Source organism: Xyrauchen texanus, chromosome 45 (assembly GCF_025860055.1).
Source record: "Xyrauchen texanus isolate HMW12.3.18 chromosome 45, RBS_HiC_50CHRs, whole genome shotgun sequence".
NCBI lineage: Eukaryota > Metazoa > Chordata > Actinopteri > Cypriniformes > Catostomidae > Xyrauchen > Xyrauchen texanus.
In genome coordinates, this window is record NC_068320.1 from 13,345,290 (window position 1) to 13,406,319 (window position 61,030).

The window sequence follows — 61,030 nt, forward strand, 5'->3', positions numbered from 1 at the left end:
AAACTGTAAACATCTCAAAGACATCTGTTGAATGTCTTATTCACATCTGAGAGGATACGTCTTATAGACGTATTGCAGATGAGCAAATTACCTTAAAAAAAAAACAATAATTATTACAAAAAAAGTTTTCCAAATGTAAACACACATCAAATAGACCTCTGGGTGATGCACAAGTGCTAGTGACCTTTCTATTGATTTGTTGGGTTCAGTGGCCATTTATAAAACTTGGCTAATACATGTTGCATTAAATAAATAAAAACTGCCTGCAAAATCCCCCTTAAAAACACTATAACAAACTGGTGTATTGTGTATCAACAAAGTGAAATGGAAAGATGGTCAGATATAATAAAAATAAAATCCTTTCTAATTACACACACACAAAAGTGTAATTAAAAAGAAAGGAAGGAAGAAAGAAAGATCTGTTGTACAGTAGGCTATTAATTAATAAAACAACGAGGAAGGGAAGCATACATTCACTGTAACACGTGACAATAGCGATCCTGTTCAAACCGTCAGATAATTGGGTATACTGTAGTTGGATCTGTAGGGAAGTCGCCTGTGTCTACTTGTAGCAGATGAACGATATCTCATCACCGCGACAAACTTTTGATCTTTTGTCTCCTTGAATGGTGATGCACCTATTACATTCGCCCCTCAGGCAAGATGGTTTGGTTTATGGAAGGAATGTGCTTATTACCTATTTTCCTGGTCATTTGGTCATCGAGCACATTCATTGTTTCTTATATTATCGCACTGTTACGACGAGACGTTGATGTTGTCCTTCCTTATATAAGGTATGTGGTTTATTTGTATCAGTGTGCTCAACTTTACACATCTGGAAACGAAAAGCGTTCATAGCTCTTACCATACAGATAGACGAGAAATTGTTTGTAAAGTTTTCAAATTGACAAGAACATATTTATGCATATATAAATATATATACATATATATATATATTCCTTTATATGTTGATTGTAAACAAGAATGGGGAGAAAATAATAAGTTTTTTTGGTAGAGAACTAAACCTGTTCGTTTAGTTTCGTTTTCCATTGAGATGATGAGTGTTGGCTTGCGTTCATTACTGGGTTAGTGTTCAGTACAGGGCGAGTATGGATAAACATCTACTAGATGCCCTGCAAGGTGACCTGAAGGAAATAGCCACGGACTACTCGCAGTTTAAACTGTCTCACCTTGCTGTAGATAAAGCAGCCCTTCATGGGTGAAGAATAGCTGTTCTTTACAAAAGAGTTCTCATTATAGTGCATACTACACCCTGCAGAATACATCAAAATTAGGCCTATTATACTGTAAAACATTTCAAAGTATCATGTACACCTAGAAGCTATTGTTGCAAAGGGCACAAACTTTTGAGTGCTTATTTTGAAGGCAAAATTGTGATTATTTCACATGTTGAAATGTCTGTGAAAATCAGTTTTTATCTTTTTATCAGCGATACAGGGGCCACTCCTCCTGAGAGCTGTGTGTTTGGATTCATGTCGACAATCACTGCCTTTGCAGGTAGGATTCTGAATACCCCCCCTTCAAAAGAAGTGTAAATCCCCAAGTAGCTCCTTACTGTAACCTAGTGTCACAACCCTTTTGGAAATTTCACAATTGGTGAATTGAAATCAACTGCACACTGCTTGGGTTTGACATGTGAGTGGACAGTGCTGGGAATGTCTCAAGTGGACTTTTATTTAGTAACTTTGGAATATTCTGAATATTTAGTCTCACTTCTCTTTCTGTTGAAAACGAAAATAGCAATTTTCTCATCTGTGACACGCAGCTGGAGTTCAGTGTGTAACAATCCAGAAACACGGGCAGTGTAGAATTGACTAAAACCTCAGACACCAGCTGAAGAAATGATACCGAATGTCAAATCACGTGTGTGACCTTTACATTCCTTCATTTATTCTGGATTGTTACATTTTTCAGAATTAAAAAAATGTCCATGCATTAGCAGGATGATCAGAGCAACAACACCTTGGTAACCATGCATTGCTTTTTAGTCCACATCTGTATAGACACTCAGGGCCGTAGCAACTCATTCTGGGCCCCCTGACTATATATTGCCCTGGGCCTCTTACCTATTAAAATAATAGAGTTTCGAATTTGCCATAGCCCCCCAACCCCCCACCCCCCCTTTCACCTCACTAGCTACGGGCCTGTATACACTGAAAAAAGGGAATCTCTTTTGAAATTACTAAACCAGAACACTTAAATCATCTTAATACTTTTATGTTGAACATGAGAACATAATTATCACACACTTATATTGTGAAAAGTCCACGTTATATTCAACACATTAACTTCAATATCAGTATACACTCACCGGCCTCTTGATTATGTACACCTGTACGTCTACTTATTCATGAGATTATCTAATCAGCCATCAAAACGTGATATGCTCACATTGCTATGAAATGTTCAAACGGATTCAGACTTCTAACGGATGGTGTTCACTCAAAGTGATTTATACTGCATGCTCAGTCAGTTTATTAAAAAAAAGCTAATGCAACGGTTCTTGATCATTTGGTCTCAACTTGATTTCATTGTGTACAATCCATCAATGTTTAATTAATCCAATTGTGTTGGGACAATGTGAACAATATTTGTTGCATCAATGTATTGCTGAAGCTGGGCAGGAGATTTCCAGTTCCCAGCATGCATTGATTGGAAACTGGATTGGGAGAGTACATTATAAAATGAAGTGGTATTTCAATGTATTTCTATGCAAAATCAAATCAAATGGGAGACTTGTTAGGGTTTCATGTTCTGTTATGTTGGGATTTAGAGAAGTTTTTTGGAGGTTACCACTGTGGAGAAGAGTGGAGCTAATGGTTACGTCGAGGTTGGGCACATTAAGGATTGGAAAATGAGTGAATAGCTTTTCTCATGTAACAAATAGTGAGAATCAACAGTATAATGACTGATTGGGGACCTGCAAAATTTCAGTAGCCCCAAACTTGTTATAGTAATAAGTTGTACAGTTCAATAGAGTTATTAGAGCAGATCATATTTCAAGTTAGGTTAACTTGATTAATTTAGGTTTTGGCTACACAAATTATTTGAGTAGAGCCTACATTTTAATTTCATTTTCATTGTGTGGAACTAATGTCCACAATTGAATTAAGTTAAAGCATTTTGTTTTCCCAACAAATGGCAGATGAGAGAACTGTTCGGGATACCTGTTACTATTCCATTAGCAGTTCTGTTTGGTGGAGCAAAACGTATACACTTTAATTCTATATACATTTGTTTGTTTTTCAGCATTTTCCACCATGTATGCTGAATATAAGTTTGTAGAAAGAGTACATGAGAGAACAGGTAGCGTGCCCCCCTGTCTGAACAAAGTTTCTTTTGGTTTTGGCGTCATCTCATGTGTCGGCATGTGTTTTGTGGCTACATTTCAGGTACGTCTAGTTAATGCCTTTCATGCATATCATGCTTAAAGAGGAATTCAAAAAGTTAATGTGTGTGTTTGTGTGTGTCTTATTAATCAAGAATTCTTAGGATATATTTCATGGCAAACAAATCAATTCCATCGTGACTGTGATGTTGTGTTTTAGGAGACAACAGTGATGGCCGTCCATGATTTCGGGGCTTTACTATTCTTCATTTCTGGGGCTATATACACTGTCCTTCAGAGCATGATATCATACCGTGCTCATCCTTATGGATCTTCAAAGTGCATGTGTCATTTCCGCACATTCTTTGCTGTACTGGCCTTCCTGGCAGTATTTCCCAGTATCCTTTTTTAATACAGTTAAAGGGATAGTTCACCTAAAAATTTAAATAATTGTATTTGCTCTCCTCATGTTGTTCCAAACCCATTTAACGTTCTTTTTTTCTGTGGAACACAAAAGGAGATGTTAGGCAGTGAGTCACCATTCACTTTCAATGCATCTTTTTTCCATTAATTGAAAGTGAATGGTGAGCCTGTCATCCTGCTTAAAGTCTCCTGAACATTTCCTGTAAAAAATAACATATTTCCTGTGAACACTTTTATCATTGATACTGTAATTTCCTTTAACATCTCCAACCAGCCATTTTCTGCGCAGTTTCTGTCGGAACAAGCAAACTTCATTGGAGCAGCGATGATAAGGTAGAATTCGTGTTTTTGTTATTGTCCACTAACCAAACATGTAAACACTAAAACCAGAGGACATAACTAAAAGAGCAGTACATTGGCATGTTTAAACTTGCTTAATTTTGTATTTCCTGCCTCTGAAGGATTACACACTTCATATTGTTAGTGTTGCGTGTGAATGGATCACTGCCTTCAGTTTCATTTTCTTCTTCTTAACATACATCCAAGAGTTCAAGGTGTGTACATCAAACATATTCGTTTTTTGGTGTCAATGGTTTTTTACATTTTAGATATTTATAATCAGCATTACATACATTTTACTGTAATTAGAATTAGTGCCATATCTCACATGATCCTTTCTCTTATTCCTGCAGCAATTCACTCTGAAGCCGACCGTCAATTTAACAGAGTATTCGTGACCAACACCATACTGTGTTATAGAATGAAATATGGTGCATTTTTAAAGGGGCAACTCACCCCAAAATATAAATTCTCTCATCATTTACTCACCCTCATTTAATCCCAGAGGTGTATGACTTTCTTTCTTCTGCAGAACAAAGATTTTTAGAAGAATGTTTCAGCTTTGTAGGTTCCTTGAATGCAATTGTGACCAGAACTTTAAAGGTCCAAAAAGCACATAAAGGCAGCATAAAACAAATCCCAAAAAGACTCCAGTGGTTTAATCCATGTCTTCAGAAGTTATATGATAGGTGCAGGTGAGAAACAGATAATTATTTAAGTAATATTTTACTATAAAAACCTCCCTGCCCAGTAGGTGGCGATTTAATATTGATCTGTTTCTTACCACATGGGTCATATCGCTTCTGAAGATATGGATTAAACCACTGGAGTCATATGGATTTGTTTTAAGATGCCTTCATGTGCTTCAAAGTTCTGGTCATCATTCACTTGCATTGTATGGACCAAGAGAGCTGAGATATTCCTCTAAAGATATTTGTTTGTGTTCAAAAGAAGAAAGTCATGCACATCTGGTATGGCGGGTGAGTAAATGATGAGAGAATTTTCATTTTTGGTTACTTTCTCTTTAACAGAATTATAGCTTTTTTTTTACAACTTACAACCTTTTCAAACTTTGAAAGTCCTGACAATGTACTGTCTAATTTGCATTGTATATTTTTGTAGCTTGAACTTTAATCAATTTATTTTTTGATTAAATCTTGTTTTTGTAAAGATGCACAAAACATGTACTTGAAATATAATACACGCTAACCATTGAGGCCAAGAAATTTATAAAGCTGCTTGATTATTATATTCATTCAATAAGTATTTAATAATCGATCAAGACATTGAAATGTCTCACATATACTGTAAGTTTGCATATATTACTGTACTACAGTGTAAACCAATCTGTGCTCCTGTTTTAGTTTTTATGTTGTGCAATGTTGATGATTTTTGTTTAACCGTGTAAATATTCCAAAAATATAATGCAGCTGAGAGTGAACCACAGGAGTGTTTTACCCTCCCACTTTAATCAATGCAATGGGAATGTATGTCAGTTGCTTGCAGTGTGCTCTTACAGAATGTGTGTCTGAGTTTGTGTAATAAAAGCACATGAAGATGATGTCATAACTGAACAACCTAGAGCAGAGTTTCCTAACCTTTTTTCTGCCAAGGCACAATTTTTATGACAATAAAATTCTACAGCACACCACTATCCCACACAGGCTAACCATCGTCAATATTTTTCATTTTTAAGAACTTGTCCATGTTTTCTGTCCGTCTTACTAGCATGTTTAGTTGTAATGTTTGAAATTCAGCTATGCAAAAAAAGAAAAAAACAAGTCACATAGGCAGGCTATGCTGTGTGAGGTCACAGATGGCAAGAGCGCTAAATGGGTAGTGAAAAAACAACAAATTTGCTTCTTTTTTAATTTGTAGATTTGTTCTTGCAATATCACAACAAATTACAGGGATGCAAACTCATGAGGGGCGAAAAGGTTAAGACAATCACTGGTCCATGAACATTTTTTCTGGGGATATTTTTTTAAGAATAAGCTAAAAGCACCAATTCCAGCTATTTTACTGATTCAAGTTTATTCAAGTTTACAATTGTGCAGAATTCGCTGCAAAATAAAGAGTATTTTGGTGAGGCTTGCTTCTGTTTCACAAATTTGTTCTATGACCTGATTAGTTCTGGAAATGTCACTAGGTGGCGACAAATGAGTATCTCATGTGCTATGAGTGAGTAAGTGAATCATTTTGAGTCATTCATGAAATCTACCAAGAGGCTTTATAGTGTTTAAGCATTAAAAGAACAAAGCATATCTCTTCCTTCAGTCTGAGCATTATTTTTCATCCAATAATAGTGATTTTTAATAACGTCCTTACCTTCTTTATTAAAACTTGCATGGCTACAAATCTGCTGAGCATGACTTTTATCAGAAAAGACCACAATAATAGACAAATAATAATGATTTTGAGTTTCAATAATGTTCTTTCGTCAATGTAAAGCACATTTCACAAGATTTGCGTCAAGCGCCACATTGAGTTGAAGAAAGCATCACAGAGGGGCGATTTTGCGAGTTTGACATGTAAAAAAGATGGAGGTGTGCACAATAAACATTGAAAACATGTATTTGAAAGAAAAAAAGCTTGCAGTTGCTTTGATAGCAGAAATTAATAAAATGAATTTTCATGCATGAATTTTATAATTTTCCACGGCACACCTGACAATCTTTCATGGCACATTAGTGTGCCGCAGCACAGTGGTTGGGAAACAGTGGTCTAGAGGACTGACGATTGCTTCCATTGATTGATATGGTGGTGTATATTTAAAGTAATTTCATTGCATTGAACTCATCTATGACATGATGATATTTTAAAAAGTTACATTTGAAAAAGGCAGTGTAAGCAAATCTGTAGCTGTGCAACACGATCACCACTGAAACTCACAAATGTGTGTAACGTGCAATTTGTGTTAGTGATATTAATCAAATCTGCTTCAATGTAAAATTAATTTACAAAAATCAAAACCTAATCCCATATGAAATATGAATATTGAACACTGAATTACACTTTTCAAATTAACTTCCTATCATAGATACTAGGCTGCTTGTGTCTATTTAATAACAAAAATAAAAAAAGAACAGTCACTGACATTATTTATTTATATCATTTGTTATTAGATGAACATTTTAAGCAAGTAACACGTCAGGCAAAAGTTGTTCACATTAATAAATGTAGCACTTAAACAGATTTTAATGGACTAATTATAAAATAATCATGAATCAATCTCACCCAGTGAGCAGCTGCCATTAGAAACCACCACTATCAGGGGTGGCATGTCTGGTATGCTCGCTCTGAGATGTAACACAACCACAATGTAGTACCAACACTAGAGTGTCACTGCATTAACCCGATCACACTCACTCCATCTAATGATGGCATCTTTTCTGTCCCATGCAAGGACTTTTACGTGCATTCACCCTGCTTTGAGATGAGCAATGTAAATGACAGCCTGTCCGGGCCTGTCCAATACAAATTTCATTAGTTGAGGGGCGGGACCAATCAGTCGCTAAAGGACGATTCGCTGCCTGAGCTGTCATCATCTTGCTCATCTGCTACTTTTTTGACACCATCTGGAACAGGTGCATCAGGGGTCCTAGAGGATACACAAAAAGCAAATAATTCAGCTACAACACAAATCGCATAAGTCACACAAACAGTGACAGAAACAAATAATGTAATATTAACACTTACTCGAGCAAACTGGGGTCCAAACCCTCCATTACCATCTTATTTTTAATAGCCATTACTGGAACACCCTGTGTAACAAAGCAAGATATGACATTTTCTTGTCCATTTCAACATGGCCCAACCAGGGCAACAGGTTGCCTACTTTAAAAGAAAAATAACAGGAAAAACACACATACCACTTGCACCATTTTGAGATATCTGGCATATCGTGGGTCTTTGGCTACAGTCATCATATTTTCCAATGGGGCCTCTGCTTTGGGCTCCAGTGGGGCCCCCTGTGCTTGTGGAATTGCCTGAAAGTGGAAAAGGTGATTTAGTAATGTCAATTGACAACAAAAGATTGATTGTGAAGGACTTCCATATCAGTATACACTCACCGGCCTCTTTATTAGGAACACCTGTACATCTACTTATGCATGCGATTATCTAATCAGCCAATCGTGTGGCAGCATTGCAATGCATAAAATCATGCAGATACAGGACAGGAGCTTCAGTTAATGTTCACGTCAACCATCAGAATGGGGAAAAATGTATCTCAGTGATTTAAACCGTGGCATGATTGTTGGTGCCAGACGGGCTGGTTTGAGTATTTCTGTACGTATTGCAGTGGTACTCAAATGGTAGGCCCACTAAACCCTCAGTTTTCTGTTCTTGGCTGACAGTAGTGGTACCCAGAGGGATCTTTTGCTGTTGTAGCCCATCCGTCTCTATGTTCAACGTGTTGTGCATTCAAAAATACTTCTCTGCTTAGCACTGTTGTAATGCGTGTTGTTTTTATTTGGGTTACTGCCACCTTCCTGTCAGCTTGGACCGGTCTGGCCAATCTCGTCTGACCTCTGACATTAACAAGCCGTTTTCACCCACAGAACTAAAGAGACAGAGTAAATTCTATAGACTGTTGTGTGTGAAAATCCCAGGCGATCAGCAGCAACAATCATGCCACAGTTCAAATCACTGAGATCAAAATTTTTCCCCCATTCTGATAGTTGATGGGAACATTAACTGAAGTTCCTGACCCACATCTGCATGATTTTATGCACTGCACTGCTGCCACACTATTGGCTGATTAGATAATCGCATGAAAAAGCAGATGTACTAATAAAGTGGCCCGTGAGTGTATGTAATACATCTATATTGTATCAGTATTTTAAACCCAAATCTCATTTCTACTGTCAAATATTGTTGTATAATGATGACTAAACTGCATAACTGGCCAGTGTTCCAGGCAAAAAAAAATCCTATATGTTAAGTAAATCAACTGATTTCAACTAAAATAATTATTTAATGCCTAGTTATAATAGTTAGGGTTTATTTTGCAATAAAGCTACTGATACATTATCTCTGCTAATATTTCAATAAAGCGGTTACCTCAGGAGAGGGACCCGTGGAGACTGTGGCATGACTGACATCCACTGCTGGACCATTCGTTTCTGCAGACGGTCTTACTGCATCCACTGTCACTTCTTCCAAACCAGGAATAGACGCCAACTGCAAGTTAATGCACCAATTTTTCATGTGAGTTAATCTAAAGTTCTTGAAGTAATGCAGGTATGGATGTCCTTGAGACAATAAAGATACCTTTGCTTCCAAAATGCTGAGCGTGGTCTCAATTTGCTGGATCCGTAGCGATACTGTAGCCAGTTTCTGTGAAAACAGACTCCATCAGGTCATTGACTTTGAATTGTTTTATTTCTCACAGAATTGCAATATTTTTAAAGAACAAAAATATCTTGTAAAATTATTAAAGCAATAAAATTTGATAATATTTGACCGAGGCATAATTGTTTTTCTTTTGATAACCCCGAATAATTATTTTTTTATTAATATATTTTGTTTGAATTGAACTTTGAACATGTTAAACATACTTGTAAAACATAAATCATTTAAAAAAAATACAACGTACAACAAAAAAAAAAAGACATACCTCCTCACATACAGTGGAAAACCGGTTCAGGAATCTGACCGTGTGAACTATGAACTGGTTGAGGAAAGCCACTATTCTGCGCTGTTGAATGGCTGGAACCTTAAAACGAACGTATAATGTTTAAAATTACAGATCAGATGATTCATGCATATCTGTGAAATTCAAGAGAGGTCCGTGTGTCATGTGAGCTGCAAAGCTAATCTTGCGATATTAAACTTACCTTTGTGAGATCGATACCAGATCCCACTATGGGCAACCCGTCCTCGTCCATGTCAACCACTCTGATGTTCCCCTGACACAGGTATTTTTACGGTTTAAATGTATAATATGACTCGGCACTGGGAAACAAATGCATCGTTGCGATGTGACAATAACTCCTCACGTGACTTCAGTAAAACTTGCTGCTCTTCCGCGTTCTCAACATAATAAAAGTCCTCACCCGTTCAGATACAAAAAAATAAATAAATAAAGCGTTTCATATATATATATATATATATACACATATATATATATATATATATATATATAGTTATATTCATAAAACTTTGGAAATATTTTAGACAATTGCAAAATTATCAGTTTCTCTGGATTTACTATTTATATGTATGTGTTTGAGTAAAATGAACCTTTTTTTTTTTTATTCTATAAAGTACTGACATTTCTCCCAAATGAAAAAATTGTAATTTAGAGCATTTAATTGCAAAAAATGACATCTGATGAAAAAAATTAAAGCAGCTCGGCTTTGTTTGATAGCTAGTGGCCATCCATCTTCAGGTCTGGAGATTGGGCTAGCCATCACAGGGTCTTGATCCGGTGGTCCTACATCCACACCTTGATTGACCTGTCTGTGTGAGTGCGAGACACTGTGACATGAAGGCCTCTCCAGGTCTCTGTCTAACCATTAGATGACAAGGTGGAGGATTTGTGATGATCTGGGGGTGCTTCAGCAAGGCTGGAATTGGGCAGATTCATCATTGTGAAGGATGAATGAATCAAGACCCAGTCATGGCCAGCCCAATCTCCAGACCTGAACCCCATTGAAAACCTCTAGAATGTGATTAAGAGGAAGATGGCTGGCCACAAGCCATCAAACAAAGCCATCTGCCCCACTGGGGATGTGATGAAAGAAATATAAGCAGAAATAAAAATTCTCTCTACTATAATTCTGACATTTCACATTCTTAAAATAAAGTAGTGATCCTAACTGACCTAAGACAGGGAATGTTTTCTACAATTAAAATGTCAGGAATTGTGAAAAACTGAGTTTAAATGTATTTGGCTAAGGTGTATGTAAACTTCTGACTTCAACTGTAAACACAAACATCTGAAAAATGTCAGATGTTGGATTTTAGCTACAAAGAAGAATAACATAACAAAAATAAGGACATTCATACCAGCAGAAAATGCACACCACTGTATTATCACACAAGAGAAAACACTGAGTTAACAAACTTGAAAAATGAATTTAATTACAAAAGTCACAAAATAAATTTGACACATAATATCTATCAGATTCAAATACATCACCATGCCTCAATTTAAAAACAAAGAACATCTCATGAACACAGTGACAAAAGCCATTTCCTAACCAAAAAACAAGGAAAGTGTCCATGGTGCAATATTTTAAAAGCATAAAAAGATTAAAAAAACAAAACAAACAAACAAAAAAAACAAACATTATGGACACTTCAAGACATCTTAAGGACCTCATTCAGGAGGTTGATGAAGGTTTTGCACAAATGAACATGAAGGGTTTAAGTTGAAAGCATCCAGCATGTATACTCAGTCATCGATTGCAAAGTCGAACGGCTGGAAGTCAGAGCGCACGTGTTTGGTCAGATCCTCTTCCTCCTCCCTTGTGCATTTACACTCTCTCCAGTCAGCACGCATGGGGATGTTCAACACCCCTTCACTCGCCAACACTTCCCTGAAAGTGCACACACACACATTAATTATTTACGGTATTCATAAACAAAGCATTATCAGACAGCTGTGCAAAATCATGTTTTTACACTCAGATAACTATACCTTGCTAACAAACGACTATTTGAGCACTACTGAAACACTATTTAAGAATGGTCACCAGCCCATGATGACAAGCTGTACCGGAGTAATAATTACCTGCCAAACTGTAGAGGGAAATTTTTCCTGATGCGATGAAACAGCTTCTCTCCTGTATCCAGCTCCACATAAAAGTAGGGCGTTCCTGGAGGAGCAATCTGAAAAGGAGGGATTTAAGTTACTAACAGTGCATCTTTGTTTCATAAAACATATCCATGCCGTCTCAACATGACGATTGGATGGTTTGATGCAGCAGTCACTGAACCTGCTTGAGGTCTGTGTGAGCTGGAATCTCCATCAGTTCCATCTGCTGGTCTTGAGCTTGTGTCATGAAAGCCTCCTTGATGTCCTCTGTACTACACTTCTCCATGGGTACCGGGACTACCTGAGGATGATGAAGAGACGTTTGTTTGAGACTTGTTACGCATTACTTTCTCATAAGGATGACTTTGAGTCAGCATGTTTTTGGTCATCATTGGGAACAAATCCCTCAGAAATAGCTACTCGTCAGCGCAGACAGACTGTGTCCATCCACTTAGACTTAAACTGATGAAAAGTGTTAAAGCCTGTGATTGTTGGAGGGCTGGTTTCTCTCACACTCCCCATGCTAATGTGTGTATAACAGACTCTTTTTTTTTGTATGTGGTGCTGCTTAGACGGACATGAGATCTGTACAAGTCTGTCTGTTCAGGCAGAAACCACAATCACAAAGACCCAATCAACTGCATTTGTAGCAGAATGTTGGCAATAGTATATTACCCATTATTGGAATGTTCCGAGTTCAATACAAGTTAAGCCCAATCAACTTTTGACACAATAGAGTTGAAATAATTTTTTTGTGGTAATCAACATTATGCCACAAAAGCTGTTGATTAAGCTTAAAACAATAAGACATGTTGCAAGACCTGTAGCTGGAGGTGTTGACTGCGGTAGTTCCTCTCAAACAGGACGCACCGGCGGCCTTTGCTTTTGCAGAACTTCTTGACTGCGCTCTTGTATTTTTCCATCTCTTCAACCACCTCAGAGGCCAAATCCACCACTGACTGATAATGTCCAATGGGCAGCAGGAGAACATGGTCTGGAGTGAGGCCTCCCTTAGCCAGAGCCATGTAACACTGAGAACAGAATACAGACTCACATATTAGTTCAACAGTTGACATAATAATAATACAAGAAGACAAAAACCTACATCAGTTCTTTAAGGTCAAGGGAAATTTGAGGACTCACATGTGTTCCGATGCTTATGACCAAATGCTTCTCAACTTCTGGACTTGCAAGGCAGAACCAACAGGGTCCAGTGGGCTGTGCTATTATTAAATAAGCAAAGAGGTATCAAGAACAGTCTGCAAAGACAAATTCAAGCACTAAATAGACTTGAAGCATCCCTAAATAATACGAGAGAACACAAGAAAAACATTTCTGAACTGTGTTGTTAACAATGGATTTTGCTCCAGGGAGTTTGGAGGGATGGGGGATGGTTTCAGACCGATGTTTGGACAGTACAGTGGCTAATACCAAGGTGGACTTACGGGGTCTTCTGGGCTGTTTAGGTTGACTGGCTCCATCTCCTTCCGAGTGTCTCTTTCTGCCCTGACCCTGTTGATGATGCTGTTTCTTCTGACCCAGATCAAAGAAGAACTGCGATGCTGGTTCCTCCTGATCATATGTTCAAGTTATCTTTTCACTGATATAATGTACAGATTGCATTCAACAGTACACATCAACTTTTTGAGAAACTGTATAAAATAACAAGTACATAATTGTACAGGCTAAAGTTACACAATGTAACTTCTTAAAATGACCTTGAAACACCTTGATATCTGCGTGCTAACTGACCAAGTTCTGAAATACACACAGAGGTAGAAATAGTAAGCACACACCTCTGCCTCTTCCACAAAGCTTGGTGGTTTTTCTTTCTTCCCCTCTTTCGTTGGTTTCCTGTAGGGGTTCTCTGTGACATCCTGAGGCTGTTTGACTAACTCTGCGGGGTCCATGTTTTTCATTGGGACAATGTTGAATGCATACAGGTACTACAAAAAAAAAAAATCAACAGAGCAGCTAAATCACAAAAGGTGTTGGGTAGATTACTTCTGAAATGTAATCTGGTGCTGATTATATGACATTAAACTACATTTTAGTATACTTTTGGATTGTTATGATGAAAAGCAGTACTTTTAAGTGTATTAAAGGGGTAGTTCACCCAAAAATGTAAATTCTCTAATTATTTACTCATCCTCATGCCATCATAGATGTGTATGACTTTCTTCTGCAAAACACAAATTAAGATTTTTTTGAAGAATATCTCAGCTCTGTTTGTTCATATAATGCAAGTGAATGGTGACCAGAATTTTGAAGCTCTTATAAAAAAAAAAAAAAAAGGCAGCATAAAAGTAATCCATACGACTCCAGTCGTTAAATAAATGGCTTTAGAAGTGATGTGATGGGTGTGGGCGAGAAACAGATATTTACGTACATTTTTGCTATAAATTTCTCTCTACCCAGTAGGTGGCAATATGCATAAAGAATGTGAATCACCAAAAACAAAAGTAGAATGTGAAAGTTAAAAAGTGGAGATTGACTGAGCAGGGAGAATATATATAGTAAATATTTTCTTAAATATTGATCTCAATATTTTGATTGATGTTTCTCAACCACACCTATTATAACTTCTGTAGACATTGATTTAACCACTGGAGTCATGTGGATTACTTTTATGCTGACCTATGTGATTTTAGGAGCTTAAAATTTTGGCACCTTTTCACTTGCAGTGTATTGACAAAAAGAGCAGAGATATTCTTATAAAAACTGTTTTTAACAAAATTCACAAGGTGGAACCTAATAATGAAAATTAGGGGTCATGATTGTGAACTCGGCTGACAATTAATTGTCAAACAAATAATTGCGATTATGATGATTAATTGCCTGTTTTAGGCGTTTCACGAATATGACCATTAATTGCATTCATGAACACAACAAAGTCATTTATACAAAATTAGCTTGGGTCATAATAAAACAAGGGTATATGATTTCCTTTTCAGGCTTCAAAAACATATGACTGACAGTCAAATATAAAAGTAAAAAGTGTAAAATAATTTAAATAATATTTTAATTATCAAAATATGTCTAAATAATTAAAATATCTCTCTCTTATTTGTCCGATTTACTTTGGATCCATAGGACTTTTTCAATGTTTTCTTTTCTTTTGCAAACCAGCCAACCTGTATAGCTATTATATTATATTACATTATGCAATATTTCTGCTTAAATTCTTCACTTTCTCACATTATTTTAAGGCTTCTGATTAACGCACAAGCCCTTATTTCTCACATGTAGGAAGACTTTGAGATTCTGTTTCTTGCATTTTATCATCTCCACAGAAAGAGCAGGACATCTCCTGTCTCACTGCATGTATAAACCCACAATGACCACGGACATTTGCCTGGCAATTATGTGAAACTGGAGTGCTTTGCGTTCACAAAATGAATATATTAATACCTTATATTTTTGCGGGAGTTTGGCGCAAACCTTTGTAGACGGCATGCACATCGGAGCGTGTGATAAGTGGCTCAGCTTCACACGCTCTCAAGAGAGCAGCTCTTGTGAAGTCCGCGGTGCGGATCCCTGAGAGTTCAACTGAATGAGACATGTGCTTTTTCCTGCACGCTCATGAGACACATGCAGGGTAAGACAAGGGTGAATCCAGCTTCTTAATCAACTACTTTTTATTCAGTATAAAGGCCTCGTGCCTAAACACTACACAACTCGATCACTGGCAAGTGAAATGTTAATATTTACTTGCCAGTGGCTAATAGCAGATGGTTTTTGGTCGCATAGTAAGGAATGTACTTGCATATGTGAGTGATTTACTCTGTTTGTGTAAACTTTTGCTTTAAAACTGGCTGAATTTCCCACTTTTTAAATACAATTTAAAAAGAGACAAGTGGTTGGTTTGAATAACCCACCTTCTTTTTAGCAGCATTGTTGACGGTTGCCAGTGCAATGAATCTACTGACATGCTGGGCGTTTTCTTGAAGTACCACATGATTTCTGTTAATTTAACACATTTCGTAAGACAAATGGCATCTCAAAAGATCTAAAGAAATCCTGACAGTCACAGTCCACCTGTATGGCAGCCTCTCATAATGTAGCCCTTCCAGTCCCGCAAAATGGTATCGAGGCTTCAGCTTGTCAGCGAGATTAGCAATGGACGAAACACCACAAAACTTTGTATCAGTATCCTACAAACAGACAAGGTAAAAGACCCATGAGCACACGATAGGAACATACCTGTGAAAGATATTTAAATGTATGAAATGAGCACAACAAAAGGACTGACAGGACTGTTTCCATACTGCCACACTCCTCGAGGCCACTGTGAGGTCAGGAGAATATCAACTCCTCGAAATTTAGAGTTAGAAATCAGTGGGGTGACCAAAGCAGTGATGTCTTTAGGGGTGAAACAGTGTGAGGGAGCAGGTTCCTGATGAGCTTCTCTGCCACTGACATAAGCAATCTGAAGCCCCGATGCCCCAGTAAAAATGCCCCTTCGACCTAGGAAACAAACACACTAGTTTAAATCAACTATTTAGTTCAATCAGCCTGACACTGATGCATTATATATCCATCTTACCTAAACATGTGATGTTTTCCGCCAACTCGCAGCCATCAGAGCTTGGGAAATACTTCACCGTATCTTGGCTAGCTGCCCCGAGAACGTATGTGTGGATGGGTGCTGGGGTTTATAAGGTTTCAACAAGATAATTAGTCTTATTAATTCAACCTATTTGCATGGCATGATTAAAGAAATCCAATTTAAACCCAAGAAAAGAAAAGATACCCTTTTTTGCACCAGATTTGTATGCCTCCCATTCTGCTTCAGCTTCGGGTGAAGTTCCATAAAAGTCACCAATACAAAGTAACAACTGAAAACCAAAAGTAACCAATGAAATCGTCACCTCTGTCATCTGATCTGGGATTTAAAAGACTGATACCGAGTGATACAGACACACTTACATCAAACTGCCCGCTCTTTTTCTGAACGGCGTTCACCCGGTTGAACAAAGCATTTATTCTTCCTTCAACGTCACCACAAACGAGCCTAAAATGAGATTAAAACATGAAATCAGCGTGGACACAAAACACGTGGGTTAATCACAAACTGTTTACGTTATTATTGCATATTCCAAATGTATTGATGCCACGAGACAATTAACGTATGCGATTTTTTTTTTATTAAATATTTAAAAAAAAACGTACACTCTCAAAGGCTTGTCTCCCATACTGACTAATATATAAAGGTTTGTAAATTTATGTTAAAATTAATGTCGCTTGTGTGAAAGCGTTGGTGTAAAATTGTGTGCGTCGCTCAAATAAACACTGACAAAACAGGGAGCACATAATTTCGGCCGCCCATAAAAACAATCCGTTAAAATGAAACGAAGATTATGGTTTTTGGTATCATAAAATATTAAATATATTAGATACAAAATAGTATTTGTAAACGTGAGAACATATAAAACTGAAACGTTTTAAAGTTTCTCTCAGGAAACAATGCAAGGGCAAATAGCTTTTACCATCGCAAAGCGTAACGGTCAACTAGCGTGTTACGACATTAAGTCACCTTTTCCGGACAACATAAAAACAAACGGGAAAAGCCGTAAACTGACCCTTATATGTCACAAAAGTACCAGTGTATTCTTTTATAAAAGAGCGATTGTATCGTAGTAAACTTCACACATAGTTCATTAAAAAAATAAATAAAAAAAAACATGCTGAAGACCAGCGGACAGGCGGTTTTTCATTTAAAAAAAAAAAAGCAGTTTATTCAACGTAATGAAGCATCTCCTCCTAACAGAAATATCTTGTATAAAAATGTATCAATATTTTTTTTTTTAAACTGAGTAAAAAAATAAAAGCTATCTTAAATATAAATAAATGTAAAATACCTATAACACAAAAATAATTCTCAATAGTCCTTGATGCAATACCTTCAGGTGCTGTAATGTTTTTAAGAGGTCAACATTCTAATTTGACTGTAACTTTATCCGAGATAGACCCCTTAAAAACTTCCATAGGGAAGGTGTGCTTCTCAACCATTCCCAGGAAAAATAATAGAGCAATTCAAGCTTTATTTCAAGAGGAGGTTGTTACAGTCCCGTATTTCATTTCTTATTGGAATGGATGTTGATAGTATCCATTGGAAAAATCTTACCCGTTGCAATGTCTTTTGACTAACAAAGTCAGAAAGGTTGTTTTCAAATTGTTACACAAATTTTACCCAGCTAAATGTTTTATTCAAAGAATCAAAAATGACATAGACACTCAGTGCTGTTTTTGTAACAACTCATCAGAGACAGTTCTTCATTTATTTTGGAGTTGTAATCACACATACAAATGTTGGTATGATCTTTGTCATTTTATTGAGACCAGCATAAAATCTGACTTTGATTTTACTTATCAGCATGTGCTGTTTGGTTTCCATAACTATGAAAGGAAAGACTGTAAAAGGTATTATGTAATAAACCTGTTGTTTTTGTTAGCAAAGTATCATATACATAAGTACAAGTTTAGTAGTTCAAAACCCTGCATTTCTTTTTTTTAATGAATTACAACAATATTATAGTACCATATTATATTCTAACCATCCCAAAGCAAACCGAACTGTGCTTCTGTTGGTATCTTACCACATTCGTAAATGATCAATGTATCCCCCACCCTACAATTGAGGTTGTGTTGTACTAATCATATGTTGTGCTATGTAAAAGTTGTTGAATTATTCAAAAACATCCATTAACAAATGGCCTCTTGTTTCCTCCCCAGTTTACCACTAAGGATCGCCACGTTATGCTACATTATGCTAAGCTTGTTGGTTACTTTTTTTTTTTTTTATCTTTTTTTATTGATGCACAAAACAGTACAGTAAAAAGTAACAATCAAAAACAAAATACATAAAATAAAATAAAAAGCTGGGGGTGCACATAATATAAATTGTACATATTAACAAATTATGAGAATTACATGACACTGAAAAAAGGAAAAGTATTGCAAACAGATAATGTTTTTAAGGCTTTTCTGTTCTCAGAATTTAATTGAAATTAGGTATTTTTCAAGTTCTTGAAAACGAGGTTTAGCATTTAGATATTTAGATTTATGAATGTGGAACTTGGCGAGTAACAAGATCAGATTAATTACATAAAAATGACCTTTTTTAGTTGATCATAATCAACAAAGCCTAGTACCACATCCTTCCATTACAACAAACAGTCATTAAGAATGTAATTCCTAATAAATCCTAAAACATCTCGCCAAGAACATTTTTAGTAAAGGGACAAAACCAAAACAGATGAGCTACAGTTTCGTCACAGAAAGAGCAACTGGAGGAAAGATCCTTTTTGAACTTTTTTAAGTAGTGGCTTGCTTGTTGGTTACTATGTAGAAGGGTTCTGGCAAGGATGACGCAGTAAAGGTGTATTAATCGCATCAAGTATGCGCATATTATTTGCAACGTTTCCTTTCGTGGTGGGCAGTTCTTAGTTTAATTTAATCGGTATTATTTGAAGACTATAACGTATGTTTAACGTACATAACATTGTGTATTTATACGCGTTATGATAACGTTTTTCTATATACCTACAAAAACACACATCTGCGCAAGGTTTGTGCAAACATGACACAGCGTGACGCAACACAAACAACAAGACCAAAACAGGAACCGATTTACATTTGAAAATTCGACTTGCAAATTTTTTCTAAAAGAAAATAAAACGTAATCTTTCTAACTACATATGCGAACCCTGTAAATAATTACTTTTTTGAGTGGCAATGATCCACGAAGTGACTTTAGCGCATTGTACTCGCCAAATTATACAAATCTAAACAAGCGTATGAGTTTTTAAAGCACAATTTATTTATTTTAGGATATGCAAACGACCTTCCGTTATTTTACGTGTGCAATGCAGTCATTGTTTTTAAAGGACATAATTGTTTATGAACTGCACATGTGCAGCAAGTCAATGCGTTTATATCTATGGGCTGAACAACATTTCCATATATAGACTTCGGCGCTGGAGGATGAAGCACCTGAATAACAACAGCCGCAGCGCCACTGATCACAGGACAGCAGACATGACATCGCCGGAGCAGATTATAGAGATTGTCACGGATGAAAAAATTTATAATGTGAGTAAAAGCAAACTGATCGAGAAGAGCGATTACTTCCGCGCGCTGTACAGCTCAGGGATGCGCGAGTCCGCGGAGGATTCGGTGCAGCTGCAGGGACTGAGCGGACCGGGACTCGAGCTCGTGTTGGAGTTTATCAACACATCCAAAGTTCAAGTGGCCAACGAAACACTGGAGGATCTCATCGAAACAGCATCGTTTCTGCAAGTCACGTCAATTTTGAAACTGCTCCTATCGGAAGTCAGACAAGATAACTGTGTGGAGCTCTTCAAACTCTCTGAAGTGTACGGGACACATGATCTGAGAAATGCATGCTTGAGATTTATGAGCTGCTATTACCATCCGATGCTGCGCAGGCCGGATTTTTGGATGTTGCCAGCTCCTCTCCGGGATCAAATCAGAGACATGCGCATGAAAGGCACAGCCACTTTAGTTGCATTAGGGGACTTCACTGATACCTGTCTAGATCTGGCCAATCAGGATGAACCGTGGTCCATGTTGAGGTATAATGAACTAGAGCAACGCTGGAAACCTCTGGCCAACAATCTTCCTCCGGACATGATCAATGTCAGAGGTTATGGATCTGCTGTTCTGGACAACTACCTGTTCATTGTTGGCGGGTACAGAATGACAAGTCAAGAGATATCTGTTGCCCACTGCTACAACCCCTGCAAGAATGAGTGGACACATGTTGCACCTTTGAACCAGAAGAGGTACGGGTTGTATTAATAATAGCTTTTTAGTTTTTGGCCTTTTTTTTCCTTCTTCAGTGCAAGATAATATCAATACAGTGGGGTGATTCTCATGAAACCTGTCAAAAAAATGTCCTGGTCCAATTTTATTCCAAAATCAAAAGAAAAAAATAAGAGATTATATTTTTACTAAAGAAAATTAAGAGTTTTTAGGACCTTTAAGATTTTTTATATTGTGACATTATTCATGACTGTTATGCACATTTTACCCACCAATTCTCATTACTGAATCACTTCCACTGAAAAGGCCCCATTCACACCAGATCTCTATTGGGTTTAGGCCTGGGCTCTGAATGAGCCACTCTAAAAGATGGATTTTCTTATTTTGAAGCCATTTGCTTAGATGTTTAGGGTCATTGTCCTGCATCACTCAACTCCTACTGAGCTTCAGCTGGCGCACTGTTAACATATCTTGATAAACTTGGGAATTAATTTTTTTCTCTCAATGATGGCAATGGGTCAAGTCCCGAAGCAGCAAAGCAGCCCCAAATCATGATGCTCCCTCCACCGTAGGGATGATATTTTCATGTTGGTGTGCAGTGCCCTTTTTCCGCCTTACGTAGTGTTGCGTGTTCTTCCCAAACAATTCAGAATCAGAATCAGCTTTATTGCCAAGTATGCTTACACATACAAGGAATTTGTCTAGGTGACAGGAGCTTCCAGTCAACAACAATACAAACAATACCAAAAACAGCAGCAAGACATAGGTAATTAAAAACAAAAAAGAACATAAAATTAATAATTATAGATATACGTGCATACACTCACCTTCATACACACCCACATGCACACACGTAGTGCAAATCTAATACAATCTGTTATATAAAGAACAAAAACCTGTATATTATGTACAGAGCAATGTAAGTAATGGCAGAAGTGGATATGTTGGATAATGTAAATTAAAATTAAAATTAAACTGTGTATTGCACATAATTATTGCTCAATGTGGCAATTTAATTGTTCATTAGATGGATGGCCTGAGGGAAAAAACTGTTCCTGTGTCTGACGGTTCTGGTGTTCAGAGCTCTGAAGCGCCGGCCAGAAGGCAACAGTTCAAAAAGGTAGTGGGCTGGGTGAGTGGGGTCCAGAGTGATTTTACCAGCCTTTTTCCTCACTCTGGAAGTGTATAGTTCTTGAAGGGGGGGCAGGGGGCAACCAATAATCCTCTCAGCATACCGAACTGTCCTTTGTAGTCTTCTGATGTCTGATTTCGTAGCTGCACCAAACCAGACAGTTATTGAAGTTCAGAGGACAGACTCAATGACTGCTGAGTAGAACTGTTTCAGCAGCACTGGTGGCAGGTTGAACTTCCTCAGCTGGCGAAGGAAGTACAACCTCTGCTGGGCCTTTTTCACAATGGAGTCGATGTGTATCTCCCACTTCAGGTCCTGTGAGATGTAGTGCCCAGGAACTTGAATGACTCCACTGCTGCCACAGTGCTGTTTAGAATGGTGAGGGGGGACAATGTTGGGGTGTTCCTCCTAAAGTCCACAATCATCTCCACTGTTTTGAGTGTGTTCAGCTCCAGGTTGTTTTGACTGCACCAGAAAGCCAGCCGTTCAACCTCCTTTCTAATTCAACCTTAGATTCATCAGTCCACACATTTTTTTCCAGTAACGTAGTGGAGTGTCAAGGTGGTCTTTGGCAAACTTCAGGGGCTCAAAAATGTTTTTGTTGGAAAGCAGCGGCTTCCTTCATGGTGCCCTGTCATGGACACCATACCTGTTTACTGTTTTGTGTATAGTACACTCATGAAAAGAGATGTTAACCAGTTCCTATAATCCTTCAAGTCTTTAGCTGTCACTCTAGGGTTCATTTTTACCTCATTGAGCATTCTGTGGTGTGCATTTTGGATCATCTTGGCTGGACGGCACTTCTAGGGTGAGTAGCCACAGTACTAAATCATCCCCATTTACTGACAATTTATCTAACTGTGGACAGATGAATATCAAACTCTTTGAGGTAACTTTGTAACCCTTTCCAGGTTTATGCAAAGCAACAATTCTTGATTGTAGGTCTCAAACTCTAAATGTTTGAGTGCTTTTATAAGTCAAAGTAACTCAAACCCACACCTCCAAACTTGTTTCATTGAATGCCAGGTTTGCCAACTCTCTAATTAGCTTTTGTTGACGTCATTAGCCTAGGGGTTCACATACGTTTTCCAACTTACACTGTGAATGTACAAGAACAATACAATAATTTGTGTGTTATTAGTTAAAATAGTGTTTGTTCATTATTGTAACATAGGCTAGATGAAGATCAAACTAGATTTTAAGACAAATTTTATACATAAATGCAGGTAATTTCAAAGGGTTCACATACTTTTTCTTTCCACTGTATATCAAGGTTATATAATTTAATTATATAAATGGTAATGAATCTTAAAATATACATCCATCGAAATTACATCACGTTAAGCAGGAAAATTGGTCACCGTATTTTTTATGGTAAATTTCTGGCAACCAAAGCTGCAGATTTTTAACGGAATCAATACATTTGAGGTTATATATTACCTGGACTGGTAAATGAGTGTGATTAAACTTTGCAAGAGGTCGCACTGGTCTTGAGCACTCAGCTGATCATCATAAACAGCGCTGTTAGAAGTGTGGACTGGGTTGTGGGTTCGGCATTGATTATTTGCACAAAACCTCTAAGAAAACCCTTGTGTCGATGATTAAACTAGCAACCCTTCTCATAACAGTATATTAAAGCCACACACATACACACACACACCCATAGATATAATGGTTTTTATACTGTACAAACTATATATTCTATCTCCTAACCCTACCCCTAAACCTAACCCTCACAGAAAACTTTCTGCATTTTTACATTTTCAAAAAGTATAATTTAGTATGATTTATTAGCTGTTTTCCTCATGGGGACTGACAAAATGTCCCCACAAGTTCAAAAATTGCGGTTTTTACTATGCTTATGGGGACATTTGGTCCCCACAAAGTGATAAATACATGCTAGCACACACACACGCACGCACGGACACACACACACACACACAGGCAACTCATTATGACTTTCTTTCATGGAAAGTGTCCATAAGTAGCTTCAGTGCTGTTGTAAGTGGACTGTTCCATCTGACTGTTGTAACATCTGCTTTTGCTTTTACTTTAATTTATAATCATTTTAGTGTATGAATGAGGAACCCCAACTCAGGTGCTGGTGAGACCATCTGTAGAACTTGATGGCACCAGTGCTACCACTCTGAAAAGTTAGTCTGGAGCCCTGCTGGATATATTCTTCCAGGTTTCATGGGCACCCAATAAGTGTTTTTTGTTTTGTGCCCAGATCCAACTTCAAGCTCTTGGCCGTAAGTGGGAAACTGTATGCAGTTGGAGGCCATTGTCTGGGTACAGTTGAGTGTTACAGTCCTGAGCAGGACTGGTGGACGTGTGTGGCCTCTCTACCTGACCCTCTGGCTGAGTTCTCTGCCTGTGAGTGTCAGGGCATGATCTACGTCATGGGCGGTTATACCTCCGGAGGTGTGGTTTTTCATCTTTATCTATAAACACACACACGCCAGTGTTACATAAGACATACAGTGGCATGCAAAAGTTTTGGCACCCCTGGCCAAAAGTTCTGGTGCTGTGAATAGTTAAGTGAGTAGAAGATGAATTGATCTCCAAAAGGCATAAAGTTAAAGATGAAACATTCTTTTCAACATTTTAAGCAAGTTTTATTTATGTTTTGCACAATTTTAGAGTGGAAAAAATGAAAGGAGCACCATGCAAAAGTTTGGGCACCCCAAGAGATTTTAGCTCTCAGATAACTTTTACCAAGGCTCATACCTTAATTAGCTTGTTATGGCTATGGCTTGTTCACAGTCATCATTTGGAAAGTCAAGGTGATGCAAATTTCAAAGCTTCATGAATACTCTGACTCCTAAAACCTTGTCCCAACAATCAGCAGACATCGGCTCCTCTAAGCAGCTGCCTAGCACTCTGAAAATTAAAATAAATGATGCCCACAAAGCAGGAGAATGCTATAAGACGATAGCAAAGCGTTTTCAGTTAGCCGTATCCTCGGTTTGTAATGTAATTAAGAAATGACAGTTAACAGGAATGGTGGAGGTCAAGTTGAGGTCTGGAAGACCAAGAAAACTTTCAGAGAGAACTGCTCGTAGGATTGCTAGAAAGGCAAATCAAAACCCCTGTTTGACTGCAATAGACCTTAAGGAAGATTTAGCAGACTCTGGAGTAGTTGTGCACTGTTCTACTGTGCAGCGACACCTGCACAAATATGACCTTCATAGATGAGTCATGAAAAGAAAACCTTTCCTGCATGCTCACCACAAAATTCAGCATCAGAAGTTTGCAAATGAACATCTAAACAAGCATGATGCATTTTAGAAACAAGTCCTGTGGACTGATGAAGTTAAAATATAACTTTTTGGCCACAATGAGCTAAGGTATGTTTGGAGAAAAAAGGGTGCAGAATTTCATGAAAAGAACACCCCTCCAACTGTTAAGCATGGGGTGGATCGATCATGCTTTGGGCTTGTGTTGATGCCAGTGGCACAGGGGAACATTTCTCTGGTAGAGGAAAGAATGGATTAAATTAAATACCAGCTAGTTCTGGAAGCAAACATCACACCATCTGTAAAAAGCTGAAGATGAAAAGAGGATTGTTTCTACAACAGGATAATGATCCTAAACACACCTCAAAATCCACAATGGACGACCTCAAGAGGCGCAAGCTGAAGGTTTTGCCATGGCCCTCACAGTCCCCCGACCTAAACATTGAAAATCTGTGGATAGACCTCGAAAGAGCAGTGCATGCAAGACGGCCCAAGAATAACTGAACTAGAAGCCTTTTGCAAGGAAGAATGGGCGAAAATCCACCAAACAAGAATTGAAAGACTCATAGCTGGCCACGAAAAGCAATAAAAAGCTGTGATACTTGCATAAGGGGGTGTTAATAAATACTGACCATGCAGGGTGCCCAAACATTTGCTTCGGGCCCCTTTCCTTTTTTGTTATTTTGAAACTGTAAAAGATTGATTTAAAAAGAAAAATTGCTTAAAATATTAAAGAAATGTGTCATCTTTAACTTTATGCCTTTTGGAAATCAGGCCATCTTTTGCTCACTTTGCTATTCACAGCAACAGAAATTTTTATCAGGGGTGCCCAAACTTTTGCATGCCACTGTATTTATATTTTTGGTATTTTAAAGGTCAAGTGAACACTTTCTGTGCCATTAGTGGCAGTAAAGACATTTCAGATGCTGAGCAATGTCTTACATTTTGATGAAGGGTTACAAAGACATTTTGTTTTTGAATTGTGCACAATAAGACCAGGAATGTGTTTGATGAAAGTAAGTAGGGTCCATGTTTATGCAATGTTGATGAAATGACACACTCTTGTTAGAAAAAAGATTCCTTCCTCTCGACAGATAGGAACACCAGTGTGCTGCGCTACTGCCCCGCCTCGGACACATGGTCCGTGTTCCATTCCTGCTCCGCTCATGTGCGCAAACAGCAGATGCTCTCAGTGGAGGACACTATCTATCTGGTGGGTGGCTATACGCACGAGCTAGAACCTGCCGAAATGGGTCGGCGAAGGACGAACCAGACAGAGGACATGCTGACTGTACAGTCCTACAATGTACAGACTGGTGAATGGTTGCAACTTAAGGAGAACACATCCAAGTCAGGCCTGAACCTTACCTGCACATTGCACAACGATGGCATTTACATCATGAGCAGAGACGTCAGTCTTCCCACCAGTCTAGAGCATCGTGTCTTCCTCAAATACAATATTTTCTCAGATGCCTGGGAGGCTTTTAGACGTTTCCCCGCATTAGGACAGAACATGCTGCTTTGCTCTCTCTACCTGCCCAATGTTCTATGAGCTGAGCTCACGCTCGGCATCTGGAGAGAGAGAGACTTCTGGGAAACACAGATTCTTCATTGTCATACTCATTGGTCAGAATGATCAGCCAGCACAAAGAGGCTCACTGCAGGAGACATAAAATGATTACTGCAAAATAAAGATCAACAACTTGACTTTGATCAATGAAATCATTTGATAAAGAAGGCCTTAATAACAAGTTCTTGAGGGACCATTGTACTCAAAAGCAGTGTTCGCATTCAGTATATTTTCTTTACATTGGGAGAGAGAGAACACTAAGAGAGTTGCACCAAACATATCCAACCTGCACAGTATCTACTAATGCCAGTGCATGTACAAAACCTTAATAATATAAAACTTGAATATACATCATATTACTACTAATATATCTGATGCACATGTGATGGCTGCCAGCATAAGGAATCAAGAGTGAAATGAGAACACTACAAAATATCTGCTTAAGCTAGATAAACAACTTAACGTGAAGGTTTTATGGGTAATCAAGCCCGTGAAAGAGTCATAAAAGGGATAGTTTGCTCAAAACATTTAAATTCTATCATTATTTACTCACTCAAAATGTTTCAAACCTGTATGACTTTCTTCTGTAGAACACAAAAGAAGAGGATTTGCAGAATGGTAGGGACTGACAGCCTTAGTTCTCATTCACTTTCAGAGTATGGGAAAGAGCAGTCAACGTTCTTCAAAAATGTCTCATCTTCTCTTCTACTGCAGTAAGGAAGTCAAACTGGTATGGAATGAAAGGATGGTGTGTGTATGAAGATATATTTAAAATGTTTTAGTGAACCATCCCTTTAAGCTCCAGTTTGCCAGAATAAATTAAACCATCAATGATGTAAATAATTGAAAATCATTTTAGTCCAAGACTAAGTGTAATCTGTGCCTGGAAAGTCTTTGATCTGGACTTAATTACACTTTTAAAAGTATAGTTCTCCCAAAAAGGAAAATTCTCTCATCATTTACTCACCGTCATGCCATCCCAGATGTGTCTGACTTTCACTTTCAGCTTAACACAAACAAAGATTTTTAGAAGAATATCTCAGCTCTGTTGGTCCATACATTGCAAGTGAATGGTGACCAAAATGTTGGAGACTCCAGTGGTTTAATCAATATCTTCTGAAGTGATCTAGTTTAGGGTGAAAACAGACCATAATATAACTCCTTTTTCACTATAAATCTTGACAGCAGTCTCCATGGCAAACATGATTTCAAGCTTGATTACACTTCCTAGTGCCATCCATGTGTCAAGCTGTAGGAAGTATAAACGAGCTTGAAATCATGATCCTGTCTAGAGACTGCAATAGCAAGATGTACTGTGATAAACGTGTTATATTATGGTCTGTTCTCACCCAAAGTCACTGAGATTGCTTCAGAAGACATGGATTAAACCACTGGAGTCTTCTGGATTACTTTAAAGTTTTGGTCACCATTCACTTGCATTGTATGGACCTACAGAGCTGAAATATTCTTTTAAAAATCTTTATGTTTGTGTTCTACAGAAGAAAGTAAGATCTGGGATGACATGAGGGTGAGTAAATGATGAGAGAATTTTCATTTTTAGGTGAACTTTTGCTTTTATAGTGATAATTGAATTATGTCATCCCAAATATATCTGGGAATGTGTCTTAAAATGTGCTGCACAAATGAAGCTCAACTGCATAAACGCCTGACATAAACTGCTATTTTTCCATTGAGTTTTAAGAGTGAGATAAATTATCTTGACATAAAAGGAGACTGCCTCTATTTTGAGAATTATGTACTTCATACTTAAGTTCTATTAAAGTTTATTTTTATTTGTATCCTCTTTTCTCCCAATTTGGAATGCCCAATTCCCACTACTTACTAGGTCCTCATGGTGGCGCAGTTACTCACCTCAATCCAGGTGTTGGAGGACAAGTAAGTCTCAGTTGCCTCCGCTTCTGAGACAGTCAGTCCTTGCATCTTATCACATGGCTCGTTGTGCATGAGACCGCGGAGACTCAAAACATGTGGAGACTCATGCTACTCTCCTCGAACCACGCACAACTTACCACACGCTCAATTGAGAGTGAGAACCACTAAATGTAACCATGAGGAGGTTACCCCATGTGACTCTACCCTCCCTAGCAACCAGGCCAATTTGGTTGCTTAGGAGACCTGGCTGGAGTCACTCAGCATGCCCTGGATTCTAACTCACGACTTCAGGGTTGGTATTCAGCGTCAGTACTCGCTAAGCTACACAGGCCCCCAAAGTTTTGTTTTGTAACATGATGTATTTTCATATGCTGATCCAAAGTGGATGATAATTGTATTGAGCATTCCCAGAGTTGCCTTGAAAATGTAAACGAGTAGGTTTAATAAAAATGTTCAGGGAAGCAAATAAAAGTTTTTTTTTTTATGTGTCTGGTGTACATTTACTGTACATTTATGAATTTGGCAGATGCTGGGGATGTACCACAGCAATGGAAATCTACACATCTGATTGGGACACATAATTGATACATAAAATGAAAAAAAAATACCAAATCATCTACTATATTACTTTGGTCCCGGTTTGCTGTCATAAAATAGCCACTTGGTGGCGCTAAAACTTTAGAATGCATTTATAATGTCCCCCTCCACACGCACTCAGCTGTGCTACTCATTATAACACCATAGAATGCAAATGCAATTTAATAAATTATGTCATCATTAAGACTAATAACATAATACTAATAGCAAAAGCAAAGGCATGAAACATATCAATGTCATATAAAGAACATATAGCATTGTGCAGTGATTCATCTGTATTACGGTGACCTCATTTAAAATAGCCTGCAGCATGATTTGTACTGGGGGGTTGAGCAGGGGGAGTGTTGCTTTTACTGATTTTCTCTTGAGCACCATGTGTGCCATCTCTAGCACATCAATGCTGAGATAAAATGAGCCATTGGTTTAATATCTTGCTGCTTTAGTGAGCTGACTGATGGATCCATTTATCCGAGGTCTCAGATTTAAAGAAGCAGAAATAAACTCAATGGCATGGATTTAACATATTACATCTGTTTGAGTGTAATACTGGGACACTCACAACTGTCAATTCAGTTTTTAAAATCATACATCAGTTTTGAATCCATATTGCATATACCACCAATTAATCAGACAGTGAACTGCACATTCAGTTAAAGATTTTAAAGGGATAGTTCACCCAACAATGAAAACCCTGTCATCATTTACATACTCTCATGCAGTTGCAAACCCCTGAAAAAAAGCTGCTCCATTCAATGACTGTAGTTGTTAAAGGGATAGTTCACCCCAAAAGGAAAATTCTCTCATTATCTACTCACCCTCATGCTATCCCAGATGTGTATGACTTTCTTTCTTCTGCTGAACATAATTAAAGATTTTTAGAAGAATATTTCAGCTCTGAAAGTCCTCACAATGCAAGTGAATGGTGGCCACAAATGTGAAGGTCCAAAAGCACAGAAAGGCAGCATAAAAGTAATCCATACAACTCCAGTGGTTAAATCCATTACCTCAGAAGTGATATGATAAGTGTGGGTGAGAAACAGAAACCACAAATCTCCACTTTCACATTATTCAACTTTTGTTTTTGGTGATTTGCATTCTTTGTGCATATTGCCACCTACTGAGCATGGAGAGTAAAACGGAAAAAAGGAGGACCTACAGCTGAGACATTCTTCTAAAAAATCTTCATTTTTGTTCTGCAGAAGAAAGAATGTCAATGAGGGTGAGTAAATGATGAGAGAATTTTCATTTTTGGGTGAACTATCCCTTTAAGATCGAAAAATGGCCAAATTAAAAAAGCACAAAAAAGTAACAAAAAAAAAGTAACCTCCAGTATATGACTCAATAATTGAAAATAAGTCTTCTGAAACCATTCAGTATCTTTGTGTAAGGAACAGACAAATGTAAGTCATTGAAGTATGGGAATTATTATTTTCTTTGGTGGATTTGTATCTCTTTTGTATCTCATATGACAAGATGGCAAGTGAATACTTTCTGCTGTCAGTGATCATTGTCATAGTGTCCTGGATTAATCAGTCTACACAACTACATAAGAAAGCCTATTATAGATTTAGCACACACCAATGTACACTTGATAATACTTACTGGATTGTTATTTTACGTGTGCATGCAAGTAGGAAGATGTAAGAGGACACTAGTTCAAATGAGAGTTCATCCTTTTAAGCAAATTAATGTTACATGGAAAAAAGTCACTTTGAAAAGATGATATGATATGAAGAATATATGGCAGCAGAAAGAAGAGAGACACATCGAAGGCAAAGAGAAGAGAGGTTTGAGATACAAGATGGTGCGAAAGAGAGGTAGGTGAAGAATTGAAGAGGGAGGTGGAGAGTGAAAGAGAGGAGGGGAGGGGAGATAGAGAACGAGAGAGAAATAGGGGAGGACACAGTTGCTTCTATAGCACTGCAAGGACGCAGACACACTGAAGATCTCTACAATCACACATTCTTCACCATGACAACCATGCCAATCACTGCACTGGACTGAGAGCTGTCAATCAACAGGATTGATTATCTGGATCATCTGCCACAGGAAAGATTACATCCTGGGCTACTAAAGCGGAATAATTCCAATTGATGTTTTCTTAGACTTAGAGATTTTGAGCTACACGCCTTTATGCGTTCACATGTGCATGCTTTAGGGGAAGCGTGAGCGAGGTTGACTTGCTCTGTATCAGGGTCACGGTCTTGCTGGCTCAATAAGCTTCCGTAGAACCCGTGCCAGGGTTTAGTTAGTGTTTATTTAGACTTCCTGTCTATAAAGATGAGTGAGGGCAAGAAAGAGTTAGAGATGAGAGACAAAGCCATGATGCACCAGCAGAGGAGACTGAAACAGGCCACCCAGTTCAGCCACAAGGACTCTGCAGATCTTCTGCCCCTGGATGGACTGAAAAGGTTGGGCACCTCCAAAGACCTGGTGAGTGGCTCTTTTGTTTCTCTGTGAGATGATCGTGACAGCTATGGATTTCTGTATGTAAATATGGCATGTGAATGTATGAATGGATGTCCTTTTATGCTGCATTTCATATATGCAAATAAATATGCAGTTTCAGAGGTATCTCCATCCCATCAGGCAATCCTGACATGATGCATTATTAAGCGCAGCAGGCACAACAGTGAATGTTTCTGACACATCCGTTGATCCACTCACACCCCCACTCGTCCACACATGTCATGTTTTATCAAGATGGGGACCTCCCATTGATTTCTACTGTTCTTGAATCAAGCTAATTACATTATAATTACTACACCCTACCCTAACCCCTTTGAAACACCTTTTGGCATCTTTGCATGTGTAGTAAGAGACTAATTAGTCCCTTTATGAGGCAGTTTTTCTTGTGGGGACTACAAGGCGGAATAACAGTCCAAAAAAGGAGGCATGATGTGGACCTCCCATTGACTTCTGTTGTTCTTGAATTAAGCTAATTATAAGTATCACAACCTAGCCCCCATGAAAAATGTCCCCATGAAACACCTTTTGAAATTATTACACGCATAATAAGGCATTAATTAGTTCTTTTATGAGGCAGTTTGTTTCATAACGTCCCCATAATGTAGGTTTCTCAGCTTTAACTGTCATTGTGGGGGACACACTTATTGTCAAGGATGAGACCAGAGACCAAGTGCAGAGGCAAAGTAAAAAAAACAATACATTTCATACACAAAGTTTGTGAACAGATTGTCAGACAACTGTTTGACAATATTTAATAATTTGTTTAATTTATTGTTTAACAAGAAAATTGCAGAAATTATTAACTGAATCATGACATTGATATACAATTTTTTTTATATTATCTAATTTTTACAATGGTGGAGAAAAAAATGGAACTAAAACAATGCTAATTCCTTGCAAAAATATTTTTTTTGAAATTCCAATAACGGTCCAGAGAGGAGAGGAGATGTGTGTGTGTGTTCGTTTGTGTGCGTTTGTTAGTATGGATGAGTGGGTGTGTGTGTGTGTGTGTGTGTGTGTGTGTGTGAGTGTGTTTATGTGTTTGTTAGTGTGGGTGAATGGGTGTGTGTGTGTGTTTATTTGTTAGTGTGGGTGTGTTTGTGTGTTTATGTGTGTGTTTGTTAGTGTGGGTGAGTGAGTGTGTGTGTTTATTTGTTAGTGTGGGCATGTTTGTGTGTTTATGTGTGTGTTTGTTAGTGTGGTTGAGTGGGTGTATGTGTGTTTATGTGTGTGTGTGTGTGAGTGGGTGTGTGTGTGTGTTTGTTAGTGTGGGTGAGTGGGTCTGTGTGTTGTGTGTGTGTGTTTATCTGTGTGTGTGTGTGTGTTGTGTGCGTATGTGGGTGTGTGTGCGAACAAAGGACTACTGAACAGAAACTCTTCTTGAATGTCCGTTTTTTATGTACCACACATATGTTAAGGAAATTTTATAATAATAATAATATTCCACACACAGGCAGAAGTCCTGTTCATTCAACAATAGTCATTTCATTCTGTGTCTTTCTTTATCCATCTCTGGGGTATGAGTCTTCCTGTAATTATTACATACTAACTGTCCTGCTGTCATCTCTTGCCACTACTTTGATTAGATGGCACATACCCAAAGTCCCAGTGCGCACTCCACGAAACCCTAAGAATATGAGCGTGTGAGTGTGTGCAGGCTTGCATGCATTCATGCATGTGTGTGCCTATGATTATAGAATGCATTTAAATGATCTCTGTGCTCAAAGAGAAAGAGCCAGAGCTTGTGCAGCTTATAATGGGCTCTCTCTCTCTCACTCACTCTCCTGCCTGCTTTGCGAAGGCTGTCATAACCAATTATTAACCAGATTCAGAACTGAAACTCACGTATGACACAGTTATGTCACGCTTGTCCCGGTGTGGCAAGTCAGCGAGGGACAGGCGATATGTACTTTTAGACAGATGGTACTGAGTTGCGGCACTCTCAACCTCTGCAGTGGGTTTTAAAGAAATTTTTCTAAGGGGCAAGAGGAAGATTAGCCTATGTCCTGGGCCATTCCTACAATGCAGTACGTTTTCATGCCATCCATATATGTCTTAATATATTGAAACATTTTTTATTATATGTTTCACGTTCAACACAAATGAATCTCAATCAACAGAATTTGTAGAATAATGTTGACAACCACCAAAAAAACCTTTAACTCGTCCCTCGTTTATTGAAAAAAGCAAAAATTGCAGTTACAGTAAGGTCCATACAATGGAAGTGAATGGGCCAGTCAATAAACATTCAAATACACACTGTTTCAAAAGTATATACACAAGATGTAGAATTATACTGTATGTGTTAACATGATTTGAGTGTGAGATTTTATCACACTCAAATCATGTTAACACATATAATGTCTACATCTTGTGGCTATACTTTTGAAACAGTGTGTATTTGAATGTTTATTGACTGGCCCCATTCACTTCCATTGTAAGTGCCTGACCGTAACTGCAATTTTTGCTTTTTTCAATACATTTATTTAATTTTTTTAAATGAGGGACGAGTGAAAATTTTATTTTTGGAAATCAACACTATGCCACCAATGCTGTCAATTAAACTTATTTTTTGAGCTGTCAATTTACTTTATTTTGAGCGAATGTTAACATTTTTATCATTTCCTGTGTGATATTTGCCAAAATAAACTGGCAGCTGATTAAGTATTCCAGGTGTTACTTAATTATTATTTTTTTGTCTATTCAAAACGTTTCAAACAAAACAAGTTTTCTTGAAATATTGTTTAATTGTAAATGAATGTATAGGATTGTTCTGTACTCTATATCACTTTTTTAATATCCTTTTAGCCAACAAAAGCTAGTTCCTAAATGACATCATCCTACAGGAAGTGACATCATTTGTGGTGTGAAAGCAACAACATAAACAATACATTTTGTTAAAGTTTTTTTTTTTTTTTTGTGGCATTAATTGGTTTGTCACTCCATACTGATCAAAATACATTATCAAAATACATTATAAATATTTGTTTGTTTGTTTGTTTTGTTTTACGTAGCACAGTTCTAGAAGAACTACATAACAGGAATGACCCTTCTACTTGTTCAGATGCACTAGGGTGTATGTGTACATGTGAGGGCAAAGACGGTAGAAGTGTTCCCAAAGCATCCTGGTTTGCTGCTCTTATTAACTTACAAGTGTCACGTGAAGTTCTTCTAGTTATGTAACTGTAGGATTGTTTTTCATCTCTCTAGCTCCTAGGCCTGCCTCTCTCTCTCTCTCTCTCTCTCTCTCTCTCTCTCTCTCTCTCTCTCGCGCTGAACTAGAATGCACAGACCAAAGCAGTGAGCATGAAAAGGCTGCACTCAGATCAGCACTCATACACAGGAGATACGTATGAAGTAAAGGAAGACAAATAAACATAGTTTTACCTCTCTCATGCTGTGCTTCATAATGCCGTACAGACGTGTGCATGTTGGAGCCGTCTTTTTAATTAATTCAAGGCTGTGCATTTCTCATCTCTTTAAAGGGATAGTTCACCCAAAGATAAAAATCTCTCTGTGATAGGGACAAGAGCGGTCACAAGGAGAATCACAGCAGAGAGGAGTGGCGTTCCAAAAAGATGTTTAAACCATCAGAGGTGCAAAATGTGCAAATAAATAAGTTTAAAGGCAAACATAAAAACAAGGTTACATAAAAAGAAATAAGTCTATAGATAGGCCTGTTTCTGGTACTAAGAACAGTACCTACTTCCCTCCCTAAACAATGGAGTTCATGTGCTCAAACACTCGTCATCCATACTATCTAGTGGCAGCTGGCTTAAAATGTAACATTTCCCGCCTTTTCTAATATACCATTTAGTTTAACTTAAAATGAACTCTTACCTCCCTATTCTTAAATACAAAATCTTTGAATAAATACATTAAATTAGTATTATTATTATTATTAATATATATATATATTTGCACAACTAAACCCAAATAAATATTGCTAAATGGTGAGTAAACAATATATAAGTCCATGGAACACAGTATAATTCTGTGATGGGAGACTGCTCCACAGGTTCACCATCACACTCTCATTATTCACTCACCCTCATGCCATCCCAGACATATATGTTTTTTTCTTCTGCTGAACACAAATGAAGAATTTTAGAAGAATATATCAGCTCTGTAGGTCCATACAAAGCAAGTGAAATGTGGCCAGAACTTTAAATCTCAAAAAGCACATAAAGACAGCATAAAAGTAACCCATAAAACTCCAGTGGTTAAATCCATATCTTCAGGAGTGGTATGACAGGTGTGGGTGAGAAACAGATCAATATTTAAGTCCTGTTTTTACAATAAATTTGCCTCCATGCCCAGTAGGTGGCGATATGCACAAGCAATGTGAATTGCCAAAAACAAAAGAAGAAGAATGTAAAAGTAAAAGTGGAGATTTACAGTAAACAATGACTTAAATGTTGATCTGTTTCTCACCCACACCTATCATATTGCTTCTGAAGATATGGATTTAACCACTGGACTCTTTTGGATTACTTTTATGAGGTCTATTATATGCTTTTTGGACCTTCAAAGTTCTGGCCACCATTCACTTGTATTGTATGGGCCTACAAAACTGAGATAATCTTATAAAAATCTTCATTTGTGTTCAGCAGAATAAAGAAAGTCATTCAGGTCTATATTGGCATGAGGATGAGTAAATGATGAGAATTTTCATTTTTGGGTGAACTATCCCTTTAAAGAGATGATGTAGGCAGACAGTGGCTGTGTGTATGTATGAGATTTAGCTTGGGACTGCCCCTGACAGTCTGCATGCACACACTGTAATAAAGCACAATGTCTAGTGCACTCACCAGTCAAATAAATTAACTTGTTATTACATCGCTCTCTGAAATACTTGAATCTGATTTGCCAATTGAAGCACTCTGTGGACAATATTTTTGTAAAATAACCACTAAAGTGTGTAATTGACCGTTGTCAAGCAACTGATTTCCTAGACAGCTATGCTACAGTAGTTTCATGTCTCGCATTTCACTCCACACTTATTTAAACTCAGGATTCTTAATATATCTCAATTTGAATATTTATGTCCTTTTATTTATTTATTTGGTAAGTAGTTGTGTATTTGGTCTAATAGCAGTCTAATGTACATTCAGCCACTTATTATTTCTATTAACAGGGCTGTGCCGATACAATCACCTATCAACATATCTCAACTTTTTCTTACAATATTGTAACAATACTTTAGATTGTTGTATCAATATTTTTATTAATATATTTGTGTATTTATATCATGTCAAATGGCTCATATCTGCTTTTATGAGGTGCGAGAGATTGAAACTCAATCCGCACGATTCACTCTTTCTCTTTCGGACAGGCTGGGTCTCTCGCGAGTATTTCCCGCTGTTGCAATTGTGATCCAATTATGACATCATAATGTATCGAGATATATTAAATCATGACATACTGTTTGTATCATGATGATATTGTATCATGAGGCAAAATAAACTGATCGATCTTACAAAACATCGGTGGCAAGAGGTTTGTCTGTTATGTTTAACGAATATCCGGACTGGAAATTCCGAAAGTTAGGGGCATGAAAATTCACTGCATGTTGGTGCTTCGGATTTCGGCATTGGGTCTGAATTTGGGTTGCAAGTTCAGGTGATCAGGACCCTGACACAAAGCATTTTCTCCTACTTACCATCGGCACAAGAACAAAATAGCATAATGATATACTGAGTACATAATAAGAGCTTTGTGTCATGAATTGAACTCCACAGAGGCCTCATTGATCTTGTTTTGCTATAAAAAAAGCCAATGAGAAACATTACCACTAATTACTATGGAGAGATGCTAAAAATACTTCCTGTGTCAAGGGGAGAAAACAAACAGCTGTGCATCAGGCTTAGGCAAGGGAAAGGGTTAACAGAGGAAGAGCAGCTGGCTGTGCATGTTGTGCTTGTCAGAGGATGTCTGGTACTGGGGCGGGAGATCAGGAGGTGAGAGCAACCATTAGGCTGGTCACATGATTCTCTGAATGAGAAAGAGGAGCCTGTTGCACTCTGATAATGAGCTATTAGTCAGTAATCACACAAAAAAGAGAGAAGACAGAGAGATATCTCTTGTGTATCAAAGATAAGTAGTTCAGAATCATGTGACTGTTCACTTCAAGATCTATATTAAAGGAATAGTTCACCAAAGAAATATGTTGTTATTTACTCACCCACGTGTCATTCTAAACCTATAAATTGTTGTTTTTTTCCCCATGGAACACCATTTATTTTTTTTCATAAATCTTCATGAAGGTCTAAACAAATTCAAGGGCAGTTAATGGTGACCATGTCTGTTAAGCTCCCAAAAAAGACACCATAAACCCAACATAAAATACTTCCTTGTTTTTTTAATTAAAAAACAGCACGCTGATGCATCGTGGCATGATTGATGTCACTGACTGCAAACATCACACTTTCTCGCATGTGTTGTAACTAAAGGTGACAGGCAAACCCGAATTTAAGGAATGGAGAATGAGACTTGAGAGTTCAAGTGGAGGGGAAGATTTTCAGTGAATAACCATTGAAATTTCAGAAATATCGTTTGGCTACAAAAGACTTGGAATATAGCTCACGAGTCACATGGACTTCTTTTATATTGTTTTATGGTGTTTTGTCCTTTTTGGAGCTTGACAGATGTGGTCACTGTGAACTGCCTGTATGGAATAGAGAGGCATGAATATTTAAAAAATATAAATAAGGATAAAATAACAGCATATATGTTTGGAACTTCATGAAGGTGAGAAAATTATGTCACTTTTTATTTTGGGTAAACTATCCCTTTAATGCAATTTTGACTGAACGATGTCAGGTTACTGCTCAATTTAGCACCAAGAATGACTTATATATGTAGAGTAAAAATGCTGTGACAGGGACACAGCTGTTGATATAAGCTGCAGTACTCCACGACCCGTGCTGCAAGCCCCGGTCATACAATCATTTCACAATTAATAGCCATCGACTCGTATTTACCCACATGTCAACAGTACAGTGGTTTACCAAGGACGTGCTGTTCCGCTGTAGGTCAAACATGCTGTCTGCTAATAGAATGATCAGCTCTGTTGGGTTGGGACAGAGATATTTCTCATTCAGACCAGGGACATCCATCGCCCACAAACAACCACTAACATGCATCTAATTCACAGAACTAAACAATGAATCATGAATTATTCATGAATAAATGGGCAATTGCTGTGTCCACAAGATAAAATCGGTTTTGAAATAATTCTGCTGGTAGGAACGAGATCTAGAAAGGAGATTCGATTTTATGATAATTTGTCCATTGCATAGCTCATTTGAAAAATACAATAAGCAATTGATTCAAGTAAAGAAGTGATTATACTGTATGTGGATTAATGCAGTTACATTAAGTAAGAATACTCTCTACTTTACAAATACTGACTAATAATAACCCTAGCCCAAATCTGTTTAATACCACTGAGCCATAGTCTTTAGTAAGTCAATTATTATATAATTATTATATAAATGACATATTTGGATTTCCAACTATACATCTGCATTTATAACTATATATTTCGTATTTATAATTACAACCCCAATTCTGAAAAAGTTGGGAAGAGTATGAAAAATACTAATAAAAACAAAAAAAGAGTGATTTGTAAATTATTTTCACCCTTTGAAAGCACCACAACTAAACATTATATGATGTTTTACCTTCCGAATGTTAGAGTTTTTTGAAAATGTACAGTAATTTCAATCAGATGATTGCGACACAATCCAAAAAAGTTGAGACGGGGGCAGTTTAAGACTAATAACAATTTGACAAGTTAAAATAACAAGGCCATATGAAACAGGAGATGTTAAACAGGTGAGGCAATCGTGTTATAGTAAATAAGGAGCCTACAGAAACAGCCTAGTCCTTCAAAAGCATGGATCATTCAAGACTTGTCAATTTCCCAACAGATGCTTCAGCAAATAATCCAGCACTTTGAGAAAAATGTTCCCCAAAGACAAATTGGAAGGATTTTGGCCATTTCACCCTCTACAGTGCACAATATAGTTAAAAGATTAAAGGAATCTGGTCAAATCTCGGTGTGTAAAGGGCAAGACAAAAACCATGTCTGAATGCGTGTGATCTCTGATCCCTCAGACATCACTGTCTTTTTTGTGATTAAAATTTTTTATTGATTCATAAATTAAACAAAGAAAAGCAAAACATATATACACAGAATCAACATTTAACCCCCACTATTACCCCTCCCAATCCCACCCTGACCCTCAAAAACATTCCTGTGGTCACATATGAGTATATACAAATAAACAATAAACAAACAAAAAAATATAATAATCGCACACATTACCAACTATAACTCTCTCCACTGCCCCTCCCCAAGAGCCCTCCAAGAACGTCAAATATTTGCCCTATTCCCAAGTCTTCTGGATGACACTTCTTTGAAAGCCTCCACCCTGTCGCCGAGCACCACTCCTGAAATGTGGGTGCTCCAGCCGACAATTTGTCTGGAGATCATGACACAGGTTAGGACCACAATTTCATAAGTGTTTCCCTATATTAATGACTGCCCCATCACCTAAAATAGAGTCAGGGGAAAAAATTAATTTGAGTGCCCAATATGTCCAACATAAAACTCTATAATTCAAATAACCAAAATTCTTGGATCTTAACACATCACCAAAAAACATGGGTTGTGTCTCCATCTTCTGATTGGAACTTTGTCCTTTTTAAGTACTTGCGTCGTTTCCAAAGAGGAAAAGGATCATCCAAGCTGTTATCAGCATCAGTGTCTGTATGGGCCAGGGGTGTGTCAGTGCACATGGCATGGGTAACGCGTACATCTGTGAGGGCACCATTAAAGCAGCCAGATATGTAAACATTTTGGAGCAGCATATACTGCCATCCAGCACTGTTTCCAGGGGCGTCCCAGAATCTTCAGCAGGACAACTTCAAACCACATACTGGCCAAATAAACAGAGAGTGCGGGTGCTAGATTGGCCTGCCTGCAGTCCTGAGCATCTCAAATTGAAAATATGTGGTGCATTATGAAGCGAACAATACGGAAACGAAGACCCCGTACAATTGTGCAACTGAAGACTTTCAAATTGTATGAATGGGGACACACACAAGGTAAAACATATAATGTTTAGTTGTAGTCCTTTCAATATAGCAAAGGGTGAATATAATTTACAAATCACTCCTTTTTGTTTTCATAAGCATTTTTCATACTGTCCAAACTTTTGTGGAATTGGGGTTGTATATATTCAGATTTATAATGATATATTTAGGTTTTAAAACAATGTATTTGGATTTCAACTATACATTCAAATTTACCTCAAACGTAAATGTTAAACCTGCTGTGAGTTTTTATTAAAAAAAAAATTCACGTTTGAGGTATGACTGTGTGTAATTGATGTTGTAGAACAAAACGTCCACATATTGTCAAGTAATGTTTACCACAGACCTTATTTTACTCATAGAAATTAAGTAGAAACCCCCATTAAGTAGAAACCCCCATTATAAAAACCCATAGGAAAGTCCAGAGGGAACACATGGCGAATTCTCTTCTGGGTTTTTGGACTACAACATGAACAGCTCTATTGTAAAGTAGTTTTATGGTAAATAGCTGTTATATGCAAAGCATTTTGGGAAAATGTATATAAAAACTCCTAGTTATAACTGTATATTCAGGATTTACAACTATTTATTCGAATTTATGACTATATTTTCAGATTTAAAATGATATATTCAAGATTTACAACTACAGTAATTTACAACAACCTAGCCAGATTAATATATATACTGTATATTCAGGACTGACATAATGATATTACATTGAACAAAGAGCTAAAGATAGTTGTCACAGGTAGTCTCCTTATATAATGCTCTTCTTTCAGCCCCCTTGTGTCAGTACATCATGCTCAGATGTGAAGTTGAATCATAGAAGCCCTGCGCACCAGAGGCACTCGATAGCCTCCATCCAGCTACACTTCATTAACCTTCCACTGATTCACAGAGGGACCCCCCACCCACCCCCAATCCCATTGAATATGAATTACCCTGTTTTGTGTATTTACACATGTACACATATGCATGGACACACACCTCATTAATAAGGAGAGTGTTGTAATGATGCTCATCAAAGCCTAATTAACCTGATTATTAGGTGAAGTGTGGTAATGCCCAAAACAGTTGACAAACAGAGTAGATTGCATTGAGTAGCATCGCTTCTCCTCTAAATCAATTATTTGAACAAAGCCATTCGATTGTTAAAACTTTCTCAACACAAACATGCAGGTTAGGCAAGATCATGGCATATAGATGTGGAAATGTGCACAGCAGGTTTGGATTCTTACAGAGAGCTACAGATTTGATTACACTGTGAACTTTCAGGAATTAACCTTTCTTTTTGGATAACAATGATTTTTGACATTTGGCTCATTAACTTTTAAATAAGTAGATGTTCAAGCACCTGTAAATGACTTTGTTGAGCGTTAATTTTACAATTTAGCAAAGACACGACAAAAAAAGCTAAATTTTCTCCCAATTTCTCATTACCGTAATGTGGCAATTTAAATAATTTTTCTATTTTTTTTTTTGAATGTGCTTAATTGTCATGAAAGTAATGTCACAATGCAAAACAAATGACTAGTCTTTAAAATAGCCTTCATTATCTTTAAGTAAAATATAATGTCTTAATACTTTCTTCTAATTTTGAAGGTAAAATATCACTGGGACATGTTCTTGCAGGTTTTGTGACATTCACTTGTTTAGATTGAACTCTGTGTTTCCGATGGCTTGCACTGAGACATATACAGGTCGGATGTTTTTGTATGTCAAAGCAATAGGGCTTGCGTCATACCAAGCCTGCATATCTGTGTTGTGCTTTGGAGGAAGATAATGCATTCAAAATGAGAGTGTTGCTTTCTTATAGACAAACACAGAATCGACAGCCAGTCAATAATATATAATCATGCCATTACATGATGTACAATAAGACATTGAGTCCAAAATAATCTCTCTATCTCCCACCCCTTCTCATTGTCATTCTGTGTTATCATTCAACGCAGGTTTAATTTGGCAGAGGATCAATACCATGCCCTTTTGAAACCAGCCCATAGCAGAGCACAGAGCAATATGGCTGAATGATAACAGCGCTAGTAAAAATACTGACAGTGGCATTTACCTTTCACTGTCTCTGTTTACCCCCACCCACCCTGTGTACCTATACCTGTCTTAGCAGAAAGTCAAACAGAACTCGAACTGTGATTGGATGGCTGTGAATGTGGTGCCAAGCTGTACAAGAGTACATTCATTTTCAGTCAGTGGGTAGTTGACATGCTATATATACTCCATGTAAAACAATTTTAAACAACATTTTTGCTTAAAAAATAAAGTACAATAATAATAAAAAAATTGTATGCATAATATTTTAGAGAGTATATGGAATTTTTTAAATGAGAAGAGATGGCCAAAATGTGTTTAAAATTGTGAAAACACTAAAAAGAAATGGTCATATGTGGAAAATAAATTATTATATAATAATAAAAAAAAAGACCATGGATATGTATCAACCGCTCCAATATACAACAAACAATTATAAAAATCCTATTACCTGCCTTTTGATCTATAACTGCAGAAAAGAGAATCAAATATGATCTGTAGCAGTGTCAAAAGTCAAGTCACAGCTAGATGTCTTATCAATTTTATAATGAGCTGACTCATTTTCTAAGCGAGTGTCAACAGAAATTCAAGGGCTCTTGTGAAGTTCATCTCATTATGCCTGGGTAAAATGAGCTTCTTGCTGGCATCTCAGCCTTTGACCTGTGTCAGGACAATTTAATGGAGCTCAGAATGATGGGAGATATCACACTAGGTCTGATCATAGTATTGGATGGTTTTCTACAAAGCGAACCAGAATGAATAAGAAAACATAGTGCTGTAAACTGTGACTTATTATGTGATATAGAAACCAGCACAGACAAAAATCTATTGATTTGTTTGCCTTGAATACACACTCACTGCAAAATGAACTGTTACTACATGCTGTGAATTTATGCTCAAAGGAAGTCAAACCAGTACAGAAATCTGAGAGGCAAATTCACTTCACAGAGTTGCCACTTTTACACCGGAACCTGAGTAAGGTTCAGTATAGATTGTACTTTCACAAAGCTCAGTGCTATTTACCTGTTGCAATGTTATTACTACACTGAAAAAATGATTCTGTGGTGAAGTAAATATAGCAAAAACATACATACTACATTAAATAATGAAAATTGAAAAGTATTAAGTAAATTCTACATTTGTACTCAATTCAAACGAAAATAAATAAATAAATAATGCTCAAGCTTATAAGTAAATATTATTTATGATTGTTTGTTGTCTTCACAATGCATCATCATAAAGAAGAAAACCTTGCCATATTTATTTGCATTTCACAAGTAAATGAAGTTGGCACTGGGCTTGAATAATTAATGAGCTTGCATGGTTTCACTGTTTGCAAGTTGATTACACCAATTTTATTGTTAACTTCATTGTTATGTTTGGTAACTTCTTATCTACTTATCAACTTTAAATTACCCTTTCATGATTAAAAAATGGTTGATTGATTGTTACCATCATGGTGTTTTGTGTACCAAGTGTTGAAGTCTGTATGTGCATTTCAGAATCTTGTTTCTTTTGCATTAAAGCAATGTAATATTGTTTTTATAGACTCAATAGAATGCACTAAACATCACTGTGGAAGGCGTGTGAGTGTGGGTCATGTGGTACATGACTAAGTACATTAAAAACCCATTGAAATGCTAGTATCATTTTAAAAGTCTTGGTAAAGTGCTCCAGATGATGGTAATCTGCTGCATCCTCCATAACCGAGCACTAGAACCCATCTGCAAGATCGAGAATTGCACAGTGCAAATTGCGTTGAGCAGATTTTGTGGGTTTGTTTGCTGCTACCTAATTTGCATTCCCTTTAGTTGAACAAACTCTAAAACAAAGGCTGAGTGCATGCAAATGTCTGTATCAGATTAATTCTTAGTGAATCCCTCCCAGAGTATCTGATCCCAAAGTACTGGACCTTGCATTTTTCAGAATGAATCAGAAAATAGATTGCTGCACCTCTGTGACTCTCTCTTTGGTGAAAGATGAGAAACCGACACAGATACAAATCTATTGATTTATAAGTCTTGATAACAGGTTCGTTTGAAAAATTAACTGCAACTACAGGTACAAAACTCTCAACATGATTAGATAAGATAAGACGTGGCACTGAGCTGTCGGCTGCATGAACAATGCTGTGTTTTTCAGTCAATATACAAAATTCTATTACACAAATGCTATAACACACCCTCTAATCCACAGCTGCGGATCAATAGTGCTGTTGCATAGCTGGAGGAAATTCCTTGTGATAACGTTTTGGTGAGCCGACACAGGCACAACATGTCATTGGGTTAAACCTGGCTTGCTACAACAGTCTCTGAACAACCTTTCTGGTTCTGCATTAAGTATATGTTTTGTGTTACCGACGAACAACAAGCTACATACAGCAGATGAAAGAGATGGAAGGAAAGGAAAGATATGACCTTTCAGATCTAGGTTTCACTGTGTAATTTCAGCTCCCCCCTTTGAGAATATTTAAAAGGTACCTCCAAGTGGCCCTGATAACTGCATTACTGGAGTGGTGGAGACAGTTTAAAAGCAGATAGAATGCTGTCTGGTCTTTTCCATGTCATCCTGCTGAGGAAATGAGAGCTGTTCTCTAACTAAGTAAGAAAGAAGAGAGCAACATGCTGGTTTGTGTGTATTGATGCCCAGAATGGACACAGAGACCATACAGCCTAACGTCTGTATCTAATCTGAACAAAACTGGACATACAGCCAATCATAAACAACAACCTGCAGTATTCTAAATGATATTGTGACATCTAGCTACATGTAAGAGTACACCAAAGCTAAATTGTTCAAATCAAGAAACAGGAAATTCCAGCGATAGTGTAGTTTTCCATATCAAGTACATTAGGTCCCAAAAAGCACATAAAGGCAGCATAAAAGTAATCCATCAGACTCCAGTGGTTAAATCCATATCTTCAGCAGTGATAAAATAGGTATGGGTGAGAAAAAGATAAATATTTACATCCTTTTTTACTATTAATCTCCATTTCCACATTTCTTCTTTATTGTTTTTGTCGAGTCACATTCTTTGTGCATTGCCACCTATAGACAGGAAGGATAATTTATAGTAAAGGAAGACTTAAATATTGATCTGTTTTTCACCCACACCCATCATATCGTTAAATATAACTTTTACAAATGTGTCTCGAAATACCGGCATTCTGTTATATTCGTTGTGTTGTGTCCAGCTTTTTTCAGCATAAGAACGCGTTTGTCTGAACAGCCCCTAAAAATGCAGCGCTCCAGTGTGAGACAATGAAAAACAGTGAAAGACGGCACAGCGTCCAAAGGCATCTGTCTAGTGCATGTTTACAGAATTTTTATTAAAAATAAAAGTTGACAGAGAGCGACTACACAGCCAATTATGATTATGATCTGGAAAAATAAATATCCTTTCACTTTCTTCACACTTCGTCACAATGTAAATTGTTGCACAATGTTGTCACATGACCTCATTATTGGCATGCTTCATTATGCAAGTGGCTTTCAGTAACATCTCAAAAATACAATCTCAGTTATTTCACATTTGTAATCCAATTTTGTCAAAACATAGATGACTGGTATTATTACAGTTAATTCATCACACTGTAAATGGAAGGTCAAGTTGAGCACATTCCATGCATACAAAAAAATCACATACTGTTCATAGTATAATAGTATAGGAATGACTATGTGTTGCTGACATCACTTCCTCTCCCTCTGTGGCTCTACAGCAGCCCCATAGCATTGTTCAACGACGCCTTTTGGAGGTCAACATTCCACGTCTACGCAGAGAAGCCCGGGATGCCCCCATTCTTGTTTGCTCACCCCTGGCAGACAGCAAAGAGTGTGGAGAGCCAGAGGAGAAGAGTGAGAGTACGGCTGATGACTCCACGGAGGAAAGGGAGTCTCCAGAGGACAGCGAAAAGAGCCTCAGGTCTGATGAGGATGATGAAGATGGGGACAGCAGTGATGCTGGAGGAAAGACAGAGCCAAAACAGAAGGGAGGAAGAGATAAAATGGAAGTGGAGAAGAAGAAAGGCCTTAAAGAAGGCGAGAGAGCATCCAACCTCTCAGCTATAGTGGTCCAATGTAAGGTAATGTTACAAAACGCATGAAGGTGTGGACATTCTCACGTACTTAAATGAATGGATGTCCATATACTTTTTGGGGCCACTGTGTGAGCTCATCTTTTTCCTGTCTTTTTCAGCTGTCTGTGCCCACAATAGAAGTGATAACAGCTTGCTGTAATGACAAAACAAGAGCTCTAGCTCCCTATGACTCATGGCTTTATTTTTCTCGCAGCCCATTGTTCTGGTCGGTTGGGTTTGAGAGCTTTTTAGAGGGCCAATATGTGTCTACAAAGCCAAAATCTGTGATACAACGCTTTGCCAAGTTTACAATAGAGATGATGTAACTGGAGTCCAAGTGAGTCAGCGTATGACATAAAACCGTTCTAATTTTCAGAGCCTCAAAACCTTGAAAGATCTTTAATAACATTTTTTGTTCGTTTGTGCTAAACCATCAAAAAAGAACGGCCCACTACGGTTGTTAATGAATCTCTCATATTGCATATATTATCCCAAGATATTGCATAAGATATTTTTGTAATTATGACAATTATGGTTAATTATTGTTTTTTTGTACTTTTTAAAACAAAATATATTGATGGATGGATTCATTGATCTGAACGTATACCGCTAGTGAGGGGAACTCCCTTTAGAAAAAACTATTTGAATAATTATGTAATAAATTAATCCACTTCCTTGATCTAAACAAAAAAGATGTCATTTTAAAGTTTAGAATCTGGACTTTACAGTGCATTTAGCTGATCCTACCCATTCTTAAATAAAGCTTTTTAATTATCTAACAAATAAGAATGGTTTTGTTCTGTTATCACAACAAATATATTCAGAGTTGGTAAAAACAGCGGGGGGCCCTGAGAATTCGCCACTGGTAAAAACATAAAAAATAAAATAATAAAAACATAGTCATGTGTTATATATTGTTGGAAAGGGCTCAATTAAGTAGAGGCCAAACTGCAAAGTATTACAGTATGACATTCTGACACACATAAATATAAAAAACAGGAGTCTATTTTTGTCACGTTTTTCTTTATTACTTCCTGAAACATACAGTACATGTAACATAGACAATTGCCTATTGTAACTTACAACAGACTATCCAGATTCAAACGAGCCAAAACACAACATATTATAAGTAAATCTTGAAATATTCTTCAAAGAGTGTACATGGAAAGATGATGCACAAAAGGGCACTCAATGGACATGTCTGAGGACTTTGTGTGTGCAAACTCACATTCACATATGTGCTCATCTAAAGGATCCTGAACACTTAATATTTCTGTATTTTGTAGTCTAATTCATTCAGTTCTAATGGCTGGTAACTTTAGACTGGAAACACAACAATATAAGGATTAAAGACATGATCTAGAAGAAATCAAAAATACAGATGCACATTGGGAGCAATGTCAGTTTCCCTCTACAGGTATAGGCATTTTAAATCATTCTGTTTTACTGTAGAACAGACTGAACCTAATCAAAATCACATCTTGTAGGGCTCCCTCTCCATCTGCATTAATGCAGTGATTGAGCACAGTAAAAATAGACCCTAAATTAAAGCAGATTAAACCCAAGGATTGGGTGTGAAGAGCAGTGAATTTTCTGAAAGAGCAGACCCAAGAGCAGTGAATTTTCTGAGCCAACGCAAGCCAGAGATTGACAGTCAATGGGCAATTCAAGAGTTCAAGACCACCAAGCACATTCTGCATTCAATCAAACTGCAAACACAAACGTAAACTATAAATGTACACTCAGTTGGACATTTTCGGAAAATAAACCCTGACAGGTTGATCAAGCCCCCAAGGCAAGTTGAAGGAATTTTATATCACACTGTACACTACATGGCTACTTAAAGGTGGGGTATGTGATTTTCTTTTTGACCATTTTTTCAAAATAACTTGAAATCCTATTCCTAACCCACTTACTGGCTGTAAATTAGAAGCACTGAAATGAAAATTAAGCAATTTAATCATCTGTGGAACGGGCAGGACTCGAAAAACTCCAGCCAATCATTTTCAAGACCATCTAGAATCATTGGACAGAAAATGTGTCAATCAAACGGTCGTACCATGCCCCCTCCCCACCACCCTGGCTGCGTGTCCCGCTCGCATGCGCATACTCAAAGCTCGTGACCCAGTAACAGGAAGCGATTGTATTTATGTATGGAGAATAGAGCTTTTATAGTGCTAGTGGGGTTGTTCCACATTTCTATGAATCCTGTTTTGAATAGAAGACCGCTGTACAGACGCCAGGGCTGGCGATGTTCTCTTTTTTTTACAGTTATGAGAAAATCAGCTCTACACCTTTCAAGAGTGGTATGCGACCCTCCTCCTGCTGTGTCAACAATTTGCTCTGAAAAATTGTCTGACAGGTGAATGCACTGTTTGACTAGTGAGTCTAGAACACTGCTAGAACACTGCGCATCTGAGTTTTCGCTCGTGCATGATTGCGCGTCCATGTTTTTCGAATGGGTGGAGTCAGGGCCAGCGTTGGAGGAGAGAAGGTAGGACCTTAGAGTTGTGTATTTTCAAAATCTGCCGGCCGTTTTGCAAATCACATACCCCACCTTTAACATATAAATGCATATACGTGCATGACATATTGATCTGAGTTAAAATGATTGTATTATTTGATAAGATTGTATGAGAGACAATATATCAGCACAACTAAATCAGTTGCTAGTCAATTATACAGTTTAGTGTCCATTATAAAATTCTATTTGACCACGATATGCAGAGATTGACCAATCGGAATGAAGTACTCAAAAGAGCTTTATAATAATGTTCTAATAATAATGGTATTATATTGAAGTGAAAGCATATTAATGAAAACTCTCTCCAGTGCTTAATGCTCCAGACTGAAAGTGTGCTTTGTGAATTAACTGGGTAAATTCTTATTCTTCTTATTATAAGTAAATGGAAAGATGGAATGAATCCATCTGCATCTAATTAAAGATTAAAAAATGAAGGGCCCTTTAAATGGGGCATCCATGGTACTGCTTTCTCTAATAGAAAGATTAATTTGATTTTGAGGCAGGGAAATCATGCACAATTGTGCTTTATAAAGAACTGTCATTATTATGAAACACAAGTTTTTTTCGACAGAATGCATCTGTTCCAGTGCACACAAAGATTGTGGTCCAAAAGTCTGAGCTCACTAGTGAAAAATACTGTCAAATGTAATTTTTTCCATTACAAATTGAAAAATGTACTTTAATTGACAAAGCATTTCATAATTTATTATTATTTCGTATGGCTCCCTTTTGTATTAATGAAAACATGCATTCGCTGACATGGACTCCAAAAGTTTGTGCATGGGCATTATTATATCCTCACCACAGGGTGCAGGGAAAGACACAGAGAAATTAATGAATACTTACAGAGTCACAGTGTGAATGATCCTGACACACATTTTACTGAGAATCACAGTTTGCACCATATGACACATTGCACAGTCACGCAACTGTGCACACTCGATTCGAACACACAAATACATGTGTTTGTGTGAGCGTATGTGTTTTATTTGGGCTGTCTTACACCACAACTTTAACACATTCAACTCAGCATTGTGCATTAGAGGTAGCAGAGGAAAAGAACATTCTTTGCCTTAGAAGTGTGAAACAAATGCTGAAACTTTGCATGTCTATCAGGGTCACAAATGATCCAGGGCTTAGGGTAAAAATGACAACGAAACTTTTTGATTGGTTATCTAACATTTGAAGTTAGATGTAATATATTATAATTCAAATCAAATAGTAATCTATAGATTATATTGATTATAATTAGATAATTAGATAATAATATATCAATAGACTAGTGCTAGGCAGATTACTTAATATTTTTTATTATACTTTTAGGTAATCTAATCTGACTACTTTTGGATTACCCATTGCATATATTGATGAAAGTGTAATCAATCATTTTAAATGTATTAAGTAACAATTAACATGTAATACTCTTTTCATTAAACATTAATTAAAAAAAAAAAAACAGAAACTTTCTATTTGTCAAATGCTGAGTAAAAAAAGGGCTTTTTTATTCAAGATAAAACACAATGAGAACATACTTGTATTTTTTTTCTCCCCAATTTGGAATGCCCAATGTGCTCAAAGTCCTCATGGAGGCATAGTGACTCTGCGCATCTTATCACGTGGCTTTTTGAATGCGTTATTGGTAGTGCATGTGGAGGCTTCAAGTTATTCTCCATGGCAGGGCCTTTACATAAAACAGGCATTCTGAAGCATGGGCAATTTAGCATTTCCATGGAACAAAATAAAAAAGCTGACTGTGATCAATACCTCTGAAATGTTTGTTTGCAACATGTGTTTTTACAGAAGATTGTCTAGAATTATGGACTGGTGGATGAGGACTTGTGTGAAAAACATTATTTTCGATGCAGAGTGCAAAAACAGTATTTGCTAAACACAAAAGCTTTTGGAAAAACCTTAAGGCTGAAGTGTAGAACAGTATTTTGTCTTTTTCAAGTCAACATAATAAGCCCTCATAAAGGTAAAAATGCAACTAAACCACTTCCAGTGGGCAAATATTGCCATTCATTTAAAAAAGGTTACTTTCTTGACTGATTCCCAGTTTTGTGCTTATTATACGCGGGTTTGGGCATGTCTCTTATGGGCTGACGCAGGTTGCGTTTTTTTGGGCTTACTTTTAGAATACAAATACATTTTAGGCAGTGCTGTTTCTCGGTCCATTTAGCATAATAAATCCAGTTATATTAGTGAAATGTTTAAATTATTTATAAAATGTAATTATTAAAAAGACACGCACGCACACACGCACACACAAAGCCTGGGGTCGCTTATTTGGGCTTATTTTTCTGTCACTTGTGCTTGTTTTGTCAGACCAGACAGCTGCTTTCTCTTGCGAAATATCCAACATACTAGTGGGGATGGAACAATGTGTGAGAGGGGCTTAACGGCCCCCTCTATGTGTGCAGCGTGAGGTTAACGCTCTGGAAAGAGAGACAATACGTCCCACTCTTAATGTGGTAGGAAAGTTGTGGTGGTGACTGCTTAAACAGGCTTCTCACCTTGAGTGACAGGAAACTCAAAGAGGCAGCAACAAAGCTTTCATCCTCTTATTATCTTCAACGGTGGAACAGTTCTGACGCTGCTTGGATCACTTACTCATGAAATGTGCAAATAGCAAAGATGAGTAGCGCAGACCCAGAGTGTCAAAACGTTGTAGCTGTGTGGGCAAATATGTAGGTGAAGCCATATTGTCTTCAAGTCCTCATGCATGCTGAGAGACCATATGCCACAAACAGACTCCAAATCCCTTGAAATATCTCTACTGTTGCTTGCTTCCCCCACAGTGCAAAGTAATGATTAATTAATATTTAAAGGAACAGCTCACCTACAGTAAATATAAAGTTCTGTCTTTATTTAAACACCCTCATGTTTAGCTGTATTTCCTTGATACACTTGAGTGGTTAAACAGGCTGCTGAGCTACAAATATGACCATCCAAATTGCATGCTATACAAAGCCTTCTGAAACCATGTGATAGCTTTGTGCAAGGTTCTCAACCTGTTTGACCAATGAATTTCCATGGCTTTCCAAGCATTTTTGATATCTGGATACAGATGTTTAGAAATCATTTTGATTTAGATTTGCAGATGAATCATTTAGACCGACTAATTCACTGAAAAGAACTGACTCATAAGAACGATTCACTGACAAATCGGTCATCACCTTGAATTGCAAGTTCTTTTTTTACTCTACATAAGAGTGATATTTATCTCATGAAATACTTTACAGCAGAGAAAAACTACAAAAATATAGTATATTCATTATAGAAATTTCCATGACTTTCCTATGAATTTTAAGATTTGATTCATTTCTATTACATTTCCAGACCAGGAAAACACCATTTTAAAATTCCATGATATTTCCAGGTTTTCCGTGACCATGGGAACGCAGTTTGTGTGAGAAACAGACTGAAATGTAAAACATTGTTCACTGAAAATAAGAGATGATAGCTTTGATAGAGGAACATATTTTCAGTGAATAACAATTTAAACTGTGAAACATTCAAAACAATTCAAATCATATGGCCGTTCCTCACACAAAGCTACAATTTTCATGGTGACACTTTACAATAAGGTTGTATTCAGGAACTATAGTGTTAAGTTTTCCTTATTTGTTCCATGGAAGAAAGACAGTCATACCGTTTTTTTTTAAACAGCATGGGTTAAATAATGCCAAAATGTTCATTGTTTGGTAAACTACTCCTTTATGAAGCTCTCTGCTCCTCATTCAAAACAGAACATATAGTGCAGGAAGTAAGGAGAAAGTAAGAAGGAAAATAAGGCTTCATGAACATATGATTAGGGGTTATTAAGCATTTGACTGCACAAAGGAATATAGTGCATGAAATAGGAGAGGTCATTACAGTTGTGATGACACATTATATGCTGCCTCTATTGTGTGTGTGTGTGTGTGTGTGTGTGTGTGTGTGTGTGTGTGGCTGAATTGACAGAATTTAAACGCATGACAAGATCCATCAAGAAATGAACGGATGGCCAATCAGTTAAAAAACAATCCACGAAGTCTGCTAATATCAAACAAATAGTTTACATATAAATGTCAAACAAACAGCATAAAGAGCACACATTGCAAAAGCACAGGGTCATAATTTATCTGATGAGCTCTGAATTCTGCAAGCACTGATGGAATCTCAGGTTAAAGTACAGATTGAAAATAAACCAGCTCAGTAAAGGGAGACGTCAGGAGCTTCCACATTGTGGTGCATTATTAACAACATCTATTATGTGCAGATTATTAAGCATACTGAGCTATCAATCACAATACTGCCAGACAATGCACAATCAGAATAACAGAAAAAAGTGTGAAATAAAAAAGCTCTAAAATGAATATAATAGAGGACAGTGAATGGCTCAGTGGTTGAGGCTCAGGGTTACTGACCAGAAGGTCGGGGGTTCAAGCCCCAGCACCACCAAGATGCCACTGTTGTGTCCTTGAGCAAGGCACTTAACTCCAGGTTGCTCCAGGGGGATTGTCCCTGTAATAAGTGCACTGTAAGTCGCTTTGGATAAAAGCGTCTGCCAAATGCATAAATGTAAATGTAAATATAATGTAATGAAGAACTAAAGCATATTTAAAAGATCATGAAGCTGAGATATTTTCTTGAGTGTGTGTGTCAGATTGGCATCTGTGGGAAACTTCTCGGCAGGCTGAGCTATGTTGTCATACTCTGGCTGATAATGTGTCTTTTTCCTGAAAATTGTGTGAACAGCAATGTGTATTTTGCAGTGTGAAGATGCAGAGGTGATGTTATCCATAAACACAGGATGCCAACACAACCACATCTCGAATACATGCTGCAGAAGTCTGGGGTAAGTCTGTTCTATACAAAGGAAAATCTAAATAATGTACTGTATATATCAATACGTCTACACATCATCTAGAAAAATTTTCTTGTGTGTTACCATTGCAGATTGAAAACTACACAAGAAGACAAGTCCAGTGGGAAGCTGCCTCTCTGTGATTCCACAGTGAAGACAGTGCAGTCCCTGCACCTGCAGTTGGGCAGAGAAAGAGTGCAGTGCACTGCCCAGGTCATAGGTCAGACCTCAAAGTCTTTACATTTCTAGGTCAATTCTGAAAATGCATTTTCTACATCAAAAAAATAAATAAAAATAAAATAAAAAATTAATAACAATGCAGTGTTTTAAAACTGACTGTCCAGGAAACACGCCATCATCCAGTTGATTACATATCCTTATGAATCCTTAAACCTACAAGTGAATCCTTAAAGGGATAGTTCACCCAAAAATGAAAATTCTCTCATCATTTTCTCACCTCATGCCATCCCAGATGTGTACGACTTTCTTACTTCTGCTGAACACAAAATAAAATTTTTAGAAGAATAACTCAGCTCTGTAGGTCCATATAAAGCAAGTGAATGGTGTCCATAAATGTAAAACTCCAAAAAGCAGATTAAGGTATTATAAAAGTAATACATAAGACTCCAGTGGTTAAATCCATGTTTTCTGAAGAAATCCAATCAACAGACCAAAAACGTACTTACAGTCTCTAGGCACATTCTTGATTTCAAGCTTCATTACACTTCCTAGTGCTTGACCCATGCACAGAGGGTTATATGGTGCTAGGAAGTGTAATCAAGCTTGAAATTATGATCATCATGAAGACTGTACGTCAAGATTTACAGTGAAAAAGAAGTTATATTTTGGTCTGTTCTCATGCAGAATAGTTTGGATAACTTCAGAAGACAAGGATTAAACCACTGGAGTCTAATTTATTACTTGTATGTGCTTTTTGGAGTTTCAACATTCTGGTCACATTCCCTTGCATTATAAAGCTCTACGGAGCTGAGATATTCTTCTAAAAATCTTTAGTTTGTGTTCTGTAGAAGAAAGAAAGTCATACACATCTAGGGTGAGTAAATGATGAGATAATGTCATTTTTGGGTGAATTATCCCTTTAATATCTATGAGAAAATACCAAGCTTCAAAGTGACATTATTTACAAAAACATTACCAAGATTTATCAAGAGTTTTTCACTTCCCTTCACATTATGTTTCCCAGACTGAGCTATGTCTGTTATAAGCGCATGCACACTCCTTTAAGGAAAATCTTACATCAGAGATCTTTGACATAAAATGTACCATTTTATCTGGTCTCAGATTGGTGTATCTTTGAATACACCCAACTGAATGCACTGTATTTATATCATGACCTCAATACTTTTTTTTTTAATCTAAAGTTTAGGCTTAAATGCTTGAAATGAGTTTAGTAAACAAATGTAAACTGTGAAGTTGAATTTCTCATAAAACTCCTCTCATCAGCATCTCAGGTGGCACCTCATGAAGTTAGGTAAGCTGACTGCCCAAAGTGTGCAGAGCTGTTATTAATGGAAAGGGTGGCTACTTTGGAGAAATTAAGATGGATTTGGATGAGTTTAACATTTGTTTTAGTCACTGAATACTTCTATTTGTTGTACAGTATTTCATAGTAATGGAATATAGTATTAAAAGAATATTAGTAGGTGTGTCTAAACTTTTGACTCTATTGCAGAAACATATTTAGGGCATTCTCCTTAAGCACTGGGTGCCAGTGACCTTTTTCAATTCAGACAACAGTACTGGATTGCTTGGATAGAGAACAGTAGGCAGCACAGAAGAATGTATAACAAGTCCCATAACAGAGGGGTACATGACCTGGGCATGTTATTTTGAGCATGCTTCGCATACAGATGCAATACAAAAGCTACTAATGAGGACAGTTTTACCAAGCCTCCTCGTGTGCTCTTCTAATTACAGAACACAATTATAACTACTGGGTATATACATCTCTTTCTCGGTGTCCTTATCTCCCACATGTTGAGCCTCATTTGTTCTCTGTTCACAGAGGATGCCACATTTGAGGTGTGTCTGGGCCTACAGACTCTGCTGGAACTCAAAGTAAGCATTTCATTGTCTTTTCTATGTTCTGTTATTGTATTCCACATCTTCTTCAGAGTCTTGCATTGTTAGAATGTGTTCCATGGATTTCTGAACCGCAAGTCTATAGCTTTTTTTTTAAAAACTATTCACCTTCATTTTTAAATGCATGTTTAGCTACTACAACTTGTGTTTATGATTCCGATGACATCTTACAATCATATCCATATAGCCAAATCTTTACAAAAAAGTTACTGTGTTTTGCCTTTGCATCACAGTATGGACTTGATGTAATTGTCCACTTTCATTTTCCTTTCTAGTTAATGTGGCTGGGAGGCTGTGAAAATTATCTCAGGAAATCATTTTTATTGTAAAGTTTACTGTAAAAAAACAAGTATTCCACAAGAGTAAACAAAAGGTATCTCAGAAACATTTGCTTTCAAATCTGGTCTAAAACAGTCAAGAAGCAAAAGGACAGTTTGTTTGAAACTATATTAAATGGGTTCCAAACACACAGTGGCTTTGTACACAATGGGGGAGTTGGCTTATCAGTATATACGTACCTAATAATTATAAGAGCTGTGGATGGCTGGATGGATTCAATAGAAGTCTACACTTGATGTGACACAATTATCTACTTTTCATCCCCAGTGTTGTGTGGACCTCAACTCCAGAGTGCTCCGTCTCCATAGCACAGAGGAAGAGCTTCCATTCCTGGATCCACCTTGCAGCCAGTGCCATCACCATGACAACAACAAAAACATGTGACCTCAGACCGCTGTGCTCAACAACCGCCATAACCCGTACTCATGTAACCAGAGAGGAAGATAATGGAAGGGAGAGCCTGTGCCTGGACTGTAGTTTAGCCTCGTGCCAGATAAAAATAGACAGGCCTTTCCTTTCCTTCTCCGTTGTGTCTGTTTATTTACACAAATTTGCCAACTATGATTTTTTTTTTCTCTAATGCAAAATTAGTTTTAATTTAGTGTAATAAAGCTTATGAGGAGAAAGATTGTGTTCTGACATAGTAAATTGCCTTTTTCAAAATTAAAAACAGGTGTACAAACAGTTAATCGGTGAGGAATTGTGTTTATTTTTTAAAGTTAATATTCTCTAACTGGCGATTTTATTACACAATTGCAACTGAGAATTAATGGGATGATTGAATGATGGATTTCTTTGTTTGCCAAGGCTGCAAACTTAAAGATCAAGTGATTTTCTAAACAATCACTGACCTTTGATTTTTAAACATATAAATTTGTCGAAACAATCAAAAAAGTTTGTCGAAACAAAACAAGTTTGAGGAAAATTATTTCACAAAAATGCTAATTTAGCTGGACATCTTTAACTCACAACTGCCTTTCACTTAACAAATACTGTGTTTTTGCCCAGTTTTTCCTTAAGAGCGGTGAATCAATCTTTAAATGATAAGATGGACTTTTACCAGTCCAATTAAATGTCAATTGAGCCTTTGGGCTTGACTCCATTTTAAAGCGCCCAAACAAAACATTCCATCAGCATGATTTTATAGACTTCCTTCTTTGTATTTTTCTGTGTTTTGCGTAAATCAGTATGAGAGTGTGTGTAGTGACGAGATTAAATGCTTTTCTGTTGTTCACCTGCATGTGATTACTATTAGAAAGATTGAATAGATAAACAATCAGTTCCTCCTCTTTTAGAGGAATTCTGCTGAGCAACACTGTAAAAAAAACCATTTCTCTTAATCAGCATGTCTTCTGTTTCCAGTAAAACAAAATTAATTCATTTTAATCCAATTTAAGTGACCGTTCACCCAAAAATTCGTATTCTGTTACCATTTACTCACCCTCATGTTATCCCAAACCAGCTTGAATTTTTGTATTTTTAACACAAAAGGATATTTTAGGCTGAACGTTTGAGAATGGCATACTCAGTCACCATTCACTTGCATTGCATGGGGAAACAAATGTAATGAAAGTGAATAGTGACCGAGGCTGACAGTACCTAACATCAGTATAGCCTGACATCTTTTGTGCTCTGTGGAAGGAAGTCAGACTATTTTGGATATTTGCATATTGTTTTTGTCTTTTTTTAAGCATAAATTAACAATAGAACAAGACAAAACAACATTTTAAAAGTGTTTTAATCTTTAAAAGGGAATTAATCTTGTTTTAAAGGGATAGATCACCCAAAAATTTAATTTAACTATCCCTTTAAGGATGTTTTTAGATGTTTTTACTGGAAAACAAGCCAAAAGGACTGAATAAGAAAATATTTTTTGGCAGTGTAGACTTACAGGTGCAAACCCTGTTCTTTTTCTACTCTTGGATTGTATTTGTCTTCATAACTGGAGCCTTTTCTCCACCACCCATGCCTTGCTCGTTGTTTTGTTTGCTCAGTCACAAGCACAACTATGACTGTATTAGTACAGCCAAGAAAAGCACTTGTCTCTTCTGCCATTGAAATATTATTCCAACAAATGACCGAAAGGGCATATATGACCCTTCTAAATAGTGGGAATAATTAAACGTTCAATCATCCTAATCATCTAGCCTCTTAGCGTTATGGATGACCTTTTAGCTGAGGATATCCATATACCGATTACTTGTTCTTCTCTGATGTACCGCATTTATTACGCTGTGTGAGGGCCAACTGTACGAAAAGAGTTTATTTTTGGTGTGTTTTTTTGTTTCCTTTTCTCTGAACAGTATTTTCTCTGTCTAAATAAAATAAATATGTATTCTGACTATGAAGGTCTCTAGTGTTTACTCACTGAATTGAATCAATGCACACATAGCAAGAATTGCAAGAATCTCAAATCGAGGCTAATCACACCTACACAACTGTTGGTAATGGATAAACAACAGTGCAAACACTGTTCTGATGCTCTGCACTGTTCCACTTGTTGGCTCACGTTCACATTGCCATGATGTTGGTTTGCCCGGGGCAGTCATCAGGCTATTTTAAGCTTCTTTCATTGGATGATGGAGAGAAAAGATGTTCCTACAACCATCGAGAGCCACAAAAGATGACATTATTGAATCTACGCTGAGGGCAGGCTGCTACTATTCCATCCAGTCTGATGATGGAAAACATAGCCAAGCTAAAATCCCTCTATTTATCACAATCTAACCAACAGAATGTCCATCTGTTTCTAAGAAAAGGAAAGCCAAAGGAATGTTTCTCTAACATTCAATTTATACTAGGGCTGTCAATTGATTAATTTTGTTAATCAAATTAATTAGATGGTGTGCTGATTATTTAATCGAATAAATTGTAATTAATCACATATACTAATATTTGCAGAGAAAGCCTCTCCAATAACAATAATTTAATATATAATGATGAAATAATTATAAACAGTTATATTTAAATAATTACAAATATATATATATATATATATATATATATATATATATATATATATATATATATATATATATATACACGTCTCACTTTGGTTGCTTTGAGTCATAGACGTACAGTTTTTTTGGGCGCTGTGTCAAGTTAAACCTAGTTTAGTACTCAAAACACATATAGAGATCCCAAAGTTTGGATCTTCACTCAATCAAGCTGTGTTTTGAATGCAAGAACGCATCCTTGTGTTGTGCTGTATGCTGAAGGGTTGGATTGTTTTCTGTTTAAGCTGCACGTTGCCTATACAGCTGCAGTTTTGCGTACTGCCCCCTGGAGAAAACAGGTGGAACTACAAGCTTGAATTGCTAAGATGAAAGGAAAAGTCCTTATGGTCAGGGGACAAGATTAATTGCATGAAAAACATTTTACGTGCTGATTATAATTAATCGCACTGATTTAATGCGTTAGATCGACATCCCTAGTTTATATCAGCACTTGAAGCCATAACTCATGTGCTCATGTAAACACTTGATATAAATATTTACCCCAATTACTTTGTTAATATATGTTCCTGTTGTGCAAGATACATCTGTGCTTGTTATTCTAACTCTTGGCTTCAGAATAACAGATAATTCTGAAGAGCTTCAGTGCCACCCAGGCAGCGCTCACAAACACTGAGAGAAGGGCACTGCTTCTTCAAAACCCACTGTGTAATGGGGGGCCTGTGGCCTTTTCTTCTAACTCAGTGCACACGCCACATCCTGTCACAGTTTTAAAAAACACATCTAGTTTTACCGGTGCCCTAAAAAGATGCAAATTTCCAGAAATGCTGCTTTGCCATGGTACAAGTTATTCACACACTTCACGCATCTTACATTTATATAAAAACTTGTGAATCTCTGAATTTAAAAAGTGCTTATAACTTACATGAGTAATGCATCATTTTTTACACAGGTATATGTACAGTATAATTGAACTGTATAAATCACTTCTGGCAATGCGATCACAACTCATGCACACTACTAGACAAAGATTTGGACACACTTGACTGAATTTACAATACGTTTCTCTGATTTAAAAACATATGCTTAAATGCTTAGAATTATTTTTGTAGACAAATATAAATTATGCCTATGTATCAAATTATTTTCATATATAACTAAAAAATATATATATTATATTTATTCTTAAGTGATGGGCCACAAAGTGTAGGAAGTGGCCAGCATACAACGAAACTCCTTCAATATTGTTTTGAAACTCCTTCAAAAAGCATCTCAGATGGCATATCATAAAGTTGGTTGAGAATGTCCAGATGTGCAGACTGTAATCTAGACAAACAAAGACTACTTTTAAGAATTTAAAATAGAAGGTCATTTCTCAAAGTTTGAATCACTAATTAATTCACATCCTTCCATTAGTGTAATTTCATAGTTTTGATGACATCACTATTATTCTAAAATGTTTAAAATTTGATAA

At 37.1% G+C, this 61,030-nt stretch overlaps 5 protein-coding genes across 5 annotated transcripts; 3 read left to right on the forward strand and 2 right to left on the reverse strand.

Moving 5' to 3' along the window:
• The first annotated feature begins 523 nt into the window (after positions 1 to 523).
• On the forward strand, positions 524 to 6,174 carry dram1 (DNA-damage regulated autophagy modulator 1). Its single transcript, XM_052118824.1, has 7 exons — positions 524 to 794; positions 1,451 to 1,518; positions 3,271 to 3,413; positions 3,570 to 3,747; positions 4,047 to 4,105; positions 4,234 to 4,326; positions 4,465 to 6,174. The coding sequence occupies exons 1-7, from the start codon at positions 664 to 666 to the stop codon at positions 4,507 to 4,509; spliced, it is 717 nt and encodes a 238-aa protein (XP_051974784.1). The 5' UTR covers positions 524 to 663; the 3' UTR covers positions 4,510 to 6,174.
• A 228-nt stretch (positions 6,175 to 6,402) lies between these two features.
• On the reverse strand, positions 6,403 to 10,117 carry washc3 (WASH complex subunit 3). The gene is made up of 7 exons (XM_052118852.1): positions 9,952 to 10,117; positions 9,732 to 9,830; positions 9,386 to 9,451; positions 9,176 to 9,295; positions 7,984 to 8,100; positions 7,811 to 7,875; positions 6,403 to 7,712 (listed from the first exon to the last, which is right to left on the reverse strand). Exons 1-7 carry the CDS (start codon positions 10,000 to 10,002, stop codon positions 7,619 to 7,621), a joined length of 612 nt encoding a protein of 203 aa, XP_051974812.1. The 5' UTR covers positions 10,003 to 10,117; the 3' UTR covers positions 6,403 to 7,618.
• A 1,100-nt stretch (positions 10,118 to 11,217) lies between these two features.
• cwf19l1 (CWF19 like cell cycle control factor 1) lies at positions 11,218 to 17,375 on the reverse strand. The gene is made up of 14 exons (XM_052118724.1): positions 17,049 to 17,375; positions 16,806 to 16,890; positions 16,630 to 16,714; positions 16,423 to 16,524; positions 16,129 to 16,343; positions 15,915 to 16,030; positions 15,755 to 15,839; positions 13,673 to 13,822; positions 13,322 to 13,448; positions 13,020 to 13,099; positions 12,698 to 12,907; positions 12,058 to 12,177; positions 11,853 to 11,950; positions 11,218 to 11,658 (listed from the first exon to the last, which is right to left on the reverse strand). The coding sequence occupies exons 1-14, from the start codon at positions 17,069 to 17,071 to the stop codon at positions 11,514 to 11,516; spliced, it is 1,641 nt and encodes a 546-aa protein (XP_051974684.1). The 5' UTR covers positions 17,072 to 17,375; the 3' UTR covers positions 11,218 to 11,513.
• Positions 17,376 to 19,418: 2,043 nt separating this feature from the next.
• On the forward strand, positions 19,419 to 29,044 carry LOC127637181 (kelch-like protein 42). The gene is made up of 3 exons (XM_052118110.1): positions 19,419 to 20,683; positions 24,026 to 24,219; positions 26,129 to 29,044. The coding sequence occupies exons 1-3, from the start codon at positions 19,779 to 19,781 to the stop codon at positions 26,584 to 26,586; spliced, it is 1,557 nt and encodes a 518-aa protein (XP_051974070.1). The 5' UTR covers positions 19,419 to 19,778; the 3' UTR covers positions 26,587 to 29,044.
• A 1,949-nt stretch (positions 29,045 to 30,993) lies between these two features.
• On the forward strand, positions 30,994 to 58,942 carry LOC127637709 (nuclear receptor-interacting protein 2-like). Its single transcript, XM_052118930.1, has 6 exons — positions 30,994 to 31,527; positions 46,431 to 46,793; positions 54,069 to 54,151; positions 54,253 to 54,380; positions 56,187 to 56,239; positions 56,870 to 58,942. The coding sequence occupies exons 1-6, from the start codon at positions 31,375 to 31,377 to the stop codon at positions 56,984 to 56,986; spliced, it is 897 nt and encodes a 298-aa protein (XP_051974890.1). The 5' UTR covers positions 30,994 to 31,374; the 3' UTR covers positions 56,987 to 58,942.
• Positions 58,943 to 61,030: the final 2,088 nt, after the last annotated feature.

Excerpts from the sequence above, each read along its gene's own strand:
- dram1 (XM_052118824.1), top strand. The coding sequence starts at position 664 with ATGGTTTGGTTTATGGAAGGAATGTGCTTATTACCTATTTTCCTGGTC. Across the intron at positions 795-1,450 it reads GTTGTCCTTCCTTATATAAG|CGATACAGGGGCCACTCCTC; the intron begins GTATGTGGTTTA and ends TCTTTTTATCAG. Across the intron at positions 4,106-4,233 it reads ATTGGAGCAGCGATGATAAG|GATTACACACTTCATATTGT; the intron begins GTAGAATTCGTG and ends CTGCCTCTGAAG.
- washc3 (XM_052118852.1), bottom strand. The coding sequence starts at position 10,002 with ATGGACGAGGACGGGTTGCCCATAGTGGGATCTGGTATCGATCTCACA. Across the intron at positions 9,296-9,385 it reads TCAGCATTTTGGAAGCAAAG|TTGGCGTCTATTCCTGGTTT; the intron begins GTATCTTTATTG and ends ATTAACTTGCAG. Across the intron at positions 8,101-9,175 it reads CCACGGGTCCCTCTCCTGAG|GCAATTCCACAAGCACAGGG; the intron begins GTAACCGCTTTA and ends TTCCACTTTCAG.
- cwf19l1 (XM_052118724.1), bottom strand. The coding sequence starts at position 17,071 with ATGGGAGACAAGCCTTTGAGAGT. Across the intron at positions 16,715-16,805 it reads AAAAGAGCGGGCAGTTTGAT|TTGTTACTTTGTATTGGTGA; the intron begins GTAAGTGTGTCT and ends TTTGGTTTTCAG. Across the intron at positions 13,100-13,321 it reads TAAACAGCCCAGAAGACCCC|CACAGCCCACTGGACCCTGT; the intron begins GTAAGTCCACCT and ends ATTTAATAATAG.
- LOC127637181 (XM_052118110.1), top strand. The coding sequence starts at position 19,779 with ATGAACTGCACATGTGCAGCAAGTCAATGCGTTTATATCTATGGGCTG. Across the intron at positions 20,684-24,025 it reads GCACCTTTGAACCAGAAGAG|ATCCAACTTCAAGCTCTTGG; the intron begins GTACGGGTTGTA and ends TTTTGTGCCCAG. Across the intron at positions 24,220-26,128 it reads GGGCGGTTATACCTCCGGAG|ATAGGAACACCAGTGTGCTG; the intron begins GTGTGGTTTTTC and ends TCCTCTCGACAG.
- LOC127637709 (XM_052118930.1), top strand. The coding sequence starts at position 31,375 with ATGAGTGAGGGCAAGAAAGAGTTAGAGATGAGAGACAAAGCCATGATG. Across the intron at positions 54,152-54,252 it reads ACATGCTGCAGAAGTCTGGG|ATTGAAAACTACACAAGAAG; the intron begins GTAAGTCTGTTC and ends TTACCATTGCAG. Across the intron at positions 56,240-56,869 it reads AGACTCTGCTGGAACTCAAA|TGTTGTGTGGACCTCAACTC; the intron begins GTAAGCATTTCA and ends TTTCATCCCCAG.